The sequence below is a fragment of the Macaca fascicularis genome, chromosome 3 (genome assembly GCF_037993035.2).
Source record: "Macaca fascicularis isolate 582-1 chromosome 3, T2T-MFA8v1.1".
NCBI classification, from domain to species: Eukaryota; Metazoa; Chordata; class Mammalia; order Primates; family Cercopithecidae; genus Macaca; species Macaca fascicularis.
In genome coordinates this window covers 191,072,024-191,129,628 of record NC_088377.1, presented here as the reverse complement: position 1 = coordinate 191,129,628, position 57,605 = coordinate 191,072,024, and the positions used below count along the sequence as shown (strand labels likewise).

Genomic DNA, 57,605 nt, shown 5'->3' with positions numbered 1-57,605 from the left:
TGAAATAAAAGGAAACTCCAGTGTGCCCCAAATGAAGGCAAAACTGTACACCCAAGTTGTCAGCACGTGGGTCGCTGCTGGGCCTACCTGGAGTGGGGTGAGGAGAAGGATATGTAGGCCTTGGGCCAACAGAGGTAAAAACTGGCACCTCCACATAAAGCCCCTTGAGGCCTCATTTTCTAGGGCCTCGTCTTCATTAAATACATGGTTCAGAAAAAAATGCATCCCAACAACAAAGGATGTTGTGTTAGTCGCATCTCTGGGAAGCAGACACTGAGACACGGCTTGGAGTTCAGGAGGTCTACTGGGGAATAATGCCTGTAGAAGATAAATGGGGGAGGAAGCAGGATCTTTCAGGCAAGTCTTAGGCCACAAGGCAGGGCCAATACCTGTGAAAGGAAAGAGGTAAGGAAGCAGGAACAGAGCAGGATGTGGATCTGAGTTTCAGCTAACCCGATGAGGGGCTCAAGAGCAAATATTGCCTCTCAGAGAAGTTCCATGTTAGGCAGAAATAACCAGGCCCTAGGACCCCACCTGCTCAGCCATGGACTGGGGCTGCCCAAGAAAAGCATGAAAACCAGGGCATTTTCTGAAGGGGTTCACTACTTAAGCTGTTAGCAGGGCACCTTGCAGCTGAATAGTAAGTTCCTGAATGGAGATGTGAGTGGTGTAGCTCCACGGCTGCCACAGATGACAGAGAGCTTATCTGTTTCAGGCTGGACTCTGGGTGATGGCACCAGAGGGGGTGGTATCTTCCTTCAGAATTCAAAACCACAGCTAGTACCTCATACAGGTTTGTGATTCAAATGTACATTATCCACTGGGCTGATACATTGACATAAAAATTGGCCTTAGCCCAGTGATAGCACTTGAGGTTTCTGACTGAAGCAAATTCAAAAACAGGAGGAACCATCCCACAATCCAGACCACAAGCCCTGCTCAGTGTAAGCTCATAGTCACACGTTGCAAAATCCACAAGGAAACAATCCACCATCAGTGAGGACACAAGCAGCAGATTAAAATCCAAGAGCTTGAATTCATGTAAACATAATCCAGAAGAGAATACAAAATGAGAATTTTTGTAATGTGTAAGACTAACAGAGAGCACAAAGTAGAAAAAGCAGAGTGGGAAAACCATAGAACTAGAAATCACCAAACCCTAACATAAAACAAGATACCAGGAGTGCAAAATCTCTAATTTTTTAAAAAATCAAGATACTATAAAAAAAGAAAGTAGTATTTGAAACAGAATTTCTAGAATACATAAAATATATGCTCTTTGAACATTTTTTAATGGACTGGTGAAACTGCAGGACTAGATACAGCTGAAAAGAATTAGTTAAATCAAAGCTAGATAAGAAAAGTACCCAGAATGAAGGACACAGAAAATTATGGACAGAAACATGACATGTTAACAACATAGGCTAGGAATATTTGCCATGCCTCTATCTAATCAGATGCTCTCATCTAGAAAGCAATGATTAGGAAATCTGGAGAAAAGAAACTTTAAAAAAAAAAAAGAATGGCTAACAATTTTCAAAATTTGATGAAAGATATAAATCTTCAAATTTAAGAGGCACAAGTCCTGAATAAGGTAAATAGAATGTAAACCAAAAATAAAATTCTAAGCTCCCCAACTGACTGATGGACCCTTCCCTCAGCCAAGGGCATTCCAAAGCTAACCTGAAAAACTAGTTCAGGCCATGATGGGAAGTGGAGGTCGGACATACCTCATTATACCCGCCCTCTGTTGGAATTCAGGCACAGCTGACTAGCATTAACATTAAAATGGAGATCCCAAGACTGCCAGAAAAGACTTTTTGTAGCAATAAGACACAATTTCTAGCCTGACTCTAGTATAGCATCACATGAAAAATAGCAGGCCCTGAAAAAATTGAAGTGTTTTATCCCAAAACTTATTTCTTTGACGTATTTTGAAATGGCCCTGCCAAGCTGTCTCTTGAGGGGAAAAATCTACATTCTATAGAAAATCCCTGTTTCTTTCCAGGTCTTTTCCGTGATCCAGGAGACAATTAACTAAGAGTCTGGCATCTTTTTAGGTCTCATAAGAGCTCTGAAGCCAGCTACCTGAAGGTTTCATCTGCATGATAAAACCTTGCTCTTCACAACCCCTTATCTTAACCTAGACATTCCTTCCTATTGATTCCAGGTCTTTAGATAATAACTCAGTCAATTGCCAATGAGAAAATCTTTGAATCCACCTATGTCCTGGAAGGCCCTGCTTCCAGTTTTCCTGCCTTTCCAGACCAAACCAATGTACGTCTTACATGTATTCACTGATGTCTTGTGTCTCCCTAAAATATAAAAAACCAAGCTGTAGCCCAGCCACTTTGGATCCCCTGGGGCTGTGTCATGGGCCATTGGTCACTCTTTTTTTTTTCTTTGTTGACTTCTTGGTCACTTATATTTGGCTCAGAAAAAAAATCTCTTCAAATATTTTATAGTTTGACTATTTTCATCAACAAAAGGTAAAGTCACATGTAAAAATATTGTGATAAAACTATCAAACACCAAAAACAAAGAGGACATCCTGAAAACAACCAGAGGAAAAAACCAGATTGGCTTCTAAGGAAAACTACTAGATTGACAATAGACTCTTTTATGGTAAACATGGAAGTCAGAAGACAATGGACTAACATCTACAAAGTGGTAAGGGAAAATACTGTCAATGAAGATTTTATACCCTGATCAACTATCATACAACAGCAAAACCAAATAAAGATGTTTTCAGAAAATAAAAACTCAGATATTCCATTCATAGACCCTCACTGAAAACAAACTATTAGGGACTATCTTTCAGGAAGAAGAAACTTGAACTTAGTAGGTAAATCCAGTAGGAGAAGGATATAAGAAGAAACAATGGTGAGAAAAAGTATCAGTAAATGTGGGTAAATCTTAACATGCATTGGCTTTATAAAACAATACAAATTTTAGGGATACAAAAAAATGGAACTAAAATACTAGAAAACAATCCCATGTAAGGTGGATGGAGTATGATTAAAATGAAAGTATTCTATGGTCCTTGTGACTTCAAGATAAGCGCAGAGATATCAATTACATATAGACTTTGTGAGTCAAACACACGTTTAAAATGTTCATTAAAACTGCTAGATGAATAGAAATAGAATGTTGCCTAGCAGAGGGAGAAAATTTGAATGAAGAAAGTTTCACTAATCTAATAGAAGGCAGGGAAAGGGAGAAAGAAGTGATGAAAAGATCATAAAATAAAATGATGAAAAAAATCTAAATACATCTGTATTCACTACAAATGTAAACAAAATAAGCTTTCTAGTTTAAAAACAAGTTGTCAGATTATAAAAGAAAACAAAAATCCAGCTCTATGCTTTTAAGTTTTAGGAGTATTCATTCATTGGAGCATAACCATAAAATAGTTTTCCTTTTTCTTCATGACTGCCCTGTAATTGTGCTATGTCAACCCTTCCTTGCTTTCCAGCTATTTGATACCATATGACATCTTGTCAAAATTCTAATACTATATTTCATCACTTTCTGTTATAAGGAAAGTCTCATTTCAGTCTTAGTGTGAGGCACATTTGAACTTTGAGTGAAGCTCAACACAGAACTCAGGTCCCCTCAACTCTGGTTCAGGCTAGATCTACCTTAGGGTGAAGAGAACATGTAGTCTGTTCTTCAGACCTTGTCATGCTTCCCTCACAGACACTAGCCTAGGCCTTCACAAAGCTTCACTTTTGGCTTTATAAGGTCAAAAAGGAGGTAGAGGAGAATGCGCTTACATCTGTTGATGGAGAACCTTCATTCAGCTTGGTTCCACCTGTGACTGCAGGCATCTGCTGGTATGGTAGCGTCCAGGTAAGTGGGGTAGTGCTCAGCTTCACCCTCACCCGCTCTGACACTGAGAATCACCCCTAAGAGACGGATCTGGAAAGTACTGACCCTAACTCTTTCTCAGGGGCAGACGTCTCATCCTGTGGCCTGTGGCTCACAGCAGCCACAGAGTCCCTGCCCCTCCCTGCCCTCCCTGCTCTGTCCCAGGGAGGCAAGGAAGCTGATGAGGTCTCATCGCACCATCAGGTTGAGAGGAACTGGGATGGAGTGGGAATAGCCCCACCTATGTTGCTTTAAGCCCTGCTCTGATGAGTTACTTCTTCAGAAATCGACATGAAATACTGTTTCCATGATTCAGTACATCCACACACTTCAGGAGACACATATCAAAGGCCTCCTCTTCTTCCCTACAGTGGAAGATGGAGACTGAAAAGGCTTATGAGCCATGTCCTGGGCTCCCACAAAAGGAGACCAAGACTCTCTCATGTGGTGGAAAGGGAAGGAATAGCCAACAATCTCCCTCTCTTGAAGTCTTCTTTTTCTGTGTATGGGGGTAGGGGTGTCAGTGGTGGGCCAGTCCTGAGGTGGTACCTCCTGGTCAGCTCTGTAAGTGACTGTCTCAACTCCTTTCGGCCACATGAAGTTAAAATGTGGGGTTCCTCACAACTATTATCCTTAGTACTGAGCCTTAGCCTCAATTCCCAGACACAGGCAAAATAATGCTTGACATCCTGTCACATGATGTTTGCAAGCAATATACCTAAAACTTGAGGGCACAAAATAGTTCAAAGTAACTCATTGGACAGAAAAAGATATACCAGCAGACATTAACCAAAAGAAAGCTGGAGCATTAATATTACTGGACAAAACAGGCTTTAATGCAAAAAGCATTACTACAATAAATAAGATCACAATGTTATGAAAAAAAATGAGGTTCAATGTTCCTAACAACATGGCCTCAAAATATATAATGCAAAAAATGACAGAATTACAAAGAAAAAAAAGGAAAAGTCACAATAGGAGATTTCTACATACTTCTCTCTGTAATTGATAAAGAAAAATTAGTAAGGATATAGAAAATTTCAAAAGCATATTCAACTAGTCTTGTTGAAACAATTAGAGATTTTGTTCTTTTCAAGTATACATGGAATATTTACAAAAATAGGTTGCAAAGCAAATCACAACAAATTCCAAATAACATATTTTACTCAGGCTACTCTTTAAAACTACAATGCAGTAATCAGAAATAAATAATAATACAATATACAAAATGTTTTTTAAAAGAAGAACCATTTACTGAAGAAAATACAAAACACTTTTTGCTAACAATTTGTGATACATTCATAACAAAAATCTGCAGCTGACTGCACAATATTTAGTATTAATGTGCAAATATACAGTTGGTAGTCTTGTGGGGGGAAAATAAACCACGAGTATACACAATTATAGGAATAAATTCATATTAAGCATGTAATTTTATGAAATGAAATATGTACTACTGAGAAACACAAAGGACTGAACTACTGAAAATGCAACAGCATGACAGAATCTCAAAAGCAGTATGCTGACTAAAGGAACCTACATACAGAAGAGTGTATATGTATGATTCCATTTCTATGAAAAGGCAAAAGTAATCTACCATGGCAGAACACAGATGCATGGATTCATCAGAACTCAAAGACTGAAAAAGAACATAAGGGAACTTTCTTCAGTAATGAAATGCTTTATTTATTTATTTATTTATTTATTTTGAGATGGAGTTTTTGCTCTCTTGCCCAGGCTGGAGTACAGTGGCACGATCTTGGCTCACTGCAACCTCCACCTCCCAGGTTCAAGCGATTCTCCTGCCTCAGCCTCCTGAGTAGCTGGGACTACAGGCGCCTGCCACCATGACCAGCTAATTTTTGTATTTTTAGTACAGATGAGGTTTCACCATGTTGGCCAGGCTGGTCTCGAACTCCTGACCTCAGGTGATCCACCCGCCTTGGCCTCCCAAAGTGCTAGGATTACAGGCGTGAGCCACCGTGCCCAGCTGAAATGTTTTATATCTTGATGGCAGGTATGGAGTACATAAGTCTTTGCATTTGTCAAAGCTAGACAAGCCATAAACTTGAAATCTGCATTACACTGCATATAAATAATACTTTAATTAAAAAATGTTTAATGTTTATGCAACACTTACCATGAAACATGTTAAAAGACAGGCTGGGAGAAGATACTTGCCATCTGCACATCTAACAAGGTATTGTGGAGATTATATACATAAACATCAAATGTATGCTAACAACAGTATAAAAGATGGTAGGGATAACCTGTTGTAAGGTTATCGCACCATATGTGAAGTGGCATAATTTATGTAGACTGTTAAAAAATTAAAGATGTATATTGTAAAACTGAGGACAACCATTATATGTAACTAGTAAAAGAACGGTGAAAATAGAAATTACTAAAAAATAGAGTATTAATATAAAAATAGAATTAAAAAAAAAACCTCAACCCCAAAGCAGGCAGAGAGAGAAACAGAGAGAGAGAGAGAGAGAGAGGTATCACTGAACAGCTGGAACACATAGAAAATAACTAGTAAGATGGTAGATTTAAATGCAATCATATTAGTAATTACATTAAATGTTTGGTGATATGATTAACATCCAGAATAGATTTTTAATGAAACAACTATAAGCCAATAAGAAAAAGATCTCACAACAGAAACATTGGCAAATGATATGAAGAGGAAATTTACAGAGGAAGAAACCAAATGTCTGGTAAACATGAAAAGATGCCCAACTTCATTAATACAAATACAAATTAAAATAATGAGCTACCATTTCACACTCATCATGTCGGCAAACGTTCTGAGTCCATTATCAGTAAGTATGAGCCAGGATGGGGAAAGAGAAAATTACACGATGGTGGATGTGTAAGTGGGCATCATCCCTTCAGGGAGCAGTTCGGGAAGCCAGGGAAAGATGAAGGTGCTCTTGCCATCCAGAGTCCCATGTCTAGGCGTCTCTCGAGACGCACTTTAGCAGTGCACAATAAGACATGCATGCAGATGTCGCTGGCAGCAGGTTTGTTCTCATTCCTCTAGGGCGAATGGAACGTAAACTGTAGTTTATATATTCAATGAACTACTATATTGCGGGTAAAATGAATGAACCAGATATTCTTGTTTAAACATGTCTTTATCTCAAAAACAAAATGACCCATGGAAAAAAGCAAGTTGCAACAGGATAGGGACTGGATAATATCATTCACATAAAATGTAAAAACACCAAAACCCGTAGTGTGCATTGTTTACGAATGCACACATGTTAGGAAATGCATAAAGACCTGAGTGAGAACTCTAGCCTCCGGGAAGGGAGGGGACAGGATGCATAGCTCTGGCCTTACCTCTATCCGTAACTTTCCTTTTTTTTTTTTTTTTTTTTGAGATAGAGTCTTGATCTGTCCCCTAGGCTGGAGTGCAGTGGCCCGATCTCGGCTCACTGCAACCTCTGCCTCCCGGGTTCAAGCGATTTTCCTGCCGCAGCCAGCCCGAGTAGCTGAGACTACAGGGCCGTGCCACCACGTCCAGCTAATTTTTGTATTTTTAGTAGAGACGGGTTTTCATCACGTTGGCCAGGTTGGTCTCAATCTCTTGACCTCGTGATCTGCCCACCTCGGCCTCCCAAAGTGCTGGGATTACAGCCATGAGCCACCGCGCCCGGCTATAACTTTCCATTATCTGAGCTGCCAGCATACTGAGTCCTGTTGCCTTCCAAGACCAGTTCCACTCCTGGGGTTCCATTAGGTAAACACATGTCCTCTGCTCCCCCCGCCTTCCCCCTCACTTAAGTTAGTTCCAGTTGGGCTTCATCGCTAATAACCAGGACGCCTGCCTATAGTTTCTTCTTTTTTTTTCCTTTTCAATTTATCCCCAGTTCTCGCCACCTCGTAGGTATTCAATTAATACACGGTTAAGTGGACCTGTCCAGGAAGGGGAGTCTTCAACTCTAAGCTCCTGCATTTCTTTTGGGACTTCTCATGGTTACAAAGAGCATTCATTCACACTGTGACTGAGGGTAAACAAGTCACCTCCCACTCGGCCTCAGTTTCCTCCTAAATGACCCGTCTGGCCACTTCCATCCCCAGCAGGGTCTGATTCTAGGAATTCTGTCCTTTCATGTCGAAAACAACACTCGGGCATTTCACAAAAGCACCCAACCCCCTGGCTCCCCTTGGAAGCACAGCCCGCGTCCCTGGAACCCGGGCTGCACTGAGCTGGTCACATGAACTCCGGGCTTTCTCTGGTGTGACGGGTTTCTTAGATCCCTTTGTGAGCGCAGGTTTTGAAAGGGAACGACCCCGGGTTCTGGGTGTGAGAGGCGCAGGGGATCGGCGGGAGGAAGGCTGTCGGAGCCAATCAAGCCGCCTCCAGACCCCAGCACGTCGCCTGGGCTGCGCGCTCCGACTTCGCCTCCGCCCGCGCGCCTCCTGGCCTCGCCCGAGGGTGTCCGGGCAGGAGAGGACCCCAGGTGAGAGGCCGGAGGGTCCTGGAGGGTGGGAGGCCCCGGCGGTTCGGCCCGGGCTCCACGACGGGCTGGCCCGGGCTCAGGGCGTGTCCGTCGCCGCCGGGCGGCTCGCTCGACACTGTTCGCTCCTACCAGCTGTAGATGGAGCTGTCTGGGTTCCGGCAGCCTCCGACGAGCCTCGGAGTGTTTCTCTTTAAACGGCCTGAGAGGGACATGCCTCCCAGGATGCAGTTTGTAGCAACATGGCAGCTGCTGTGCAGCTCCCCTGCTGAAGAGGCGCCGGGACGGCAGCGCAGCTCGCAGCCGGGGCCGGGGCCGGAGCCGGGGTCCCAGCCGCGGCCGCAGAGGGGCGGCGCGCGGGCCGGGGGCCGCCGTTGAGGGCCGGGGCCCAGCTCGCCGCCGGGACGCAGCCGGCCGGGCCGCCCGCACAGCCGCGCGCCCCGCTCCGACGCCGCCGCCCGGGCTCCGCGGCCCCGCGCCCGCTCGCCCCGCGCGCCCCGAGCAGGCCGGGGCCCGACGGCCGCGCGCGAGTCCCGGCGGGGAAGACAGGGTTGGGCCGGCGCCGCCTGCGGAGAGCGCCGGGCGGCCGGGCCTGCGTGGGGCCGCGCGCAACAGCGGCAGCGGCGGCGGCGGCGGCGGCAGTAGCGGCGGCGACTCCGGGGGCCCGGGTCGGACAGCGCAGGGCCATGGCCGAGGCGGCCCCGGCTCCGGTGAGGGCGGCCCGCGCGCGCACGGACGCGCGGCCTCGGGGCCCCGGGGACGGCCTGCGTGTCCCCGGCTCGGCGGCCCGGCCTGGGATCTTGGTAAGGGGCAGAAACGCTGCGACGTTGGCGCGGGGGGTGGGGGCGCCCTGGAGGGGCCCGCGCGTCTTGACCCGGGCGGTGGGGGAGGGCTACGGGCCCCACCGCCGTCCGTGCGAGGCTGCGCTGACGCCCGGCCCGGCACACACGCGGCCCCGAGGTGGGGCGCCCGGAGGCGCGCTCGCTCCCTGCGGGGCCCGCGCTGCGTCCGTCGGGGTAGCGGCCGGCACGTTTTCCGCAGAGCTCGGCCCCGCGGAGCCTTCGCCGGCCCGGGCGCGGCGCTGACGCGGCTCTCCCATTTCGCAGAACGGAGACACTGAGGCACAGACACCTGGCGGCCACCCGCCCTTCCGGCCCCAAGGTCACGTAGCAAGGCATCCGTGGCACGGTGCGGCGGCCCCAGAAAGGCCTGCCCAGCGGGCTGCGGGCCTGGACGGGGAGGGGGTGGCTCTGGCGGCGGCCGCCCCTGGGTGAGGGGCCTGGGCCGCCCTGGCAGCAGACGCGGCCCGTCGGAGGCGGTGGGGGAGGCCGGGCAGCGCCCAGCTGGGCATCTCCGCGGTGGGAGCAGGTTACCCTCTGAGCTCAAGCCTCGGCCTCCGGCCTCTGCGTCTGGAAGGTCGCGGGCTAAACTTTGGGTGTCCTGACAGATGGTGTCTGGGGAGTGAGCTTCTCGGGGGTTGGGGGCTGATGTTCCTCTTCAGGGAGCCACTCTTAAAAAATCATCCCTCAGATCCTCCCGCAGACCTGCTCTTTGAGACCTCCTGGCCATGTTAGTGAGAGGATTACTGCATGGGAGTCAGTGCCTTTGAGCCTCAGTTTCCTATTGTGTACACAGGAAGGAGGCAGGATATATAGCTTTCTAAAAAGCCTCCCAATTCTTTAATTAAAAAAAAAACTCTTGGGAAAGTAAAATAAAACGAAGATTTTTACATGCCTTATTCCGGACTCAGTCCTTCCGGGGCCTTGAATGGTATATAATGCTGGGTGAACTATACTGGGTCATTCAAAAAAATGCCACGACTTTCTTAATAAGTCAGATACTGTGGTTATGGATGCTTCTGCTAATGTGGCATGAATCCTGGAGACTCTGTCCACTCCTGATCCGTGGGGGAAGGAGGGACGGTTAAATCCTACGAATATGGTTCAAAAGAATTCTCCCTCCAACCCCCTACCAGCAATTTGAGAATTTGAGCTTATTCGTTTTAGATATATTTACAGCTCCCTCCCTCTCTTTGGGCATTTCTTTCTGCTTAGGGTGAGATAAGCCACAGGTTTACTGGGATGGATGAAATTATAGCAAAGGGCTTTTATTTGGGAGGCGAGGGAGGGAACACACTCCCATGGCCCCTCTACAGCCCTCCAAATCCGGAAATGGAGAGAGACAGTCTAATAATAGCAAAGAAATAGTATTTTCCTTTGAGCTCTGATTTGTCTAGCTGGTAAAGATGCCTTGGTCTGCTGGCTCTGTCTACTATACTGGCGGCTTTTTTTTTTTTTTTTTTTTCATTGTTTCAGTTAAACCTCTGCATTACTCAGAGACTCACTTGCTCCCCTGGGATTTTTTTTTCCCCCTTCTTTCTAGTGCTAGACAGATACCCTAATCTCCCTCTGAGGCAAGGGCTGTAATGTGCCTATTGTGTTGTGTTAGGCAGTCACTTTCCCTGAGAGCCAGGCACCTAGCCTTGAGGGCCCCCCAGCGCTTCCTTCACCTCAGTGAAGAGTTGAGAGATGGCTTAGCTGTTGATGAGCCTGCAGGTTTAGGGGTCTGTGAGTTCCTTGAAGATGTTTGCAAAATTCTATGTATGTGCCCTTGTGTGTTTTTTGAGGACAAGAACCCAAAACTTTCATTAGGTTTTCAAAGAGGTCCCTGACCCCAACTTAAATGATAATATCTCTAAAGGCAAGGCCTTCCTCCCCACCTCTCCCAACCCTATCCAACCTGCCACAAGTCTTTGTGTATTAATAATATCTGGCCTCGGGATTTTAGAGGTAAAAAGGATTCAGAGCACACACCTGCCTGGTCAGCTGCCTCAGTTGACAGTTAAGGCCTGGAGGTAGTCTGCAGGCTGTGGAACCAGAACACTGGGTGACTTGGGGCAGGTTGCTTAGCCTCTCCTGTCCCCAGTGTCCTCCTGTACTAAGTATGGGTAGTAACTCTAGTAGTACCTGTTTCATAGATTTTGTGAGGATTAAATGAGATAATCCTTTAAAATGCTTAACACAGCTCACGGCACATAATAAATACTGGATAATTGTTAGCCATTCTCAGCTGATTAGTGCTCATGTCTGGTTCAAGGTAGAGGCCATTAGACGATACTACCTCAAAAACCTTTTGTGACTAGGATCTTGAATATTCAATCCGTGGCTTAAAAGTATGATGCTGTCACAGTTAAGTCACCTATAAATGAACCAATAAAAGAAAAAAAAGCTGTAGAAGATATGGAATAGCTTTAGATAAGTCTCTGATAGGTGACTAAAGGAACGTCATTATTTATCCTAATAATTTTTTTGTAACTCAACAATTTACTCTTCAGGCCCATACTATACACATACTATATGTCAGACTGAACACTGGGGATATGCTAATTTTCAACTGAAGAAAATTGAAATTTTAATTAAAGACCACTTGGATATAGAGCATAGTGACTGAGCAGATTCACTGAAGGAAGATGATGAGGGAGTGGACAGACATTGTAACAGGAGAAATTGTGTTCGGTTCCGAAAGATACTGGTGATCTAGGTAGGTAAATACATAACTAGTTACTCACAGAAGATCGTGGCTTCGCCTCCCAGTGACTCAAGAATTCTCTCAATGTGAGTATGGCAGGGTGGGGAACAAGGAGAGCGTGGGTCATTGAGATCCCAGAAGGACTCCAAGTCTTTGTGGTGGTCTAGTCCCCCCAAATCTGGATACCAGTCACCAGTCCGGCTGACTTCTGCTCTGTTGCCCGTCCTTCCAGGCCTCACTGCTTCCTCATTCCCCACCTCGGAAACCCGAGGGTGGAACCCAGACCACCTGAGCACACCTACTGCAGTGGATCACTGCCCACTCCTAGGAGTGGTTGAATTGCCTGCCTTCACCTGCCTTGATGTCTCGCTCTGCTTATAGCAGAACCAGGCCAAAATATCCAGAAGTCCATTCAGCCTCTACAGCAGGGGCCGGGCACATAGAAGATGTTTCCAAGTCAAACATATACCATACTGACTCATTGAGATGAGTCTGCAGTGCAACTGTTATCAAAGAGTAGGAGTCTGGGAAACTTCAGATAATGTCATGTCCTCACTTTTGGACTGAATGAAGGAAGGAACCCAGGGCACCACAAAGGCCTAATGCTGGTAGAAGTGGTGGTGGCTGGATGCCAAGTCCACCTTCCAGTTAAGAACATTAACAGTTCCGGCCCCTGCTGGTGAACCCCCACCCCTGCTGGGAGATGTAGGATAGTAAGTGCTTGGCTTTTACAAAATTCTGCTCTTTTGTTTCTCAAAGTTTTATGTTCACTGCTCTAACAACTCGGGGGGGTGGTGTGTGTGCCAGATATTATTATCCTCGTTTTACGGATGAGGACACAGGGCACTAAGAACAGAGAGGTCAAACGACTGATCCAGAGTGACACAGGTGGCATTAGGTGTAGACAGGGCCAAAAGCCACATGTTCTAACAGGAACCCAGCACCCTTCCCCTCTCCCACACTGCTGTTCGTAAGGTACCTGTGCAGTGTATGTTGTAAAAAGGAGATGGCTCTGTAAGAAAGAAAAGATGGCATAATCATCTTTCATTTGCTGTTCATAATAGTGTTATAATTGATGTCTAAATTGGTGCTGTGGTCTCTAGAAGAGATTCACATTTGAGGGGCACATGTTATTGCTACCAAATGGAAGCACTTTTTATGTGTATACTTGTCTTTGGGATTTATTTTGCTAGCTGGAGACTGTGACCTTCAATCCTCTTTTCCTTTCTTCCATGAACACAGGTTCAACAGCTGGACATGGAGAATCAACGCTCATCACCTCTGTCGTTCCCCAGTGTTCCGCAAGAAGAAACCTTACGTCAGGCCCCTGCTGGACTCCCTCGAGAAACTCTGTTCCAATCCCGCATTCTTCCTCCCAAAGAAATTCCTTCTTTGTCTCCCACCATTCCCCGACAAGCCTCCCTGCCCCAAACTTCCAGTGCTCCCAAGCAAGAGACTTCTGGCTGGATGCCACATGTGCTCCAGAAGGGACCCTCACTCCTGTGTTCTGCCGCTTCTGAGCAAGAGACTCCTCTCCAGGGCCCCCTGGCTTCCCAGGAAGGGACCCAGTATCCACCCCCAGCTGCTGCTGAACAAGAAATCTCCCTTCTCTCCCACTCCCCCCACCACCAAGAAGCCCCCGTTCACTCCCCTGAAACTCCTGAGAAAGACCCCCTGACCCTTTCCCCAACAGTTCCCGAGACTGACGTGGACCCCCTGCTCCAGAGCCCGGTTTCCCAAAAGGACACCCCCTTCCAGATCTCTTCTGCAGTCCAGAAGGAACAGCCGCTCCCCACAGCGGAGATCACCCGCTTGGCTGTGTGGGCTGCCGTCCAAGCAGTGGAGAGGAAGCTGGAGGCCCAGGCCATGAGGCTACTGACCCTGGAAGGCAGGACGGGGACAAATGAAAAGAAGATAGCCGACTGCGAAAAGACAGCCGTGGAGTTTGCGAACCATCTGGAGAGCAAGTGGGTCGTGCTGGGGACCCTGCTGCAGGAGTATGGGCTGCTGCAGAGGCGGCTGGAGAACATGGAGAACCTGCTGAAAAACAGAAATTTCTGGATCCTGCGGCTGCCCCCCGGCAGCAATGGAGAAGTTCCCAAGGTAAGCACATCCCAACTGGGGCTTCCCAAGGAAGCTGATCCAAGGAATCTGAATTAGAGTGTGGTTTAGGAATGTAGTATAATATGAAAGAAAGGGGTGGTTGAGAAAGGAAAAAATATAGTGATCCCAGTTGCTAGGATGTGCCAAAATCAAATTATTTCTTGTGTTGATGAGAGTATAGGCTAGTACAGAAATGCCCCTGGGATCAGGGGCTGTCAGTTTAGAAGGGTGTTCAGCAGAGCTGTCCATGGTGTGAGAGGCTATGAAGGCAAAGCGAAGGCCGATGAGAGCCGTGGAGAGGCTTTACCATCAGTCACTGAGGGTGCGTTCGCTTTACAATTGCAGCAGAGGACGGAGCTTGGGTTAAACATCACAAGGATCTGTCCTGCTCCACATGTTTATCAGTTCACTTACAAGCCATATTGGTGCCAGGAAAACTGATTTCAAGAGGTTTCCTTTCAAAAGCTGGAGAAGTTAGGTTTCCATATTATTTTCCAGAAGGTTCTGAAAGAGCTTGAGTGTAGACTGGCTTGCTTTCTCTTCTTCAGTGCTGCTGCCCCCTTTCACAGCCATATGTAGGGAGAAAACAGATTCTGTTCTCTAGCCGGGCATGTCTCAAATTTTACTGGGCACATGGATCTCCCCAGGATCTTATTGAATGCAGAAGCTATTTAGTAGGTCTAAGGTGGGGTCTGAGAGTTCGAATTTCTAGCAAGTTTCCTGGTAGCACCATTGCTGCTGGTCCACAGACCATGCTTTAGAGCTGCAAGAATTATATCCTGAAGGGCAGGAAAAGGATCCAACAAGACAGGCCCCTCACTCTCTGGGGCCAGAACAGTGGCCAGACTTCTAGAAAAGTTGTAGATGAAGGCCCAGAGCCAGGAGTTTGGGCCTTGGGATTGGCCAGCTGTGGGCCTGTCACTGCGTTCCAGCGGGTCTGAGCCGAGTTTGCTGTGTGGTTTCAGGTCCCTGTCACATTTGATGATGTCGCTGTCCACTTCTCGGAGCAGGAGTGGGGAAACCTGTCCGAGTGGCAGAAGGAGCTCTACAAGAACGTGATGAGGGGCAACTATGAGTCCCTGGTTTCCATGGGTAAGGAGAAGTCTTCACTCGCTGAGGGCTGCCTGTACACCAGCTCAAGGTGCATTCATAACCTTAGGGAGTTCTGAACCTCAGCAGAGCCAATAGTCACAAGCAAGGAGAACAGAGTTTTACAGATCACAACAAATTAAAGCAAATGCCCTCATATACCCACACACATCAGCGCGGCCCAGGCCAGAATGGCTTGTAAATTGAGACCCCACTCTCGGAGACGCTGCTGGGACAAGGAGGAAGAGAAAGATCTCGACATCAGTGGTCTCTCTGTCATATTTTTCCCCATGGACCCCTTTTTTAATAAATTAGTTTGTCCAGCAAACTATTATTAAGGAAGGAAAAAAGAATGAAAGAAAAGTATGCTGAGTGCCTACTGTGTACCAGCCATGTTTGAGGTGCTGTACAAGAATCACCTTCTTGGACCCACACAGCCAAGATGTTGGGGAGGCTAAGACTGGTGTTCACACTCCTGTTTGATGATTCAGGTGCCTGAACACTGAGGCTATGATAAGGGAGGTTAAATGCTTGTTTCACGGAGATCTGTCTTACCCCAAAGTCTGTAGATTCTTGTGATTTTCATTAAGAATATTTAAGGAAGAAAACCTGTGACTCTACATGGCCGGGTGCGGTGGCTCATACCTGTAATCCCAGCACTTTGGGAGGCCGAGGCAGGTGGATCAAAAGGTCAGATCGAGACCATCCTAGCTAACACGGTGAAACCCCGTCTCTACTAAAAATATATATATATATATAAAAATTAGCTGGGCGTGGTGGTGGGCGCCTGTAGTCCCAGCTACTAGGGAGGCTGAGGCAGGAGAATGGCGTGAACCTGGGAGGCGGAGCTTGCAGTGAGCCGAGATCAAGCCACTGCACTCCAGCCTGGGCGACAGAGCGAGACTCCGTTTCAAAAAAAAAAAAAGGAAAAATATACTTTACTTTTATATATGCGTATCTGTTTCTCCGATATAGAGAACTTTTTGGATATATACAAAAATGTTATCTTAAACATTTAAATGTGTTGTCACATAGAAACTTTAATTCCAACTAGAACTGACAATTTTATACATACCTTTCCACAGGATACATTCCCTTCCTTTTAAAATTCTTTTAATTGTGTTTTTTAATTGTGAAAATTCAGCAATTTAAATGATTTATATAATTAAGAGCAACCACCACCCATTCACCAGTACCACTCCCCGGAGGTAACCACCATGAACACCTTGACCTGTGATCTCTCTCATCTTTTTTTGCATGTGCAGATATAAGCATGATACATGCACTGATGCACATGCGGTTTGGGATTTGCACAGAGGGGCCCATTTGCTTATATTACCTAATGTAGGGGCATAGAGAGTGTTCCATGTCGGCATACGTAGGCCTCCTTGGAAAGACAATGCAGTGTTCCATGTGAACCATTAGGGCTTTTGACCTTTCTGCTGTTGCTGATCAGTAGGTTGATTCTGTTTTTCTCACTGTTACAAAGTGTTATGATAAACATCTCTGTGTATTTGTGCACTTCTGTGTGTTTCAGTAAGACGGATACTGAGAAGTGGGATTGCCAGGTAAACAGGATGCACATTTACAGTTTTATGGCTACTGCCTGGTACACTCCAGAAGGCTGAGCCAGTTGATATTTCTGCAAGGGTATGTGAAAGTACCACTTCATACCCTGGCCTGAGCTGATGTTCTTCTATTTTAAATGTTAGTCTTTTTTATAGGTAAAAAATGCTACCTCATTTATTTTATTTTTTATTTATTTATTATTTTTTGAGACAGAGTCTTGCTCTGTCGCCCAGGCTGGAGTGCAGTGGCGCGATCTCAGCTCACTGCAAGCTCTGCCTCCTAGGTTCACGCCATTCTCCTGCCTCAGCCTCCCGAGCAGCTGGGACTACAGGTGCCTACCACCATGCCCGGCTAATTTTTTTTTTTTTGTATTTTTAGTAGACATGGGATTTCACCATGTTAGTCAGGATGGTCTTGATCTCCTGACCTCATGATCCGCCTGCCTCGGCCTCCCAAAGTGCTGGGATTACAGGCGTGAGCCACGTGCCTGGCCTACTTCATTTATTTGAATATGTATTCTTTGATGATTAGTGAACTTGTGCATCTTTTTATATATTTATTGGCCATTCATATTTCTTCTACGATTTACCTATTTATAACTTTGCAATTTTACTAGTTATAGAAGTTCTTTATGTATAACTATGGATATTAACCCTTTGCCATATGACAAACATGTATATATATATGTATAACATTTCCTCTAAGTTTCTTCATCTTTTAACTTTATTTCCAAAGAACTGCGAACTCATTTTATGTAAGAAAATCTTTTGATATTTTATTTTATGGCTTTTAGATTTTTATCAGGATTAGTTTTTTGCTTTTTTTCTTTTTTTGAGACAGAGTTTCACTCTTGTTGCCCAGGCTGGAGTGCAGTGGTGAGATCTCGGCTCACTGCAACCTCTTCCTCTCAGGTTCAAGTGATTCTCCTGCCTCAGCCTCCCGAGTAGCTGGGATTACAGGCGTCCGCTACCACGCCTGGCTAATTTTTTGTAATTTTAGTAGAGACGGGGTTTCACCAGGTTGGCCAGGCTGGTCCCAAACTCCTGACCTCAGGTGATCCACCTGCCTCAGCTTCCCAATGTGCTGGGATTACAGGTGTGAGCCACTGTACCTGGCCAGGATTAGTTTTTTACCTTACAAAATTTCAAATATCTTCTGCCTTTGTAATGAAAACCTGGGCAGGTTTTGACCACCTCTGAGCAACATGATCTACACACACACACACACACACACACACACACAGACACACACACACACACACCTCTCTTCGGAAAAGGTGGGGAGGCTTGGTGGTTTTCCATTATGGTCTTCAGTCGAGGAGCTGCTCCTGAAATCACGTGCCCACAGAAGATACAACAACATCCAGTGCAACCTCATCCCAGAGCATATTTTTTCCCTTTCTTCTGTCCAGACTATGCAATTTCCAAACCAGACCTCATGTCACAGATGGAACGCGGGGAGCGGCCCACCATGCAGGAGCAGGAAGACTCTGAGGAGGGTGAGACGCCGACAGATCCCAGTGCTGGTGAGTGGCTAAGGGTGATCCACAGCTCTGCATTCTAGATCTTTCACCAGTCAGGAAGCCCCAGCATGAGTCGGCACAATCCAAGGTAGGCCCTGCCGGGATATGTTAGGAGGAAGGAGGCCCACAGGTGCCAGGACCTCCTTTGGAGCGCCATGATCACCAGTAGCCTAACTTGTTGATTAATGGGAATGCCGTGAATTTTTTGACATGACCAAGTGTCATCTCACTCTCTGTAGGAAATAAAGCGAGAAACTCAAAGAAAGGCAGTCACTTGTCAAGCAGTCATTAGTGCTTAAAATTCCTGGAACTTCCGAGAAAAGGACCACATCCATGAGTCCTGCAGGTAGTTAGTGGAGGGATAAGGGGCAGGCATGGACTTTATCGGGAACATCCTACACGCACAGCTTCAGTAGGACAGCATGTAGGTGGAGTCAGCAGATATGTGCCCAGTGAGACTGACCAGAGGCTGTGTGGCTCATGTGCACTCTCTGGTGTGAGGCTGTCTGTATCTGAGTACAGTTTTTCTGCTTACTGGTGATGGGATTTCAGTTACTAGATCTTTTTAGAGTCTCATCTATAAAATAGAACTGGCACTAATATCTAACCGTGGGGCCTGGCACAGTGATTGGCACGTAGCAGTGGCTCAGTAGACCAGCCGCTGTTGGTGTGCCTGGGGTCACCCCATTCACGGCGGCCGGCTCAGTGGCTCACACACTCATGCTGCAGGAGCTCTTGTGGTGCGTGGTTGCTCTTTGAAGCCCCTGTTTGGGAACTGCCCTTGGACTTGCATCACTTACCTCGACGGTCATCAGCGGAAGCTGATCCTGGTCCTTTGTGGGCAGGTGTGGCGTGTGAACATAGCTGAGTGTTACTGGCAGTTATGTCTGCTGAAAGAGGATGATCCACCTGGAGAACTCTGTTTGGGGCCAACAGCCAGGTCTTGTTAGGAACTAATGTCATTGATTTGGGAACCTATCAGCTGGCTCTAAGCAGATGTTCTAGGAACATGGAGTAATGTCAGCCCCATGTGCTGAGTGGAAAGGTGACTTCTGGGAGAGACAGAACCCTGTAAAAATACAAGTGCTGGCATGTCCCAGAGAAATCCAGCAGCGTCACTTTCTATGAATTTGCCTAAAATTTAACTCGAGGGGAGGGGCTAACCCTGAGTTCATTCTGGCAGACAGAAAAGAGGAATTTAAAAGTCGATGAGGATGAGGTGTTGGTGACAGTGTGGCACATGGCAGGGTGAACTTTTGGTTGAGGAAAATCAGTCAGTACCGTAAAGGTTTGAGTGGCCACATCCAAAAACAAAGGTCAAGTAGGAATAGAGAGATTCTAGGTAGAAGAAATGAGAAAGAAGGGTTGGGAGGCAGAGAATGAGAAGTCAGGAGAGATGATTTGTGGTAAAAATCCTAAAATACAGTCTGCTGTCCCAGCAGGGACTTGCGGTTCAGGTGCAGCTCTCATAGAATTTTCTTGGAAGAGCTGGATGCAAGAGCATGGATCCCCTTTCTCTGTCTGCTTTTCACAGCCTCATCACAGATGGGCCTCTCACAGAATGGGGCCAGAATTGAAAAGCAAAATAACTCAAATCCATTCGGCCCTGGGCTGGGTTTGTTCTGGCACATGCACTTCCACAGGAGCTTCTGCTGGAATAGGCAGCCTCACAGAGGCCTCCTTGTGTGGCTGAAATGTGTCATTTGTTCCAGTCACCATCTCCAGCCCCTGGGAGTCTGCAGTGGGAGGACAGGGGAGGACATAGGCAGTGCTGCTCCACAGCGTGAGCTGCACACTCGCACCTCTGTGCTAAACCAAAGGCCCCGGCCTTGCCGTTGCAGGCTGGTTCTGCAAAACTGCAGGTATCAGAGCCCCTACACTCCAGTGGTAACATGTCCATCCAAGCACCTTCTCCCTTTGCAGAATGGCAGCAAATCCAGCCATGGGCCAGACCAAAAGTATGAGACCAAGGGGAAAAAGTCCAGAAAATTGAGACTTCTCATAATTCCAAATATACCAAACATGACAATTTTATGAATTGGCTGAGTAAATTCAGCAAATAAACTACCATTTAATGGTTGGGTTCCCAAGGGCAAAGAGATCCAAAGATGATTCGGATGTCAACCCTCCAAATACTCAGAACAGGGGCTCCCATTCATTCACAGCCCTGGAAGGGTGGCCTTGGAGGCTGGAGAAGCCAGGCACCATCTTCACCTAGCAAATTAGCAAAGAGTAAGGCGAACCAGAAAGCATGGCTGAAATCTGTGTGCTCAGACATTGCCACTCGGAGGGTTCATCATTTCAGTCTCTCGAGAAAGCAATTTGATGCTTTCTAGTCTTAAAAATATATACATATTTTTTTACTATATATGTGTGTGTGTGTGTGTGTATATATATATATTGTTTTGTTTTTGAGATGGAGCTTCACTTTGTTGCCCAGGCTGGAGTGCAGTGGCGTGCTCTCTGCTCACTGCAACCTCCACCTCCTGGTTCAAGCAATTCTCTTGTCTCAGCCTCCTGAGTAGCTGGGATTACAGGTGTGCACCACCACGCCCAACTAATTTTTGTACTTTTTTTTAGTAGAGACGAGGTTTCACCATGTTGGTCAGGCTGGTCTTGAACTCCTAACCTCAAGTGATCCACCTGCCTCAGCCTCCCAAAGTGCTGGGATTACAGGCACGAACCACTGCACCTGGCTTATTATTAAGTATATTTTAAATATTTTAAATGTTCTTACATTTGACCTAATAATTTACTTCCTGAGAGTCTAGCATGAAAAAGAATCCAAAATATAGATTAAGATGTACAAATACAAATCACAGTATAATAGACTATTACACACTAAAATCACATTTATGAAGAGTTTTGAAACCATAAGTTTCATTCGTATGTTTATTTAGTTCATCAGATCTCTTTGGTAGCAGGTACTGTGTCAAGAACTACATTAACCCTGAGGCCCTTGCCCTCAGACTTAACTCCTGTGGAGAGACTGACATTAACAACCAAAACACCCCCGATAGATGAAAGCACGGGCACCAGCTGTGACGGATGCAGAACATCCAGGACTGCAAGGCCCACGACAGGAAAGGTGCCCTTGAGTTTGGGAAGTCAGAAAGGCCTCTTTGAGGACATGGGATTTCTAGTGGAAACCTGAAGGCCAAGTAGGGTTCTGGTTGCTCCGTGGAGGACTAACTGAAGGGAGGATGGTCTGGAAGCTAGGAGACCACTTGGAGGTTCTTTCTGTCTTCCAGGTAGGAAACCTTGGCATCACCCTGAGAGAGAAGTGGCTGTTGTCAAGATATACTTTGGCAGTGGACTAGGAAGGACTTAGGGATTGGTGGGTGTTGAATAGGAGGGATGGGGAGGTGCTAAGGATGGCTCCTAGGCCTCTGGCTTAAGTAAGAATAGAGGGAGGGTAATGTAAGGTTCAGATTTGGAGAAACACTGAGAATTCCGTTTTGAACACATTAGGTTTGAGATCCCTGTGAGACATCAAAGAGCAGGTGTTGAGAAGGCAGCTGAATAAAGGAGTCTGGAGTTCAGAGCAGAGGTCTGAGCTGGAGACATCTGGCCTTGGCACATTTGGACATTTGGTGTCGGCAGCATAGATACATTGGGTTGCTCAGTCTGTAGAGGGGGAAGAGAGGAGAACACAAGCCATGCCCTGCAGAACCCTGGGTTTTGGGGCAGATTCGGGAATTTGGAATATGTTGTTCACGATGGGGCCCAAGTGTTAGTATTTTTTAGCTTCCAAGGTGATTTTCATGTGCAGCCAGGGTTGAAAACCACTGTTGTAGGATTTGGAAAAAGAAGGAGGAGCCAGAGGAATCAAAGGAAACAGAAAGAGTGGCCAGAAAGGTAGCAGGAAAATTAGGATAGTGCCCTGTTGGGTATTTCTAGAGAAGAATGTTTCCAGAAGGAGAGAGTATGCCCAACAGTGTTGTATTCTGCTGTGTGGTTTAGGAATAGGAAGACTAAAAAGTGTCCATTGGATTGCAAGCTAAAAATCATCAGTGACCTTAGGAAGACTAATATTGGTAGCTTAGTGGAGGTGGCAGCCTGATAGTCAGTGGGTGAGGAGCGGGTGGGAGGCAGGGAAGTAGACATGGCACGTGCTGACAGTCATTTCAACAAGTGTAGCTGTGGGGGAGTGGAAATATGGGACAGTTGTGGGGATTCTTGTTTGCCTAAGGTGGGGATTGCTAAAGCCTGTTTGAAATGTTGATGGGAATGATCCAGTTGATAGGAGGATTAAGGATGTAGAAGTGTGAAAAGTAAATATAGTGAGGTCAGTGATGTAAGCAAAAGTAGGTTTAAAAAAACTGGATGGAAACATACCAAAGCCGTATTTCTCTATGTTTTGTAAAATGTTCTGATGTAAGCATATATTACTTCTTATTCAGTAAAAATATATTTTTTAAAACAGTATACAATGAAAGATTGAGTTCAACAGGGCAGATTGAACATGTATTTATTCCTACCTCCCAAATCCTTCTTTTTTTTTTTTTTTTTTTTGAGACGGAGTTTTGCTCTTGTTGCCCAGGCCGGAGTGCAATGGCACGATCTGCAACCTCCACCTCCAGGGTTCAAGTGATTCTCCCACCTCAGCCTCCCCAGTAGCTGGGATTTAAGGCATGCACCACCACGCCTGGCTAATTTTGTATTTTAGTAGAGATGGGGTTTATCCATGTTGGTCACGCTGGTCTTGAACTCCCGACCTCTGGTAATCTGCCCGCCTCGGCCTCCCAAAGTGCCGGGATTAGAGGCCACTGTGCCCGGCCTCCCAAATCCTTCTAAAATAAGAGTGAAGGAACTTTTAAAAAGAAAAGAGATACAGCAATGAAGTTTTTCAGCCCTGAAGCAAGTGGATAGATGTGGTAAGCTGAATCTGAAATTGGTACTGGGGAAAACTGAGAAGAAACTCAATTTGCACCCCCACACCTGCTTGGGGCTCAAGAGTTAATAGTACCAGAGACTCTAGAGATTCCTGGAAATAGGAATGAAGTGAGGCTAAACACAGACAGCTGGCTGAACATCTTTTAAATTGACCACTTAACACTCCCCTCAGCTCCCATTGCCTCCCTCAGTCCCTACTACAGGCATCTGCGTTTCTCTAGCCGTGTTATGTGACAGGCTTATTCTCTGGAGAGGGTGCAAAGGAGGCTTTCTGGACATGGGCACCAGGCACAGTTGAGGGTGGGGCACTACATCGGAAATGGGAAGAAGGAGACTTGACGTGCAGATATTGAGATCTGCAGACTTCTTCCCTAACTCGACTTCCAGAATGTTGCCAACACCCAGAATTAAACCCATCGGGCAGGATATTGGAAGAGCCTTATATGGAGACTTTTGGGACCAGGCCAAGAGGTTTCTGAGTAAAATGACTTGGCCAAAGCTCCCTATGGGCCAAGCAGAGACCCACACATAGTTAGCAAGCCCCACCCAAATGCATTCAGCTCTTTGTTCTCTTGAGTGTCCTCTTGTAAGTCTCCGTGGACAACCAAGAACCAGAAGACATTTGGGAAAAGTCTGTGGTGTACAGAGATGAATAAGTAAAGACATCAGAAAAAATATATTTAGAGGAACAGAGACCATGCAGAGAGGAAAAAAATGTATATATGAATACTTACATATAAAATCCTTAGATAAAATAAGTGAATGCATTCATGACACAAAAGTGTAATGCTTGTTTTTTTAAAAAAGAAGAGAAAGGAACTCTTGGAAATTAAAAATGTAATAGTACAAGTTAGAGACTCAGGAGCAGTGTTGGAGGATAAGCACACATCCCAGAAAATAAAGCTAAAAGATAAGAAAATAGGGAAATAATAAAAATAAAGGATGGAAGGAAATAGGGAAAGAATAAGAAAATTGAAGGATGGAAATCCAACATCCAGATAATAGGAATATCCAGAAAAAAAGAGTAGCAAAAACAGGTGGGAATTATCAACAAAATGATTCAAGAAAAATTCCCACCAATTAAAGCCATAATTTTGTAGATTGAAAGAGCCAGCTGCCCAGAGCACTGGAAGAAAATAGACCTACACTTTCAGCATGGACTTTCAGAGCAACTGAGAACAAAGGAAATCCTATGAGCTTCCAGAGAAGAGAAACAGAGTCATGCGAAGAAACAGGAATTAGAATGGCCTCAGACATTTGTAACCACATTGGGATCTAGAAGACAGTAGAGCAATGCCTTTCAAATTCCAAAGGAAAATATTTTCCAACTTATAATTCAATATCTAGCCAAACTCTTTCGATTAAATATGAGTGAAACTGAGACATTTTGAGATGTTCAAGTCTCCACAAATCCTTTATCAAACTGGGGGAGGTGCTTTGCCAAAATAAGGAAGTAAACCAAGAAGGAGGCATTACAAACGCCAACTTGAGAGAGAGGTGGAGGCACTCCAGGGGCATGGCCCAAGGGCATTCCGAGAGGCCAGCTGTGCACCTAGAGGCAGCCGGTTGTGTGGGGCACCTCCACAGGTCCCAGAAATTTGTCTTCAAGTAGATGAAATGGATAAACACCCAATATATTTGAATGTTTGGAGAGGAGAGTTAGCAAGGTAAGGTTGGGGGAGTTTGGGGCTGAGTTCATGATAATTAGTCGTAAGCTGGGCAAAAGAAAAAAGTGTCAGATCTAGGGAAGGCAAGAAGGTTTACAGGCACTGGAAGCACTCACTATACTACAGAGTTTTGTTATAAATAACATTGATATAATCTAGTGAGGTAAACATCCAGTATTGATCCAACTAAAATTACAACAAAACTGTATTGGCAGGATCAGTTCAGAGGAGACCTTCATCCCTTGGAAGTCAATGGATGATGCTTAAAATTGAAAACTCAAGGAGTAGCAATATAAGTGTGTTACTTAGAGTTATGGAGGTAAATGACCAAAGAATCAGCTGGAATCATTGAAGTGATTGCCTTGGGGAGCAGGAAATGGGGGTAGGTGAGTGGAAAAGAACTTTTTAAAAAATAAGTTCTGGGCTGGGTGTGGTGTCTCACACCTCTAATCCCAACAGTTTGGGAGGCCGAGGCAGGTGGATCACTTGAGGTCAGGAGTTCGAGACTAGCCTAGCCAACATGGTAAAACCCCATCTCTACTAAAAGGGCAAAAAAGAAAAAAATAGCTGGGCGTGGTGGCCCGTGCCTGTAATCCCAGCTACTCAGGAGGCTAAGGCAGGAGAATCACTTGAACCCAAGAGATGGAAGTTGCAGCCCCGTCTCAAAAAAAAAATTTTTTTCGAAGAACTGTTCAACTATGTTCAACTAGCCTGTGTGCATGTATAACTTTAAAAAAAAATTTTAATTTAAAAAAACCTAACAAAGTATAGCCATGAGAAGATTGGAAAGTCAGTGTCAACCAATATTTATTTGCTTTGAGCTGGTAGAGAGAGTTAATGTGGCAATACTGGTTTTTAATTTCACAAAGAAAAAGTACAGAGAGAAAGTCCCCGATAATATTCTCTCAAGAGTCAGCAGTTTATTCATTCCAGTTTTATGTGCATGTGATTACATACACATAGCCTTAATTATGTAGGTAATACATATACACATTATCATTGTAAAAAAGTCAGACAATATAGAAGTATTGGCAAGTTTCTTTTTTCAATAGTATATCATTGACATTTTTACATGTCACAATATATAAATTTGTCATATTCTTTTTCATAGCCGACAGTAGTATTCTGTGTATTGATTTCATAATTTGTTTAAATACTGTCCCATTAATGTGCATTTAGGCTGTTCACAAGTTTCAGTGCTTCAGTAAAGATTATTATAAATAGATCTTCATGCACTTGTCAGGAACTTATTTAGAAATGGATTTTCTGGGTCAAAGGATATACCCACTTAAAAATTTAATAGATCCTGGCAAATCCCTTCAAATCACTTGTGCCAATTTACATGCCTTCATCCATCTAAGCATGAGAATGTTTGTTTCTATACACTCTTACCAGTAACAGGTATTATTTATCTTTTTCTCATTTGCCAAAGTAGTAAGTAGAAAAAACACAATATGTGGATGAAAATACTTTCTTTTTTTTTTTTTTTTTTTTTTTTTTTTTTTGAGACGGAGTCTTGCTGTGTCTCCCAGGCTGGAGTGCAGTGGCGTGATCTCGGCTCACTGCAAGCTCCGCCTCCCGGGTTCACGCCATTCTCCCGCCTCAGCCTCCCAAGTAGCTGAGACTACAGGCGCCCGCCACCACGCCCGGCTAGTTTTTTGTATTTTTAGTAGAGACGGGGTTTCACCATGTTAGCCAGGATAGTCTCGATCTCCTGACCTCGTGATCCACCCGCCTCGGCCTCCCAAAGTGCTGGGATTACAGGCTTGAGCCACCACGCCCGGCGAAAATACTTTCTATAAGGGTGATGTTGAGCATATTTTCATACCTTTATTGATTACTATTATCTCTTACTACTCTGTGAATAATCTTTTTTGTTACTCTTTTGGATTATTCATCTTTTTATTGATTTGTAAAAAGCTTTTAAAATATTAAGGATATTAGCCCTTGCCTAACAGTATGTATATGAATACTTTCCCCAGTTTGTGGTTTACTTTTTTTTTTTTTTTTTTTTTTGAGACAGAGGCTCACTTTATTGCCCAGGCTGGAATGCAGTGGCACTATCTCAGCTCACTGCAACCTCCACCTTCCAGGTTCAGGCTATTCTCCTACCCCAGCCTCCCGAGTATCTGGGGTTACAGGCGCCCACAACCATGCACAGCTAATTTTTTTGTATTTTTAGTAGAGACGGAGTTTCACCATTTTGGCCAGGCTGGTTTCAAACTCCTGACCTCCAGTGATCTGCCTACCTTGGCCTCCCAAAGTGCTAGGATTACAGGCGTGAGCCACCACGCCTGGCCTGTGGTTTACTTTTATATTTTGTGTGTGTATGTGTGTGTGTGTGTAATAGCAGTTTTTAACTTTTATGTATTCAAATTTATCAGTCTTTTTTTTTTTGAAACAGAGTCTCACTCTGGAGTGCAGTGGCGCAATCTCGGCTCACTGCAACCTCCGCCTCCCGGGTTCAAGTGATTCTCCTGCCTCAGCCTCCCGAGTAGCTGGGATCACCGGCCCCTGCCACCACGCCCAGCTCATTTTTGTATTTTTTAGTAGAGACGAGGTTTCGCCATGTTGGCCAGGCTGGTCTCGAACTCCTGACGTCAGGTGATCCACCCGCCTCAGCCTCCCAATCTGGGTTTCATATCAAATGTAGAAATATTTACTCAAGCTATTTTATTTAGTAAACACTGTGATCACAGATCTTAGGTCTGTGAGCATCTAAAAAAAAGCTATAAAAATTTTTGAAACACAAAATAAATTTTTTTTTTGCCCTAGAAAACAAAAAGAAAATTGCTAAGTCTAAGTAATTAAATGCTTATTTTAACTAAATGTCTAAAAATATGGCATTATATCAGTTTCAGTAACTAATAAATTCAGTCTTCGCAAATGTTTAATACATTTGAAAACAATTTATGGGATTTTTCCCCACTTCACAGGAGTTCTTATGAACACGAATTATTAAAAACCAATCACAGATTAAATAAGTTTCTTATAGCCAAATGATGGCAACAGCAAGCTACAAGAATCCTTTCAAAACAATTTATAGCAAAATTATAGTTGATAGGAGTTGGGCATGTTTAATATGCTTGGCACGAATTACCAAACGTCCTCCAGAAGGACTATCTGAAGTCCCATAGGGTTACAGATAGCCTGTTCCTCAGCTTAAAGTTGTAAAACTTAGGTGTGAATTTCTTATTTATACATAAATATTGTTGTTCATCAGGAGTTCGGTGTGAAATACGTGAAGTAGCTTTTTTCCCTTTCTAGTCAGGAAGCCAGTTGTCTCCATTCCTTTTAAACTTTTCCCCACTGGATTGAAATGTTACCTTTTTCATAAACTATATTCCCACAATGTGTGTGTCTTCGATTAATTTTTTAAATGGGAGAACAAATTCCTGCTTATAAATAAATGCAGCTTGGTTGTCAGTACTCTTTGAAAAGTTGTTTGGGGTGGGGAGACATTGTTGGTGGGAAACACTGGCGTTCTCTGCTATCTAGCAAGTGGAGGGGAGGGTCAAAGTGTGTACATACTGCCTGTTTTGAGGGAGAAAGAGTACGTGCCACAAAGAGGAGCAGGCGAATGCCTGGAGCTCAGGGAGGAGCACAGCTGTGTCCAGCTGAGAGCACTGAAGAGGCTTGATGGAATGGTGGACACTCAAGTTGGGTCTTGAAGTAGGGCCAGGTGTTGAAGGCACTAGTCTTCAAGCTGGGGTACCCATGCTTTTGAGGGGATAAGGGTACTCCCCAGGAGAGACATAATACAGATGTCTTTGAGGGCACAGTTTCCAGTTGTTAGTCCATCTCTTCTTGTCCAGCTGATCAGCCAAAAGCACACAATGCATGTGGTCCCTGAAATGTGGCTTCTCATCTACTCTCCCATTATTTAAAAAAAAAAAAAAAACAGGCTGCCAGGCATGGTGGCTCATGCCTGTAATCCTAGCACTGTGGGAGGCCGAGGTGGGAGGATCACTTGAGTCCAGGTGTTTGAGACCAACCTGGGCAACATAGGGAGACCTCATCTCTACAGAAACTTTAAAAATTAGCTGGGTATGGTAGCATATGCCTGTAGTCCCAGCTACTCTAGAGGCTGAGGTGGCAGGTGGTTTAAGCCAGGAGGTTGAGGCTGCAGTGAGCTATGATCTCACCACTGCACTCCAGCCTAGGCAACAGAGCAAGGCCTCATGTCTTAAAAAACAAAACAAAACAGGCACTTCCTGCCCATCTCCATCTTACTATAAAGCATTTCTCAGAGGCATAAAGCCCCCAGGTCACCAAACAGAGAGAATATTCAGAATTTTGGGATACATGTCCTGCAGCGCGTCACTCTGGGGCCTGGATGGCAAGTTCTCTTGCAGCTTAGGTTGTTTGCAATATTTTACCTTTAACAAAATTGAAAGAGAAACTAATCATGTTGTGAACTGATAGGTCATTAGAAACAGTTGTTTTGTTTTGTTTTGTTTTGTTTTTTGAAATGGAGTCTCGCTCTGTTGCCCAGGCTGGAGTGCAGTGGCGCCGTGTTGGCTTACTGCAAGCTCCGCCTCCTGGGTTCATGCCATTCTCCTGCCTCAGCCTCCCGAGTAGCTGGGACTACAGGTGCCCGCCACCACGCCCGGCCAGTTTTTTTGTATTTTTAGTAGAGATGGAGTTTCACAGTGTTCACCAGGATGGTCTCGATCTCCTGACCTCGTGATCCGCCCGCCTCGGCCTCCCAAAGTGCTGGGATTACAGGCGTGAGCCACCGCGCCTGGCCCTAGAAACAGTTTTTGATGATAATGTTGACCGTGTGATCTTTGTGGCATATAATTCAGAAGTTCAGAATTGAGTGACAGTTCCATAACAAAGCTGCTTCCAGCCCATCTACATATTTATGTAAATGAGGTTTCCCAATGTAAATGAGGTTTCATTTATAAAAATGAAACAGACAAATTGATTCTGAACTGTATATTCTACAATAAGAATATTGATTTCCAGATAAGTAAACTAATTGGGAAAAAATTCTATTCATCTTTATAAGATACATTTCCCAAAGTTTCTTTATTTTCTATCTTGGATAATTATTTATCATTCTGTAGTGATAATCACTAAGGATAACTTAAGCCAGGAAAAAAATGAACACTTAGAGACCTGTGGTTATTAGAAATGAAAGCAAAATTAAACCTTCAATTTACATACACATTTTTGTGGCAGAGTGGTAGATGAAGTGATCAGTAAAAGGCTTCTAAGCATACAAATATGTTCTATTAGGATAAAATTCTGTGGGCAAAGTGGGAATAGAAATAGAAGTTCAAGGTGAAAAGGAATGATATAAAAATTCCAGCTATCAAAGAAGAATTTGTTCATGTGTTTTTAAGTGAATAATGGTGGGTTTAAAATTGCTGGGGTTCTTAGATTCCATTGGCGACATTAAAGGGTGATGGAAGAGTTTATTTCAAAGTATCAATATTTACAATACTCCAGAAATTACATCTTTTGCAGTTACTGATGCATTTTATATATTTATTCAAAAAGATGCAAAGGAGTACATAGTTTTAAAAATTATTTTAAGGTGTAAGCAAGCAAAATATTTTAAGTAGTTTGTGAAGTCAGGGAAGAAGTTTTCCTGATGCTAGAGTCATGGTCATGGTCATGGTCATGTTTGTGGAGGGATCATAACGATTTAGCACAGAGACAAGGATTGAAGACAGAGGAGAAAAGGCACACAACTAATGGAGCAAAACTCCAGGGAGAAAGAAATGGGCAGGGCTAAGGAAACAAGCAGAGGATTTCAGTGATAGGAGGAGGGAAGAGAGACATTACTTTCCCTGAGATTGGAGAGAAAAGGGAGGTAAAGATGGTGACTCTGAGCCAGTGCAGGAAGTAGGGGATGGAGGTATAGATGAGTTTTTCTTTTCCTTTTCATAGAGAATAGGACACAGACATCTTTGGAGAGAGTGGGAGAGTCCCACAGTTCTGAGGGAATCGGGGTAAATGAGAACATTAGAGCTGCTTTATATTCCATCCACTTCCAAACCAGTTGAGTTGGTGAATCAGAGAGGCATTAAAGGAGTGCCACTCATCCGAAGGAATCCAGCTTATGTCATCTAGCACCCATTTTCAGCCTGATGAGTTTGTCTGATTTCTTAGTAAGGGAATGAATGGATTTGGCAGAGGAGCAGGAGGAGCCTCAGGAGGGCAGGACTGAGGCTGCTTGGTTCATTTATCTCCTGGTTTCTTTTCTCTTTTTCTCACAGCACTTGTCACCTTCTAACATCCAATGTAATTTATTTATTGTGTCTACCACCTTATGTAAGGTCCATGTTTTTTTCACTGATATATCAAAAGCCGTTAGACCACATGACATGTAGTTGGTGCTCAGTAGATATCTGCTAGTAAACATTCAATGAATGAATGAATATGTTTGTACATGACATATTCTATTGTTACTGCAGTAAACTTAACCATAGCAAAAGTCTGGGGAAAAAAGCCAATGTTCTTCTATTAGGGAAAGAATGAATAAGCTACGGTATTATCCTGACCATGGAATATATACAGCATTTTTAACAATGTATTAGCACTGTAGAAATTGGCTTGAGGCCAGGTGTGGTGGCTCCTGCCTGTAATTCCAGCACTTTGGGAGGCTGAGGTGGGCAGATCACTTGAGGCCATGAGTTCGAGACCACCTTGGCTAACATAGTAAAACCCCATCACTACTAAAAATACAAAAAATTAGCTGGGTGTGGTAGTGCATGCCTGCAATCCCAGCTACCTGGGAGGCTGAAGCACAAGAATCACTTGAACCTGGGAGGTAGAGGTTACAGTGAGCTGAGATCATGCCACTGCACTTTAGCCTGGGCAACAGAGGGAGACTCTGTCTCAAAAAAAAAAAAAAAAAAAAAGTGAGGAGACTTATGCCTGTAATCCCAGCACTTTGGGAGGCTGAGGCAGGCCGATCATGAGGTCAGGAGTTCTAGACCAGCCTGACCAACATGGTGAAACCCTGTCTCTACTAAAAATGCAAAAAATTAGCCAGGCGTGGTGGCAGGTGCCTGTGATCCCAGCTACTCGGGAGGCTGAGGCAGGAGAATCGCTTGAAGCAGGGAGGCGCAGCTTGCAGTGAGTCGAGACTGCGCCATTGTACTCCAGCCTGGGCGACAGAGTGAGACTCCAAATAAAAAAAAAAAAAAAAGAAAGAAATTGAAGGGATTTCTACAAGATATTTGAGTAGAGGAACACAGAGGAGGCCAATAGTGACAGAAAAATAAATAAATAAATAAACGTGTATGTGGCTTATTCATAAGCACAGAGAAAAGTCCTGGTAAATTATAGGAGTTACCTGGGAAGTCATAACGGTGAAATGGGAAGAGAGGGAAGGGGAAGGCAAATTAGACAGAAAAAAATACTGCACTAAAACCCAAAAATGTGTTATAATCCCATTTATGTAAAATGACACCTATGTATGTAATGGTACATTTGAAATTAGTCTACAGACCTATAGGCAAGCTTAAAAACATAAATTTCAGGGTAGTGTATAATAGGATGCTATTTAACTAAAAACAAACTCAAATGCCCCTGGTGTACATGCATACGTGCTTGGGAATGTGAGTCTGTTTTTTGGACACCTCAGGGTATGGGGCCGAGGGGTGGGAGTAGTCAGGAGATGGCCTTTTCTTCATCAACCTGATTGTGAGTGAGCAGATGAGAGAGAAACTGTGTTAACTGTACCAGTTGGCTGGTCTGACTGAGAAAAGGAATGGGCATCTCTTTAAAATAAACCCTGGCTGGGCACAGTGGCTTATTTATGCCTGTCATCCCAGCATTTTGGGAGGATCACTTAAGCCCAGGAGTTCAAGGCTGCAGTGAGCTATGATCGTGCCACTGCACTCGAGCCTGGGTGATAGAGTGAGATCTTTGTCTATTGAAAAAATAAGACTAATAATAAACCCTGACAATGCTGAATTTTTTTTAAATTATGGTGCTCATGGCAAACAAACTTTGCATCTATTTTAACTTGACTACAGTTTGTATTGGTATTCAAAGCTACAAGGTGTCCAGAAAATTCTGTGTCTACTCATTTCCAACTCAATATTACATTTCTTCAGGGTCTCTAAGATAAGACTTATTGAGATGTAAATTGTAGGGCTGCAGAAACCTGGGCAGTTGGCATGAACATTCTGGGTTCTTTTCTTCTCACCCCTGCCCACCCTCTCTCAGCACATGACGGGATCGTGATTAAGATCGAGGTACAGACCAACGACGAGGGCTCAGAAAGTTTGGAGACACCTGAGCCCCTGATGGGACAGGTGGAAGAGCACGGCTTTCAGGACTCAGAGCTGGGTGACCCCTGTGGGGAACAGCCAGACCTGGACATGCAGGAGCCAGAGAACACGCTGGAGGAGTCCACGGAAGGCTCCAGCGAGTTCAGCGAACTGAAGCAGATGCTGGTGCAGCAGAGGAACTGCACGGGTGAGTGCTGGGTGGGGAGGGCCAGAGAAGTGTTGCCATGAGGCCTTCCAGAGGGCCGCTGCCCCCTGGGACAGCTGTGGTTCCTTCAGAGAGGTAGCTGGACACTGATGGGGCAACAGGTGGGAAAGAATTACCAAGCACGGCCTCGGGTCTAGGCTTCGTGACGCAGGACTTGTAAGAACCCATCTCCAACCCAGGAAAGAAGTGGTTACCTCTAAAGACTGGTTCAGGCAAGAATGAAAGGGATCTCAGAGCTCACCTCTCCCACCCCTCATTTTACAGGCAGAGGTTAAATAGATTGGACAAGGCCACACAGAGAGTGGCAAAGCCAGAACTCTCCCAACGTGTCCTTGATCATCTCATATCACCCTAGAAGCCTCAACTACCTTGAAGATTTCAGCCCTGGAGAGCATGGTTTTCAAATAATGATAGCACTGCCATTCTGTGTTCGAACCTAGTCTTCATTTTTGTTTAATTATAAAACTTTATCACCGTGCTGCTCACTCTTGCTCCTTCTGAGTTCAAGAACAGTAAGGCACTGGGGCTCATGGTGGCCTGATCCCAGGACATCTTTTGTGATGGATTTTCTGATGCTGAGCCATCCTGGCAGGCCCAGGAAAAGCCCTACTTGATCATCATGATGTATTTTTTGAAATCACTATTGGACTTAGGTAATAAATATTTTACTCAAGTTAGACAACTGTATTCATAAATGAAATGAACGTTTTCTTGAATTATTCTCATCTAATTTTGGAAACAGTATCATACTGGATGTATCAGATGAACTGGGCAGCTTTTGCTCTTGTTCTGTATTCTGAAAAAAAATAGGAATTGAGTGTGTTCCTTGAAAAACTGGTAGAACCCACTTGGACTTTTGTTTTTGTCTGGATGTTTTGTTTATGTGTAAGTCATTCACCATTACATGTTTGTATAACACTTTTATATTTAGAAATATATCCACATCCATTTCTGGTTTTAAAAGTATTATATTGATGTAAACTGCTTAAAAATTATCTGTAGATAATTCCTCCATAATTTGCATTTTATTAATGACCATTCCTCTTGGTCAAAAGATATGGATCTAGGCCCAGAGCAGTGACTCACACCTGTAATCCCAGCACTTTGGGAAGCAAAGGCAGGAGGATTGCTTGAGCCCAGGAGTTCATGGCCAGCTCAGGCAACACAGGGAGACCCCATCTCTACAAAAAATTTAAAATTTAGCCGGGAATGGTGGTGCATGCCTGCAGTCCCAGCTCCTTGGGAGGCTGAGGTGGAAGGATTGGTTGAAGCTGAGAGGCTGAGGCTGCAGTGAGCCATGATTGTATTGCTGCACTCCAGCCCGGGTGACAGAGCAAGACACTGTCTCAAAAATATGTACATATATGGATCTGCCACCTGATTTTTAAGTAACTCCATGGTATTTCAGAAGTGTTTTTGACATACCATGTTGTCTTTCATAAAAGGACAGTGAAAAGACATAAGGTAGATTCTGAGTATATGCTAAATTGGGACCATCATTGTATAAATTCAGTTGCCTTTTGAGCAGTCCCCATCAATTGTAGTAGAACTTTAGAAAACTACTAAACAGTAGTTTGTGGAATTGTGAGTCTTGAGTTTTAGGGCCAAATGTTTGGTGTTTATCATTCCATTAAGAAAAAAGCACCTTTGGCCAGGCGCGGTGGCTCCTGCCTATAATCCCAGCACTTTGGGAGGCTGTGGCGGGTGGATCATTTGAGGTCAGGAATTCGAGACTGGCCTGTCCAATATAGTGAAACCCCATCTCTACTAAAAATACAAAAATTAGCTGGGCATGGTAGCGGGCGCCTGTAATCCCAGCTACTTGGGAGGCTGAGGCACGAGAATGACTTGAACCCAGGAGGCAGAGGTTGCAGTGAGCCAAGATCATGCCACTGCACTCCAGCCTGAGCGACAGAGCCAGACTCAAAAATAAATTAAAAAAAAAAAAAAAAAAAGATAAAAAGAAATAAGCACCTTTGGTCCTCAAGGAGAGTTTAGCCCTTCTCAGGATCTATTTTCCCCTTTGCCTTTCAGAGATACTCAGTATTTTCGGGATAAACACCAGGGCAACTAGTTACCACACTCTGCAGCTGCCTGCTCTTGATCTTTTAGGCATCGTGCTCCAAGGATGTTCTGGGGCACTTCTTGCTGAGAATCCTAACACTACTGAGGCAGCCTTGACTCAGCACATCTGTGTCCTAATTTTACCACTGTAGTTCACTGGCTGTAGAGGAGGACAAGGAAGTGCTAAGGAAGACAGGGAGTCACTAGCAACTTTACAAGACGTTGGCTGGGTCACGAACATTGCTAGCTTCAGTCCCTGTTACTTGAGGAGGTAGACCAGATGGGTCCCAACCTGCAAGCTCCGGAAAGGCCTAGGACTTCATTTTCTTTTTTTTTTTTTTTTTTTTTTTGAGATGGAGTCTTGCTCTGTCACCCAGGCTGGAGTGCAGTGGCCGGATCTCAGCTCACTGCAAGCTCCGCCTCCCGGGTTTACGCCATTCTCCTGCCTCAGCCTCCCGAGTAGCTGGGACTACAGGCGCCCGCCACCTCGCCCGGCTAGTTTTTTTGTATTTTTTAGTAGAGACGGGGTTTCACCGTGTTAGCCGGGATCGTCTCTCGATCTCCTGGCCTCGTGATCCGCCCGTCTCGGCCTCCCAAAGTGCTGGGATTACAGGCTTGAGCCACTGCGCCCGGCCGGACTTCATTTTCTATTTGGAAACATCACTTGGTATCTCTGAGCTTGGATGACCCATCTGTAAAATGGGGAGAATTCTTGCTTGACTTGCCCTATAATAAGATATTGTGCTCATGAAAAGAAGACAGGTATGAGTGCTCTGAAAAGGTCTTGTTGGTTTGTTTTTAATTATTCTGCACACACAGACTTTTTGTCTTCGTCACAGATGGGTTCAGAGAAGTAAGTGACTTTCTCATGTCACACAAAGCTGGTGACTAAAAATAGAACTCACCAGTTAGTGCCAAATAAGTACAAGCCACTTGAGAAAACTCAAACAGGAGTCGGGAGCCACTTCTTTCCTCTGAAACTTACATTATCATAAAGGACCAGGCTAGAGCGTCGAGGGGGCATCCCTGGGTGGGGCGTACACTGCCTGCAGCTGATCCAGATTCAAGGGTGGTGGAGTCTGACTGTGCCAGTGCATCTTCCACCCATGAGAGGCTGCAGAAGGCTGGGTTCCTGATTCCTAGGGTGGGCACCAGTGAGTACTGTGGGCTCCAAGGAGGGGTGGAGTGCTGTAGGTTTTGATCATCAAGGCAGACGTGGAGAGGAGAGGGAAATTTCTGGAGGAAGGTGAGGAAAGGCACCAAGAGGAGAAATCTCCCAGTGGATTAGGAAAGAAGTGGGCTGGTCTGAGCAGAGTTCAGGCAGAGATGTCCTCAGAGGGGCAAAGACTGAGAACCTTAGAGGAGTGGAGACCCTTTGGTACAGCTGGTAGAAACCCAACCTTTAAGTAGCCTAATGGAAAAAGGGGTGTGCATCACTCATATAATTAGAGAATCGTGAGTATTCCAGCATCAGGCATGGCTGGATCCAGGTGTTCCCACATCGGCTCTGTGTACTGGTTTCCTTCTTTCCTGCTGGGTCCGGCTCTACCAGCAGTTTCGCATCATAACCAACAGGAAGCGATTTCCCGTGCGGTCCTCCGTATAAAATCCAAGAACTCTTTTTAGCCCCTTTTAAGTCTGGACTCATTCCTGAACCAAACAGCAAGGCCAGCCTGGGTTACGCATCCACCTCGTTGTGGGAGGGGAGCAGACCAGGGGCCGCAGAGAGAGGAGAATTTTCCCAAAAGAAGGAATTTGGGCCAATAATGCAATGTTTTGGTGAGGGTTAAGCAATGCTGTACCTCCATCCAGGTAGGCTAGGGGCGCCAGGCAACAGCTAACGACTTTCTCTCTCTGTCCCTGGAGCAGAAGGGATCGTGATCAAGACAGAGGAACAAGATGAGGAGGAAGAGGAGGAGGAGGAGGATGAGCTGCCGCAGCACTTGCAATCCCTTGGGCAGCTGTCCGGGAGATACGAGGCCAGTATGTACCAGACCCCGCTGCCCGGGGAGATGTCCCCCGAGGGCGAGGAGAGCCCCCCGCCTCTGCAGCTAGGAAACCCTGCAGTGAAAAGGCTGGCACCCTCCATGCACGGTGAGCGGCACCTGAGCGAGAACCGTGGGGCCTCGAGCCAGCAGCAGCGGAACCGGCGCGGCGAGCGGCCCTTCACCTGCATGGAGTGCGGCAAGAGCTTCCGCCTGAAAATCAACCTCATCATCCACCAGCGCAACCACATCAAGGAGGGGCCCTACGAGTGCGCCGAGTGCGAGATCAGCTTCCGGCACAAGCAACAGCTCACGCTGCACCAGCGCATCCACCGCGTGCGCGGAGGCTGCGTCTCACCCGAACGCGGGCCCACGTTCAACCCCAAGCACGCGCTCAAGCCACGCCCCAAGTCACCCAGCTCGGGCAGCGGCGGCAGTGGCCCCAAGCCCTACAAGTGCCCCGAGTGCGACAGCAGCTTCAGCCACAAGTCCAGCCTGACCAAACACCAGATCACGCACACGGGCGAGCGGCCCTACACGTGCCCCGAGTGCAAGAAGAGCTTCCGCCTGCACATCAGCCTGGTGATCCACCAGCGCGTGCATGCGGGCAAGCATGAGGTCTCCTTCATCTGCAGCCTGTGCGGCAAGAGCTTCAGCCGCCCTTCGCACCTGCTGCGCCACCAGCGGACTCACACGGGCGAGCGGCCCTTCAAGTGCCCCGAGTGCGAGAAGAGCTTCAGTGAGAAGTCCAAGCTCACCAACCACTGCCGTGTGCACTCGCGTGAGCGGCCACATGCCTGCCCCGAATGCGGCAAGAGCTTCATCCGCAAGCACCACCTCCTGGAGCACCGGCGCATCCACACAGGCGAGCGGCCCTACCACTGCGCCGAGTGCGGCAAGCGCTTCACGCAGAAGCACCATCTGCTGGAGCACCAGCGTGCGCACACGGGCGAGCGGCCCTACCCCTGCACGCACTGCGCCAAGTGCTTCCGCTACAAGCAGTCGCTCAAGTACCACCTGCGGACCCACACGGGCGAGTGAGCGCGCGCCCCGCCACCGCTGCCCGGCCAGGTGCGCGGGCCGAGCCCCCCTCGGACACCGCCAGGCCCGAGCCCGGCGGGCGGGGGCGGGGCGCCCCCCAGCCCCTTTGCCGTGAGCTCCCCTCTCCTTTCGTCCCTCCTCCCAAGGACATGGGGGCAGTGAGACCAGGTCCCTTGCTGCCGCGTTTCCCCCGGGCCCCAGGGGGGAGGGCGCGGACCTGGGGAACCCTTTCGGGATGTTAATTTCCTTGACAATAAAATGGATGAAACCAATCAGCACGGGGGGCGTGATTTGGCCGCCGGCCACTCAGAGGGGCGGTGTAGGGCCCATCTAGTTGGGGATAGAACTTTATAATTACCTTTTGGATACTGTGGTTCTATTTGATAATAATAGAGTAATTTTTAAAAGACGAGCGTTTCCTGTTTGCCGTTTTTGTTTGGTTTGAAGGGGAGGGTTTGAGAAGGCCCGAGGGACATATGGTAGTGTCAGTTGACAGGTTCTGTTGGGACCCTTTTTTGTGTGCCTTCTCCATTTGGGTGGTAAAGGAGACGCTGATCCCGCTGGTTCTGAAATGGAGAAGGAGAGGCAGGACTGACGTCTAAGGGACCACGGGAATCCCTAGACCTTCGCTTCTGCCCTGGAGTCCGCGAGGATGCTGGGAGCTCAGGACGTAATAGGTCCCAGTTGACTAGCATGATCAACGAGAGTGACGGTCAGGTTTGGAATGAGCTGGAGTCCTGTAGCAAAAGCTGGGCGCTTCCCTCAGTGCCCAGGCGTTCCTGCCTAGCTTGAAATGCAGCTGGCTGAGGAGTAAGGTGGCGGGAGGGAAGCCTAGGGAAGAGGTGCAGAGGCCCCTGGTGCCAATCTTTGCGGAAGCCACAAAAGGCACCAGTCAGAACATTTTTTATTTGAATGTTGCACCAAAGCTACTCTGGACTTGCTGAATGCACTAACGAATCCTGGTTTCTCTAGGTATTCATTCATTTCCCATCTGCCTACAGCTCTCTCTTATAGAAAGAGAAACTGCAGGCATACTACATTGCCCACAGAGCGATTTACTCTGCTGATGGGTTTGGCAGTGGCCCAGAGAGAATTCAGGCCATTCGAAGGGACAATTCACGGAGGCTAGCAGAGTGCGCAGCTCAGTCTCGCACACTGAGGAAGCTGGGCTGAAAGCGGAGAGACTGGCCTGAGAGGAGAGCACTGCTGAAGCCAGGCCTGTCAAGTTGTGACAAGATACTTGAAGGGGGTTTGCAAAAGGGGATTTGGAGGAGGAAGGTGATACACTCTTGACTTTCAGGGGACCATAGAGATCATCAACTCCCTCTTCTTTGTATAAAGAATTCGTAAGCTAAGCACAGAAAGGGGAAGTGATAGCACAAGATCTCACATGTGAAGCTTCTCCATTTAGACTGAATTTCTAAGTCGATGGTAGGACATAGGGATGGTGGCCAGAGGAGGGAGCAGAGGTCTGGGCTGGTGTGAAGGTCTGAGGGGCAGTTTCCACCAAGACCTCAAGCATCAGCTGCGGGGCTGGTGCAGATACATGGGCAGGTAGTTCCGGTAGTGTGCAGCCAGCTTCACCAGTTGCCAGGCAGAGGGCGCCTGCAGGAGGACAGCTTCCCCCAGCAGGTGGAATCTGAGCTGGGCCTACGGGATGGGGAGGATTTCCATAGATGAGAAAAATGAGGAAAGCTTTCTTGGTGGGGGTGGTCATAAAAGGAAAAGTGAGGAGAGTAGGCTGCATGTAAGATCAGGAGCAGTGATGAATTAAACCTGAGCTGGAGGAAAGGGCCTTTCTAGGAGAAACAGGGCCAAATGTTGGTTTGGAGTAGACCAGGGGTGCAGAGAGGATCTAAAACTGCAAGGCTGCAGACTTTGAATTGGATCTTGTAGGAAAAACCATTGAAGATTGCTGAGTAGGAGAGAGAGATGATGCAAATAGCTATCCAAGGACTGAATCTGGTAGAAGGCAAAGAAACCTAACAGTCAGGTGTGGGAGAACCAGCTCTCTTCCACGGACAGGTTGCAGATAGCAGAACCCGTGGGTGGAGGTTGAAGGGATGGCAGGGGAAATGGTTCTTTTGAACATGAGGATATTTGAAGTCTCAAAGACTTGTTAGTGGAGGAATTTGGGGAGGTATTTGGTAGAGGGCTGTTGCTGCCCTAAATTTTTACTAGCTCGAATTGGAGGACTGAAGAGGGCTTGAAACGTCCAGCTTGATTGGAGACTGAGGTGGAGTGCGGTAGAATCCATGTGGGAGACTCAAAGAGGAACTTCATTTGTTACATGAAGTTAGCAGGACATTATGGGGTCAAATGGGAATGGTGCTTGAGAGGCTTTCTTTTCCTAGGAAATCTGGGTGGTTTTTGTTTTGTTTTGCTTGTTTTCTGAGACAGGGTCTTGCACTGTCACCTAGGCTGGCATGTGGTAGCACGATCATGGTCACTCTGACCTCAACCTCTTAGGCTCAAACAGTCCTCCTGCCTCAGCCTCTCGAGTAGCTGGGGGACTACAGGTGTGCACCACCACATCCAGCTATTTTTTTTTAACTTTTTTGGAGATGGGGGAGTCTTTCTGTGTTGCCCAGGCTGGTCTCAAACTCCTGGCCTCAAGCCATCTTCCCACCTTAGCCTCCCAAAGTGCTGGGATTACAGGTATGAGCCACTGATCCCATCTGAAATTTGTTTTTTAAAGAGATTAAACCAAATATAGTCAAAGATTGGTATTTCTTTTTATTTTAACTGACTTAATTTATTGCATCAACTAGAACAGTCTGGTTCGTGCATCCTTACGTCTCTGTCTATTGGAATACGATTTAAAGTATTTCAAGACACATCATAGTACGTCAAGACTGGTTCATCTGAACACATAGCTGGGCTGCCATGACCTCCCCTTCCTTGGCTCTGACTCCCTCCTCATGCCTCTTCTTCGTAAGTGCCTAGCACCCTGTGCCCCAAATCGTCTCTCCCCTTGTCCTGACTTCTTGCCACCATCTTGAATCTCACTTTCCATTTGCCCTAATCTCTGCTATTGGTTCCTAAAGTGTAGATAGCCTTTGGCGTCAAAAAGATGTGGCTTTAAACTTCAGTTGTATGGCCTTGAACAAGTTAATTAACAGAACATCAATTTCCTCATCTGTTAAATGGGGACAATAAAGATCCCATTGTTCTGAGGCTTAAATCACAATAAATACATAGCAAACACACTGGCAGATACTAAGGTCTCAGTAAGAGTTTACTCATTTCAAAGAGAAGTTCAAGTTGGTGGTGGGCTAGTGTTATACCCTAAAAGAATGAATCTTTGAGAAAGAAATTTCAGTAGGCAAATGGAGATTATTTTGGTGTAAGAAAGTGCAAATTAAACCACAACTATATCATGGTCCTTATCTAGGAGTGGACAGGGTTTCGTTTCACCCCTTGGCCACACTCCAGAGTTTGCAGGAGATAGTACCCCACCTCGCTGGGTTTTCCGGTCCTCTTTCACAGTGCTTTTCTTGGGTGCCCTTAATTTAACTAGAAAGTCAGACTTTTGAACTCCTAAGTTGCCTGTTGCCGTTGGCCCCATAAAGCTGTGTAGCAGAAGGAATAACTACCATTTCTTGAGAGCTTCTTACTTTGGAAGACTTTACATACATCCCTTCATAACTCTGACGCACGTTTCATTACACCCATTTTATAGGTGAAGAGCTCCAGGCTCAGGGAGGTTAAGTAGGCCCAAAGTCACACAACAACCAAATAGTAGAGGCAGGATTTGAACTCAGTACTTTGACTCCAAAGCCCATGTGCTTGGCCAAAAAGTTTTTTTCCTGGGGTCAGTATGGTTGTTGAAAAAAGAAAAGCCAGCACCTCTTTTAAATTATTCCATTTTGCCTCCAGATTTTTTGACTGAAGATAAAATTGGGGGAAACAATATATTAAACAGAACATGCCCTGTGCATTTGCCAAAATGATGAACACAGTAAGAGGATAAAAAAAAATGTTCAAGGCAGGAAAAAACGCTTAGCGCCGAGCCCTAGCATTTTACAGCTGAGAAATGAAGAGGAGAGGAGTTGGGTCCTCTGAGGTCACAGGTGGGACAGGAGGGCTGGTACTGAGGGGATGCTCACTGTCTTCCAGCCCCCCAGTATTTATTAAGCACCACTTGTGTGCAAAGAATTGTGCTGGGCTCTGTGGAGAAACACAAGAGGATTAGGAATCCATGGCTGCCTTGACAGCACTTAGCATCTGGTGGAGACTGGCAGCCTGATTAAGCCTCTGGGGATCTGGAAAGCTGGGACCATCAGAGGCCTTTAGGCGGCTGTCTCCGACAAGGACCACATCCCCAGCCTTTCTTCATTCCTCTTCAGTGGATGTAGCCTGAACCAGCCAGGTGTCTGTGGGAGACCTTTCCTCAAGCACTGTGGTGGCAGCTCCTCAGATTAAGGGATCAGGGACAGAGGCCCTCCAGGCCCTACTGTTGCCAGGGCAACGTTGAGTCAGGCCAGGGCCTCTCCTCCAGCACTCTGGAAAGCATTACTGCTGTTGAAGGCTTGTTGCTTCCCAGTCATAGTGGCAACTTCTAGATTACAATTTGTAAAAAAATCAACTTTACATCTACCATTTCTAGTTGGTTTCCTTGAAATTAGGAATTTTCATTAAAATATAGACTTTAGCCCTTTTACTTCTGTTTTCTACAAAGGACAGCTCCCGGTTAAATGATTTTTCTAAAAAAAAAAAAAAGGAAAAAAAAAAAGGAAGGTGAAAGGAAGGAAAAAAGGGAAAAAGACCAGGATAGAAAGAAAGGAAAGAAAACATTAAACAGTACTATTGATCGCAATCTTACATGAAAAGTTCTGTTCAGAAGTCAGAACTAGCCAAAAGTTTATTAAGGATAATAACTAAAATCACTACAATTCATTGAGTTTTACCATGTTGCAGTCACTGTGCCAAATCGTAAATGCTTTCCTTTCATTTTATCTTGGAACAACCTGTGAAATTGGTATTTGTGTCCCCTTGAACAGATGAAGTTCAGAGAGGTTCAGCAATCAGCAGCCAAGGTCACACGGCCAGAATTTAACCTAAGTGTGTGGGAAGCCCAGTTGTGTGCTATTAACCACTGTTACATACTGCCTCCCAATTCAACATGGATCCTTAATAAAGAGGGCACAACATGACTATTTCTTTTTGATTTGCAGCTCTCACTATCTATGGGCACAGCATGTGAGTCTGGACCTGTTCCCTGGCTGCCTGGCCAGCACAGTTCCCTGGCTGCCTGGCCAGCTGAGCCCGGGCGACATTGGGATAGGCACTGAGGTTCACCTGACCAGGGTAGAATAGGTGTTCCTGGGCACGTTGGTGGTTAGAACACCAATCCAGCCCCCATTTTAGACTGAGCCCTCTATACCTTAGGGACTTTGGGAAGAGCACTGATATGGCAAGAGGCCACCCTTCTCTGTTTATTTCTGATGTTGGGACCTAAGAAACCATTTGTTTATCAGTCAAAGGAGTAGTTGCATGAAGGAGATTATTATAAGGAAAACTACCTGCTTTCTAATAACATAAAATACATCCTTGACTCTAATCCTGCCGGCTCAATGCTACCTCTGAGTTCTCACCATTCCCTCCCCGCCACTACCACATGAATGAAACTCACTGCTTCTCTTTGTAAAATAATATCCAGGTTCTCAAAATAACTCAAGTATTATAAGACAGGAGCATCACTGCTGTGTATTAATTTAGGTAATGGAAAGTTGCATTTTAATACAAAATGTACCAATGAAAATTTCTATCCCTGCTAGTAATTTTATTTAAAGAATGATTATCAGGACAACAAACTGTTTCTTCTTAAAATTGGTATAGTCCAATAAGTATAAAATATTTTTTAAAATTAAATGCAATCAGCTCTTCATTTACAGGATATACAAATAATAAAATTATGTCCTCAAAGGATTGAAATAGCTTGAATTTAAGCTAAACTCAATTAAGAAAAGTAAACAAGTATGGAAGGTAAAACTTGCCATTTTTCCACAGAAGGTACCAACCAGCCAAGAACTACATGGTTCCATGATCGAATTTGCTGCAGGTGTATTATGCAAATTCTAAAATTTAAGATAAAAAATACTTATTTGTTTTTGAGACAGAGTCTTGCTCTGTCTCAGGCTGGAGTACGGTGGCGACATTATGGCTCACTACACCTGGGTCCTCCCACATTCAGGTGATCCTCCCGTCTCAGCCTCCCGAGTAGCTGGGACCACAGGCATAAGCCACCAAGCCTAACTAATTTTCTTATATTTAGTAGAGACGGGGTCTCACTACGTTGCTCAGGCTGGTCTCAAACTCCTGGACTCAAGCAATCCTCCTCCATAGGCCTCCCAAAGTGCTGGGATTACAGGTGTGAACCACCGCATCTGGCCTATACAAAAAATTTCTGCTGAGTGTAGTGGTTCACGCCTGTAATCCCAGCACTTTGGGAGGCCTGAGGAGGATCGCTTGAGCCTGGGAGTTTGAGACCACCCTGAGGAACGTAGTGAGAACCCATCTCTTAAAAAAAATTCTGTATGTATTTTTCTATTTGGATGATAGTCGTCACTATAAATCACATTAATTTTATCCAAAAGTAAAGACGCTAAGTTGGTTCCCATAGTGACCCCCTGAACAATTTAATAATAATGACTGTCCAGCTAAAATTTGTATTATTTATTTCCCACTTTAACCCAGTGGTTCCTTACCTTATCTTGAATTAATCAATGCCTTAACAAGCCCATTTATCCAGTGATGCATTCTGAAATAAGTTTGGGGGGAAAAAAAACCAAAAAACCTCAAATGTTTCAGAGTGATGCTAAAAAAGCAAGTCAATATTCAGACCAGTTTAAGCCAATCTCTGGTGTATTTAATTCATACAGTAGACAAATTGAGAGAAATAGACACATTTTCCTTGCCCAAATTGTTGCCAGCTCTTCAGAGTCTTGAAATAAACGTTAATTGCCTACAAACATGCTTGGGTGTTTATTTTACCAAAAAGATTAACTCTCATTAGTATGTAATAATCACGTAACAGAATTCCAGAATTTTATTTAAAATTCTTTGCCCCCAAATGAAAATAGCATTTTTTTCTGGTTGTAGAAGGAATTTCTATGTTCTAAACAATAAAAACTGAAAATTGAACAAGTCCCTTATTTCTCCAAGACGAGGTGTCAAGTCTCTTCCATAACTATGGAAGAAATCAGTTTTATTTACCACCCAGTATGAGGACTTTTAACCATCTCCACCTGTGAAATTACTTGGATGCATTCATCCCTTCTCTGTAGAACTAAATCTGTAATATATTTTAGAATCTCTTTCAGATTCAGGACATGAAATCTTTATCAAATTTATAATGATAAAATTTTTGCACTTCATCTGTCAGTGTTTTCAAGCTTTTGTTTGAAGCCTCTGGTATCCCTTGTTTAAATAAAACAATTTTCAGAAGCTAAATATGTAAAATGACTCGTGCCTTAAGAGGCTGGAGAGGGAGCCAAGCCTACCTGCTCTGGCGCTCCCGTCTTCCCAAACTCCCCCTGTACTGAGGGGTCTCCAAGGAGGAAGCTCACTTCAAAAACCTCTGCCCTGGGCAAGTCACCAGGGCTCCTTTTCTCTTGCTTCAACTTTTCCTAGCCTCAATCCAAACTCTGTATGTTTAATTTATCCAGTGACACACTCCATGCTTACTTAATTCTTTGACAGAACACAGTTTCTTAGGTTTATTTCTTTCCTTGTGGGATATGCATGCTTTCCTATTTTCTATATGTTACTTGGCAGATGTTCTTACCAGAAAATAGTAAGTCTCTATAACCTTGCCAGTGAAATCCAGAGAGCTAACATCTACCGAGAATCCCTGGAAGGCCGGGGAAGATAGCAGGGCAGATGTCTTAAGCTCTGTGAGAAAGCTACAAGGACGTCCCCCCTCACCCCCCCCGCCCCAACCCCATGTTATTTTTACAGCAAACGCTTCCACGGTGAAGGCAACGAAAGATTCAGGTGCAAGGTGCAGCCTCTCAAGACCCCTGGCCACACACACATCACTGCGGGAGGTTGGAGAGTCCCCTCTACCGGGCTTTCCAGGGCTTGGCGCGTGCTCGGAGCGTGCACTCAGCGGCCATTGTGTGTTTGATTTTTCCCAAGGGCAGGGCCGGCTTTTGTTCATTTCGCGCTTGCTCTAGAGTCTGGCGCAAAGTCCTCAGAGGTCCTCAGTGAACGCGAAATGAACGGATGAACAAGCCACAGGTGACAATGTGCGGGAAGAAACACGGGTACAATCGCAAATCTCTGCCCAGCTGGGATGGAGATGATTCTCTTCATTAAAACTGATCCAACACTTTTAAACGCTATCACTTAAAAATGGATTTTATCATTCCTTCTGACATTTCAGCCCCAATATTAGGTAGAGTACCCGCATCACTGCCAAATCCTTACCACCGTTGCAGGTGGCTGGTGTGCGGCAGAAATCCTGCTCCACGGTCCTGCCCTTTGCAGCAAGGTCACCCAGCTGCCTGATAAGGAGTCCAGGGACGGGCAGCGAGCGGGACTGCGGGGACAGCGCCGGGCACGCCGCGTGGCACCCGAGGCCCGCCCGCCCTTCCTGGCTGGGTATGAACGCCAGCCGCGCCCGCGGGCGGCAACCCCGGGCTTCCTCTCGTTCAGGTCGCCTGGCGCGGCCGTGCCTTCCTGCTTCCATACGGCAGCGGCACACCGGGGCCTTGGGAACCCGAGAAGGGGCCCTCCCCCAAGCCAGGCCTGTCCAGGTCCCCGCGAGTCCCCGCGGCTCGCCCAGAGCTCAGCGAGTCCCGTCCTCGGTCTCCCCGCCGGCCTCGCGGCTCCATTGCTGCCGCCCAAGAGGCCCTACTCGAGCCCCTAAAATCCTGCGCCCCCCATTTGGCGCCTGTGGGATGGGGCACAACCGTGTCGGTCTCACCGGTGCTGTGAGTGCAGCTGCGAGCCAATGGAGCAAGGACTTAAACGATTGTATTTTTACTTTAAAGATGTATTTATGCGTCTCTATCCATATTTTAAGTCTACACATTTTCTCGATTAAATTAATTTTGATGACTTGACTTTTAGACGTTCCTCTTCCTGGGCGTTTTCCCCCCCGTCTGATGACAACGGGAGCGCGCTGCTGGGTGCCCGGCAGGGCGCGCCGGCGGCCCACGGGCTGCCTCCCGGGCCCGCGCCACGTCGGGCCGCGAGGAGGCCGCGCGCTGCCCCCTGCCGGCCAGAGCCGGGGAGGCCCCGGAGGCCGCGGCGCCCTCACCTGGCCGCTGGCGGCCGCTCTAGGAATGCGCGCGGCCTTCTCGGTGGTGGCGTGGGGGCTGCCTCGCGGCAGGGACCCGCTCATCCAGACGCCCGAGCCCCATCCCCGCCTGCCAGCCGGCGGGCACTTCCGCCGTCGCAGTGCGGGAGCAATCCCGAGCCAGCCCTGGTTAGCGGCAGCCGCTCTCAGGTTGCTTTTCTTGCGCTCTCTGGCCTGCCGGCCCAAGGCCCCGGCAGATCCCCGTGCAAACACAGTTGGTGCAAACACAGTTGGTGCAAACAAAGGTGCGGCCGCAGGAATCTGAGAGCACAGGAAATATGAGACCTACCCCAACCCGAAGGCTCAACCCACGGCACAAAAGAGCACAGAAGACCCAGAGGACCGTGGGGTCCCAGAAGAAGAGGGGACTCCGTTAATTGACCCCGAGCTTTAGGGTTGCTCAAGCTCCTTCCCAGGCAGCATGCATTCTACCCATTTTTCTCGTGCAGATGAGGAAGCCAAGGCTGAGGCCCAGCCCCTGGCCGCTCGCTGTGTTTGTCCCATGGGAGGTGGACCTGGAGGCACTCTCATGATAAGGCTGCACTTTTTTTTCCTTGATATATTTTCAAATGTCTGCCTAGTTATTTCCGAAGACTAAATTCTTTAGCTCAGGCTGCGGTGGCCCCCTAATAAAGAAAACAAATGCCCTACGAAGACTAACCTCCTAGAGTGGAACTGCCTGGTCCAGCGTTTGAGGCACAGGACCAGACGATCCTCCCGCAGGTCGGCCGTCTCCCCTGGTTCTGTGTGGGGAGCAGGCAGGGAAGCACCGCCCCGTGGGCCGGCGGGAAGGCTGGCAAGCACCCGGTGCATTTGAGGAACGTGTGCCTCCGTGTGCCTCCGTGTGAGTGCTGTGCAGGCGGCGGGGCCTCTGCCCTATTGTGGGGCCTCACTCTTAACGGATTTGAATGCTGTGGGAGCACTAGGCAGCCAGGAGATCTTTGGAAAAGGTAAATTTGATCATAGTCCTCTCTTGCTTGGGCGGTTCCCCATTGCTCTTAGGGTAAAGTCCAAAATCTCTTCAGGGCCCACTAGGCCCTGCCTGCCTCCTCGGCCCTGTCCTGGGTTGCTGTAACAAAGTGCCGCAAACTGATTGGCTTTAAACAACAGAAATGGATTCTCGCAGTTCTGGAGGCCAGAGGTCCAAGATCAAGGTGTGGTCCAGCTTGGTTCTTACTGGAGTCTCTGAGGGACACCGTCCCATGCCTCTCTCCTGGTTTTGGCATTGGATGCAGCACGCCAGCATGCACCTGGCCTGCTCCCCGTGTCTCCTCTCTTCTGATGATAACAGCCATATTGGACCGAGGGCCCACCCTGCTCCAGGATGACCTTGTCTTAATTAACTACTACATCGGCAATGATCCTATTTCCAAAGAAGGTCACCTTCTGAGGCTCTTGGAAGGACATGAACTTTGGGAAGACCCTACTAAGTCCACACAGGCTGTCCCCCAGACTCCAGCACCCTAACCTTCTCTCTGCTCTTGGCACCCCACTGCCTCAGGCTTCACCCATGCTGTCCAGCTTCCTGGGCTGCTCATCTCCCAACTAACGTTCCTCCTGCACGGTGTTGTGGAAATGTCACTCCCTCAGAGAAGGCCTCTGGAACACCCCAGCTTAGGGTAACTGTGGTGCCCACTGTCCACCTTCCCCCTTCTAGGTTCACAGAACTTAAGACAGTTATCATTGAAGTGATACTGAGGGACAGTGGATGTTCATGTGTGCCTCCTCCACCTAAACCTGCTCCTCAGGGGCAGAAACCAGGTCGTCTGGATGAACAATAACTTTAATTCCATGGCCGAGGAGGCTTACAGACTGACCTGGGAAGCTGGTCTCCACAGGACAGGCCCATGATGAGGAAGACCTGTGCCAAGCCCAGCAGAGTCTCTCAGGCAGGGCTCAGAGATGTGGCCCCTGCACATGGGAGGGAGATCCAAATCCAGGCTCCACTCTCCCTGGGATGGCACAGTAAACAAATGCCACCTCCTGACCTGGCTCATAGGGCCCTCCATGGCCTGACCCCACCTCACCTCCCTCACCTCCAACTCAAATCAGTGTCCTGCTCTGCCCCCTCTGCTGCCCCACACTGGCTTCGTTCTTGCTTCATGCTGCCAAGCCACTTCCAAGTGGGTCACTCTACCCAAGGCCTGGGATTCTCTGCATCCAGAATTTTAGTTATTTTTATCTACTTATTTTTTGAGGTAGGGTCTCATTCTGTCACCTAGACTGGAGTGCAGTGGCATGATCGTAGCTCACTGCAGCCTCGACTCTCCAGGCTCAACTGATCCTCTGGCTTCAGCTTCCCAAGTAACTGAGACTATAGGTGCATGCCACCACGCCTGGCTAATTTTTTTTTTAATCTTTTGTACAAATGAGGTTTTGTTATGTTGCCCAGGCTGGTCTTGAATGCCTGTACTCAAGCAATCTGCCCACCTCAGCCTCCCACAATGCTGGGATTGCAGGTGTGAGCCCCCACATGCATCCAGATTTTACTCACTGGCTTCTTATCATTCAGATTTCAACTCCAATCATCGTTTCCTGACCATCCCTGTTGTCTTCCATCAGAATACCATGCTTTATTTTCCTGTAGTGTTTTCAATATCTGTGATTATTTCATTCATGCATTCGTTTGCTTGTCTGTCACACTGCACTCTGGGAATACAGCTCCATGGGGCCAGGGCTGTTTTTCTTTGCCTCATTCACTGCTGAGTCCTCAGTGCCTAGACTAGACCCTGGAACGTAGCGTATTTGTTAAATGACTGAATGAGTCACTTAGTCCCCCTGAATCTGTTTCTTCAGCTATAAAATAGGGGCAATCTTAACTATTTCCTAGGATATAACAATTGTACCTGCCTCAGAGAGCTATGAGGATTCTGTAGGATAGTGTATATGAGCCTCCAACAGAGACACTCAGCACACGTGAGCCATTATTTCTATCTCAGATTCACCCATCCTCACATGGAGAGGGCAGGACTGGGAATGAGGTGGTAACTCTTTCAGATCCCAGTAATCAGCTCTCTGTTCTTGCAGTTATCCAAGCTTTACTAGAAAAGATGGAAGAAATGCAGTATTGTGGAAAGAGCCCTGGACTTGGACAGAGAGGTCTTGAACTTGAGTTCCTTGGAAATTGTCTGAGGCTGTGCCCTCATGTGCAAAATGGAATTAATTATTCCTATAAAAGCCTAAATGAGGCCAGGCATGGTGGCTCACACCTGTAATCCTGGCACTTTGGGAGACTGAGACTGAGGCAGGAGGACTGCTTGAGCCCAGGAGTTCAAGACCAGCCTGGTCAACAGAGCGAGACGTTGTCTCTAACAACAACAACAGCAACAACAACAAATCCAGATGATGTGGTGGTGCAGGCCTGTAGTCCTAGCTACTTGAGAGGCTGAGATGGGAGGATCGCTTGAGCCTAGGAGTTTGAGGTTACAGTGAGCTATGATTGTGCCACTGCACTCCTGAGCAACAGGGCAAGACCTTGGTTCTAAAAAAAAAAAAAAAAAAAAAAAAGCACTTGAATGAGTACTTTATGTGTAAATTATAATGCTCTTATTTCCCAAATTAGCATTCCTTGGAGTCGTTTTTTGTCTTAAGCAATTATGTACTAATTATGTCAAAAGGAAGTGATATTGCTTGTAATTACTAGAAGAGATATGCTTAAATGTGTAATATTTATGGGTTTTTTCTGATTTTCAAAGTGACACATTTTATTGCAGAAAATGTGAAGAATATAGAGGAATATAAAGAAAAACATTCTAAAATCACCCATAACCCCTGTATTCATGCTTTAGTCCTCACATGTGCGTCCTGAAGCAAACAGTGCACGTGAAGGGCATCCTCACCGAACTGAGATGCCCTCAGGTGGGTGATCCGGGAAGCTGACAGGTAAGTGGCTCCCTAGGAGGCCACGGAGAGGACCTGCGCCTGTTCTACACACTGATGCTTGTTTGACTGAGTCCTGGGAGTGGCTGGATTTGGGGGGGGAGTACAAGAAGGGGCTATGGCCCTAAACAGGGCATTTAACTATAGATTAAGAGCTTCCAATTTGAATTGAGGTGCTTCTGGGGGCCCTTAAACTTACGAAATAATTTCTTAGTGGTTTAGGAAAATAGAACAATTACTGAAAATACCAAAAAGTATAAAGAAGGAATAGTCACTAACAATCTCACCACGGAGCTAGGAGATATTAGGATTTCAAAATATTTCTTTTTAGCTTTTTGTTTAGTTGATTCTATTTATTTTTACCTTTGAGATAATACCCCCTCTCATTTTACATCGCGATTCGCAACTGTGGCTGCACACTGGAATCCCCTGACAGTACAAACTATCAGTGTCTGGGTATCACGCTAAATATTCTGATTCAACTGATCTGCATTAGTACTTTTAAAACCTCCCTAGGTGATTCTAAGGTACAGTCAGAATTGAGAAACACTGACTTCAGATGTAATTCACATTTTCTTATGAATTATATCAAACATTTTAAATAGCTAGTTTTCTATCATGTGCCTATGCCATAGCTTCTTAACCACCTCTCTAATATTAGGCATTTGTTTCTATTTGTTTTTTTGTTTTGTTTTTTTTGTTTGTTTGTTTTTTGAGACAGGGTCTTCCTCCGTGGCCCAGGCTAGAGTGCAGTGGCGCAATCTTGGCTCACTGCAACCTCCGCCTCCCGGGTTCAAGCTATTCTCCCACCTCAGCCTCCTGGGATTACAGGCACGCACCACCACAGGCCAGCTAATGTTTGTATTTGTAGTAAAGACAGGGGTTTCACCATATTGGTCAGGCTGGTCTCGAACTCCTGACCTCAGGTGATCTACCTGCCTCGGCCTCCCAAAGTTCTGGGATTACATGCATAAGCCACCGCTCCCTGCCATCTATTAGCTTAAATATTTTATTTTATTTTATTATTATTTTTTTTTTTTGAGACGGAGTCTCGCTCTGCCGCCCAGGCTGGAGTGCAGTGGCGGGATCTCAGCTCACTGCAAGCTCCGCCTCCCGGGTTCACGCCATTCTCCTGCCTCAGCCTCCCGAGTAGTTGGGACTACAGGCGCCCGCCACCGCGCCCGGCTAGTTTTTTGTATTTTTTAGTAGAGACGGGGTTTCACCGTGTTAGCCAGGATGGTCTCGATCTCCTGACCTCGTGATCCGCCCGTCTCGGCCTCCCAAAGTGCTGGGATTACAGGCTTGAGCCACCGCGCCCGGCACATAAATATTTTAAATAACACTTAAGAGCACTCAAATATCTTTGAGCCAACATTTTCACATTTCAGGCTTTTTCTGGGCTGGGTTCATAGAAATAAAATTACTACTAGGTCAAAGGGAACTGTTTGAACTTATCTCTTATTTTATACTGCCTTTCCTCTTGAGAAAGATTATACCAAGGCCAGGCATGGTGGCTCAGGCCTGTAATCCCAGGACTTTGGGAGGCCAAGACAGGTGGATTGCTTAAGGTTAGGAGTTGGAGACCAGCCTGGCCAACATGGTGAAACCCTTTCTCTACTAAATTACAAAAATTCGACGGGCATGGTGGCAGGCATCTGTAATCCCTGCTACTTTGGGAGGCTGAGGCCGAGGATCTCAGCTCACTGCAACCCAGGTGGTGGAGGTTGCAGTGAGCCAAGATCGTGACACTGTGCTCCAGCCTGGGCGATAGAGCAAAAAAATGAAAATAAAAATAAAAAATTGTACCAGTTTACAGGCCTAAAATAGTATGGTCTTACCATGCCCTTGCCAGGATGAGGATTACTACTTTAATATTTGTCCATTTCAATACAGGAAAAATGTTCAATGGTGTTGTTTTCATTTGCATGTCTTTGGTTTTACTAAGATTTATTTTGACTTACTGAGATAATACTTACTATTTTCTATCAACTACTATTATACTATTTCCTTTTGAGAATTGTCTTTTGATGGCCTTTGCTATTACATGTAGGCTCTTTACTTATTAAGGATATTAATTTGTAACATTTTGACTGTCATACATGATAGAAATATTTTCCCAACTTGCTATTAACCTTTTGATTTTGTTTACATACCTGAACCTTTAATGCGTATGTAGCCGAATCTATTGGTATTTTCTGTTGGGATTTGTTCCATTGTGTATTAGTCCTTCAGAAATCAGTTCGATGCAATTTATACTGTCTTATGCTTTTATTTGATATTTTATATGTAATAATTTAATCCACTTGGACTTTATTTTGGTATATAATATGAAGTTTAGTTGCCACTTTATTTTTCGCAAATGGCCAACTAAGTCTCCCAGTAGAATGTATGTAAATGACTCTTCCTTTCCCCTATGAATCTGTGATGTGTAAAACACGGTGGTTGTGTGTATGGACTCTGTCGCCAGACTCCTTGAGTCTGCATTTCCACTTACCAACCATTTGACATTGGACAGCTTATTCAACGTTTCTGTGCCTCAGCTTTCTCATCTGTAAAACTGGGACACCAGTCATAGCGCCTGCCTTACGGAGTCGCTGTGAACACGACTGCTCTGTAAACGTGAGTGACGCTCTTTCATTCAGCTCATGCATGGACTGTGGTGTGCTCCCAGGTCTGCGTTCCAGGTGTTCTGTCCCTGCGCCGAGTCCATTCTTGCGTCCCGGCAGATGCTGATGTTTAGTGGGGCAGGCTGTCTCCCGCTGCTGTCGCTTTTTGGTTTTCTTGGCCTCCGTCGCCTATTTTGCTTTAGGAAATAAATGGTTTACCTTTTCTTCACTGCTCCAGGCCCTCCATTTTCATCGCAGATAAGCAGTTAGTTGAAAAAGACAATCCTTGCATCAGATAAAGGCCTAAGAGGGTCTTCGTGGTTTGCGGGGAGGAGAATGGGTGTGGGGGAGGGCCATGAGTGACGTCAGAGGATCCTGGGAAGAGGACAGAGGTGGGGAATAAAGATGAGGAGAGCGAAAAGGGAAAGAGCCCAAAAGGGACGCTTAAAGATAAGGTTCGAGGTGAGGACGGCTGAAGGAGTAAACGCGGTGAGCCGGGGCTGTCATCCCGGGTTTCTTCCCAAACTGGGCGTTGGAGTGTGACGGTGAGAGCGCAAAGGCCGGAACTGGGCGCCGGTGGAAAGCACCGCCCAAGGCGGGGACCCTGCAGCGCTGTAAGCGACTTGCGTGCGGCTGACTGCGAAGGTGTGAGTGACGCTGCTGTCTTGCTGGAGGGGGTATAGCTCAGCGGTAGAGCATTTGACTGCAGATCAAGAGGTCCCCGGTTCAAATCCGGGTGCCCCCTGCGCGCAGTGGCTTTTAGAGGTTTCCAGGCTCCAGGAAGACCTACACACACATCACCCTGATTTCCTCCAAAGACCCTGCCGGTTCAAATCCGGGTACCCCCTGCGCAGTGACTTTTAGAGGTTTCCAGGCTCTAGGAAGACCTACACACACAGCACCCTGATTTCCTCCAAAGACCCTGCCGGTTCAAATCCGGGTACCCCCTGCGCAGTGACTTTTAGACTTTTCCAGGCTCTAGGAAAACCTGCATACACAGCACTCTGATTTCCAAAGACCTGGCAGCCCCACTGGAACTGAAATATAGGACCTTCTTTACGCTTAGTCCCAGAGAGGGGCTGGTTTCCCATCACACGTTTCTTCTGACCCAAGTAGGGGTTAGCCAGGGGCTCCTGGAGAGAGAGGATCTCCAGCGGCTGCTCCCGGAAAGGTGTAGAAAAGCCGCGCGGGTTTCCGGGCTTCGGAAGTGCCTCGCATCTCACACACCTGCGCCCCTGGAGCCACAGTCAGGTTCCCAGCCACATATATTGTTCAAGTAAGGATGATTTGGAGAGGACATTGGGATGCTAAATTATACACTTTTTGGAATTATTTTTTGAGTAAAAAAATTGTTTCAGTATTTAGTTTTAGTATTTTGGTAGACCAAATATTGAATAGCGATTCTATTCAATAGCTATTTTCAAAAACACTTGCAGAAAGTGCATACTACCATAACGACATATTTTATTATACTAAATCAGCTCTGTGACAAAAAAAAATTTAGTTTATTTGCATATATATCACCAAAAAAAAAAAAAAAAAAAAACCTCACACTTTATCTGAATTGGTAGACTATCCCAGCCTGTTTGGATAGACTTGTGAGTTGTGTGTACACCACATCTGGTTCCAACGACATCCTGCTGAATCTTCTTAGGATTTACTAAAGACTTCCTTGCCAAGAACATTGTTTTTATCCCGGTGCTGTACTCCCCAAATCGCACCCTTGTATTGTTGCTGCACAAAGAGTTTTGCCTTCAATATTGCACTTTTAAACCGAGTATACCAGCATTCACAATAACGGCAACTGTTTCACCTTTTATAAAATGAACTTCCAAAAGCTTTGGTTCCATTAATTAGATGCCAGGACTACAGACCTGAAAGGGGATTGTCCTCAATAACAGACTTACGTTCACCTTTTTAATGATGGCTTTGTAGTTTCTCAACTTCATTAATCACCGGCTTACCAACTCATTATTCCCCAGGATAATGTTTTCCTCAGAAAGGTTTATCTCCATTGGCTGGTGGGGAGGGTGCACTGGAAGGAGGAGAAAATCAGAGGAGGGGAGTCCATGCTCCTCCTGAGGTGTGAGATTGAGATTCTGGAGCAGAAATCAAAACCTTGGAGTCACAGTCCTTCCTTCCTTCCTTCCTTCCTTCCTTCCTTCCTTCCTTCCTTCCTTCCTTCCTTCCTTCCTTCCTTCCTTCCTCCCTCCCTCCCTCCCTCCCTCCCTCCCTTCCCTCCCTCCCTCCCTCCTTCCTTCCTTCCTTCCTCTCTCTCTCTCTTTCTTTCCCTCCCTCCCTCCCTCCCTCCCTCCCTCCCTCCCTTCCTTCCTTCCTTCCTTCCTTCTCTTTCTTTCCTTTCTTTCTTTCTTTTCTTTCTTTCTTTCTTTCTTTTCTTTCTTTTCTTTCTTTCTTCTTTCTTTTTTTCTTTTTTTTTTTCTTGAGACAAGGTCTTGCTCTGTTGCCCAGGCAGGAGTGCAACAGCACAATCACGGCATCACTGCAGCCTCGACCACCTGGGCTCAAGCAGTCCTCTCACCTCAGTACTCCCACCAGAGTACCTGAAACTACAGGTGATTTCTTTTTCTTTTTCTTTTTCAATTTCAAGGATTTTTTTTTTATTTTATTTTAGGGTTGGGGGTACATGTGAAGGGTTGTTACACGCATAAACACATTTTACGGGGGTTTGTTGTACATATTATCACATCACCCAGGTATTAAGCTCAGTATTCAATAGTGATCTTTTTTGTTCCTCCCCCTCCTCCCACCCTCTCCCATCAGGTAGACCCCAGTGTCTGTTGTTTCCTTCTTTGTCTTCATAAGTTCTTATCATTTAGCTCCTACTTATAAGTAAGAACATGCAGATTTGGTTTTCCATTCCTGCATTACCTTGCTAAGGATGATGGCCTCCAGCTCCATCCAGGTTCCTGCAAAAGACATGATCTCATTCTTTTTCATGACTGCATAATATTCCATGGTGCATATGTACCACGTTTTCTTTGTCCACTGTGTCATTGATGGGCATTTAGGTTGTTTCCATGTCTTTGCTATTGTGAGCAGTGCTGCAATAAACATTTGTGTGCATGTGTCTTTATGGTAGAATGCTTTACATTGCTCTGGCTATATTGCCAGTAATGGGATCAAATGGTAGTTCTACTTTTAGTTCTTTGAGGAATCACCATACTGCTTTCCACAATGGTTGAACTAATTTACACTCCCACCAACAGTGTATAAGGGTTCCTTTTCTCCACAGCCTTGCCAGCATGTGTTATTTTTTGACATTTTAGTAATAGCTATTCTGGCTGGTGTGAGATGGTATCTCATTGTGGTTTTGATTGCTTCCTCTAATGATCAGTGATATTGAGCTTTTTTGCACATGCTTGTTGGCTGCATGTATGTCTTCTTTTGAGACATGTCAGTTCATGTCCTTTGCCCAGTTTTTTTTTTTTTTGTTTTTTGTTTTTTTTTGAGACAGAGTCTTGCTCTGTCACCCAGCCTGGAGTGCAGTGGCGCGATCTCAGCTCACTGCAAGCTCCACCTCCCGGGTTCA

The 57,605-nt window shown here is 46.1% G+C and overlaps 1 protein-coding gene and 1 non-coding gene across 4 annotated transcripts; both read left to right on the top strand.

The window, feature by feature from the left end:
- The first annotated feature begins 8,094 nt into the window (after positions 1-8,094).
- On the top strand, positions 8,095-38,535 carry ZNF777 (zinc finger protein 777). Of its 3 annotated transcripts, none has more exons than XM_045388172.2 (6): positions 8,095-8,342; positions 13,110-13,970; positions 14,936-15,062; positions 18,040-18,153; positions 32,904-33,155; positions 37,107-38,535. In XM_045388172.2, exons 2-6 carry the CDS (start codon positions 13,125-13,127, stop codon positions 38,261-38,263), a joined length of 2,496 nt encoding a protein of 831 aa, XP_045244107.2. In that variant the 5' UTR covers positions 8,095-8,342; positions 13,110-13,124; the 3' UTR covers positions 38,264-38,535. The 3 variants fall into 3 exon arrangements, with proteins under 3 accessions (XP_045244107.2, XP_045244106.2, XP_065398798.1); XM_045388171.3 differs by lacking the exon at positions 8,095-8,342 and adding an exon at positions 8,905-9,142; XM_065542726.2 differs by lacking the exon at positions 8,095-8,342 and adding an exon at positions 9,133-9,500.
- Positions 38,536-54,728: 16,193 nt separating this feature from the next.
- On the top strand, positions 54,729-54,800 carry TRNAC-GCA (transfer RNA cysteine (anticodon GCA)). Its single transcript has one exon. It is a non-coding gene; the product is annotated as a tRNA-Cys (tRNA).
- Positions 54,801-57,605: the final 2,805 nt, after the last annotated feature.

Bases quoted from the DNA above. Each gene is read 5' to 3' on its own strand.
- ZNF777 (XM_045388171.3), top strand. From the start codon at position 9,026: ATGGCCGAGGCGGCCCCGGCTCCGGTGAGGGCGGCCCGCGCGCGCACG. The intron at 15,063-18,039 runs GTAAGGAGAAGT...TCTTCTGTCCAG, and splicing joins TGAGTCCCTGGTTTCCATGG to ACTATGCAATTTCCAAACCA. The intron at 33,156-37,106 runs GTGAGTGCTGGG...TCCCTGGAGCAG, and splicing joins GCAGCAGAGGAACTGCACGG to AAGGGATCGTGATCAAGACA.